The 71,794-nt window shown below is 39.7% G+C and overlaps 4 protein-coding genes and 1 long non-coding RNA gene across 8 annotated transcripts; 3 read left to right on the forward strand and 2 right to left on the reverse strand.

Moving 5' to 3' along the window:
- The first annotated feature begins 2,235 nt into the window (after positions 1-2,235).
- On the forward strand, positions 2,236-5,916 carry gpr78a (G protein-coupled receptor 78a). The gene is made up of 3 exons (XM_058078007.2): positions 2,236-3,045; positions 3,177-3,290; positions 5,229-5,916. Exons 1-3 carry the CDS (start codon positions 2,369-2,371, stop codon positions 5,467-5,469), a joined length of 1,032 nt encoding a protein of 343 aa, XP_057933990.2. The 5' UTR covers positions 2,236-2,368; the 3' UTR covers positions 5,470-5,916.
- A 1,325-nt stretch (positions 5,917-7,241) lies between these two features.
- Positions 7,242-17,792, forward strand: cpz (carboxypeptidase Z). Of its 2 annotated transcripts, none has more exons than XM_058077327.2 (13): positions 7,242-7,874; positions 8,172-8,204; positions 9,363-9,414; positions 9,715-10,037; positions 10,108-10,323; positions 12,032-12,267; positions 14,360-14,521; positions 14,673-14,831; positions 14,920-15,055; positions 16,061-16,200; positions 16,932-17,031; positions 17,118-17,263; positions 17,338-17,792. In XM_058077327.2, exons 1-13 carry the CDS (start codon positions 7,655-7,657, stop codon positions 17,539-17,541), a joined length of 2,127 nt encoding a protein of 708 aa, XP_057933310.2. In that variant the 5' UTR covers positions 7,242-7,654; the 3' UTR covers positions 17,542-17,792. The 2 variants fall into 2 exon arrangements, with proteins under 2 accessions (XP_057933310.2, XP_057933402.2); XM_058077419.2 differs by having other exon boundaries at positions 7,243-7,874; positions 12,032-12,228.
- A 1,173-nt stretch (positions 17,793-18,965) lies between these two features.
- On the forward strand, positions 18,966-32,633 carry LOC131132823 (uncharacterized). Of its 2 annotated transcripts, XR_013628084.1 has the most exons (4): positions 18,966-19,186; positions 21,127-21,201; positions 27,928-28,222; positions 28,666-28,775. It is a non-coding gene; the product is annotated as an uncharacterized LOC131132823 (long non-coding RNA). The 2 variants fall into 2 exon arrangements; XR_013628085.1 differs by lacking the exons at positions 27,928-28,222; positions 28,666-28,775 and adding an exon at positions 32,245-32,633.
- Positions 32,634-63,631: 30,998 nt separating this feature from the next.
- On the reverse strand, positions 63,632-65,364 carry hmx4 (H6 family homeobox 4). 2 transcript variants are annotated; one of them, XM_058078530.2, is made up of 2 exons: positions 64,950-65,364; positions 63,632-64,870 (listed from the first exon to the last, which is right to left on the reverse strand). In XM_058078530.2, exons 1-2 carry the CDS (start codon positions 65,158-65,160, stop codon positions 64,293-64,295), a joined length of 789 nt encoding a protein of 262 aa, XP_057934513.2. In that variant the 5' UTR covers positions 65,161-65,364; the 3' UTR covers positions 63,632-64,292. The 2 variants fall into 2 exon arrangements, with proteins under 2 accessions (XP_057934513.2, XP_057934440.2); XM_058078457.2 differs by having other exon boundaries at positions 63,632-64,873; positions 64,950-65,363.
- Positions 65,365-66,523: 1,159 nt separating this feature from the next.
- Positions 66,524-68,420, reverse strand: hmx1 (H6 family homeobox 1). The gene is made up of 2 exons (XM_058078342.2): positions 67,697-68,420; positions 66,524-67,445 (listed from the first exon to the last, which is right to left on the reverse strand). The coding sequence occupies exons 1-2, from the start codon at positions 67,971-67,973 to the stop codon at positions 66,862-66,864; spliced, it is 861 nt and encodes a 286-aa protein (XP_057934325.2). The 5' UTR covers positions 67,974-68,420; the 3' UTR covers positions 66,524-66,861.
- Positions 68,421-71,794: the final 3,374 nt, after the last annotated feature.

The raw sequence follows: 71,794 nt of genomic DNA on the forward strand, positions 1-71,794 counted from the left end.
TAAATGGAGCCTATGGGGGCCCCAAGGAAAAACAACATCTGGGGAGGTGCTTGTTAAGAGGAGCCTTCGTATACTGTGTGCGTTATGTATCATATCATAAAGGAATAACCGGCTGCATGTGTGCTCACATGCAGTAGCACGCTCCCGTTTGCATGCTGGGAGTGAGGGGTGGTGGGGGGTGGAGGGGGGGTACCATCTTTATGAAAACCTTCCCGTATATGACACTTTATGAAATACGCCAATAGAAAGATGACACACATTAATGTCTGATGTCTGATCAGAATTTCATACAAATCAGCGTGAGAGGAGATCAAGTTCAAAGAGTGATGAGAACACCGGAGATTTTGTGTTGCTATGGCGACAAGCGAGTCCCCCCCCCCTCATGTTTCACCTGCTGTTTACTGAACTCAATCTGTCATTGCGGTCACACTTAAATCGTGGTGTTGTGTTTAGTTGAAAGTACAGGAACTTAGTTACTAATTATCTTTCTTTTCACATATACTCGTTGGCTGTAACACAAGGTACAACAACACTTTCTCATAAGAGTCAATGCAGTTTTGAAGTAGTACATCGGATTTTGGAATAAATTAATTCGTAAAAGTCTGATGAAAATCAGAATGTATGAAAACCGAGGTAGTTTTCTTAAGAAATAATAATAATAATAATAATATATCCAATTGGGTGGCATGGCGGTCTAGTGGTTAGCGCGCAGACCTCACAGCTAGGTTCAATTCCACCCTCGGCCATCTCTGTGTGGAGTTTGCATGTTCTCCCCCGTGTATATGCGTGGGTTTTTTTTTCCGGGTACTCCGGTTTCCTCCCACATTCCAAAAACATGCTAGGTTAATTAGCGACTCCAAATTGTCCATAGGTATGAATGTGAGTGTGAATGGTTGTTTGTCTATATGTGCCCTGTGATTGGCTGGCCAGCAGTCCAGGGTGTACTCCGCCTCTCGCCCAAAGACAGCTGGGATAGGCTCCAGCACCCCCCGTGACCCTTGTGAGGAAAAAGCGGTAGAAAATGAATGAATGAATGAATATCAAAGTGAAAGTTATGATTGAAATGTCCATCCATCCATCCATTTTCTGTACCCCTTATCCTCACGAGGGTCGCGGGCATGCTGGAGCCTGGACTGGTCGAGATTGAAATATATCTTTTCAAATTAAGCTGTTTTTGTCACTTTTTGTAGTCGGGAACTGATATTTTCCTGAAACTCACAGATGTTCAAGTGTTGATTACTAAAGAATGGAAAAAGGTACACACAAACCTTTTTTTCCTGATGAAAGACAGGATTCTACACTTTCCTTTGGTATGTTCCATGTTTTTATAGCCATAAAACATGATATTCTGCGTGCCTTGAAAGATCAGTCAAAATCGTCGAAAATGGCGAAAATGAATGAATGAATGAATAAATCCAATTAATTTGCTTGAGACATCCAACACTATTAAAAAAAATACATTTTATAGAGAATAATTTATGTTTTACATTCATAAAAAAAATGTCAAAAATTGCTCTTGGCACCATGGCGGGTTATTTAATCAACACAGTGTCAGCAATGGCTTTGATTTCATTATGTACAATACGTGCAACTGAGACTGTTCCACCAAGGCAACATTTTGGGGGAAAATGTTTTTATGAAAACAGAATCTGTGGCGTACCGAAACTGAGGTTTGACAGCATTCATGTGTGCAGAGCTATTTCTAATATTTTGCCCCTCTTGTCTAACTAGTAAAGAGACAAAAGATGATGATACAGTTACAATTCAAGCCATATTTAGTACTAGTTAACTTTGGTTAAATGTACTATTTAAATATTAGAAACACCTCTCAGTATGATGCATATGATGTATTTCCAATGAAAAAGATACATTTTCTCATTTGAATATATAGCCGTATCTATGATTATGATGCATTATTCACTTTTTCCTTGCGTTCTTTGTGGCGTTAACTGACTTCTAGCCGGGGAAAACAGACTAAATGAGTGTGCAAACACCCTGACATGCCCATATTAAGTGCTGCTTGCATGAATATTGTTCAAGCGTCACATGAGCCAGCGAGCGGCTGCACGTGCAGGGTGCACGGCATCTCCAGCATGAGAGGAGGCGCTGGCTAGTGCGCATGTTTGGGAGCCTTCAAAGAGAAAAGGGAGTGAGAGAGATGGAGCGAGGGAGCGAGAGAGAGAACAAGTCACCATCCACACACTCCTCATCTGGACTTAGATGCAGGTAGCCCAGAATAGTGAAAAGAAGCTTGTTCCGGTTTGGGCGTTTCAGCACTGGACAGCTCTCATATGCATGTAGATGGGTGGGACCATGTAGGTTTCTTCCAGCATCTCCAGCCACAAGTGTTGCCAAGGTGGAACCTCGAATGATGACCATCCCGGAGTTCCTCCTGGAAGTGTCCATAGTGGTTGTGGGTGTTGTTTCCGTGGTGACCAACTTGTCGGTGCTGCTATGTTTCACCCAGAGCTCCGAGTTGAGGTCCCATGTACCGGGGATCTTCATCCTGAACCTGTCTTTCTCCAACATCCTTCTCGCTTTCATCAACATGCCCGCCACTTTTTTCGGCGTGGCCAAAAGCGCGGAACCCTTCGGGAACTTGTTCTGCCAAATGGTCAGTTTTGCAGAGACGTTCCTCACCACCAACAGCATGCTCAGCATGGCGGCTCTCAGCCTGGACAGATGGATAGCGGTGGTGTTTCCTCTCAGCTACTCCAGCAAGATGCGATACCGGGATGCTTTGCTCATGGTGGTCTACTCCTGGTTGCAGTCGCTCACCTTTGCTCTCACGCAGCTACTGATGGAGTGGGGCGGTTACAGCCACACGTACGCCTCATGCACCGCTCATCTAGCCGATAAGGGAAGGTCTCAGCTGGCCGCTTATGCCACCTTCACCGTGCTGTTCCACTGCAGCACTTTTGCTTTCTGCCTGGCCATACTGTGCTTCTCCTACCTCAAAGTTCTAAGAGTGGCCAAGTCCCACTGCAAGAGGATAGACGTCATCACGGTGCAGACTCTGCTCCTTCTGGTCGACATTCACCCCAGGTACAGATGTGGATTATTGCTTTTTCTGTTGTATTACGTAATGCACATTCTGCTTAAGTCATCACGTCAATCATTAATATTAGTTGTCATATCAGGTGTGAATTCATCTGTGTCTTGCTCTGTCTTATCAGCGTGAAGGAGAGGTGTTTGGCGCAACAGAAGAAGAGGAGGCAGCGCGCCACCAAAAAAATTTGCATCTTCATCGGCTCCTTCATCTTCTGCTTTTCACCTTATGTTATTACAAGGTAACCAGGTGCTTTCATTTTTATACTTTCAGAACTTGATATTACTTTTTTATTTTTTATTTTTTTATGTAGACTTCCATTTGGTTACATTCCTGCGACTTTACGTTGTTATGCAATTAGCTTTTTTGTGTATATTTTTTGGATTAATAGTGAATCTTTCATGCAGAGCCTTAGAACTGGGGCAAATTAACAAGTTTTAAACTTTTTTAAACATGTTTACCAAATGAAAAATAAATAAACAAATCAAGAATAAAGAAAATCAATCAATCTGTAATAAATAAATAAATATAATAATAATAATAAAATGGCAAATAATAAAAACTTAAGAAACCACATATAGTTGGTGGGTAGACAAATTATTTTTTTCAGATTAAAATGAACAAAGCATTATTAGAGCCCTGTAGACATGACAAAACACGACTATAGTCACATTTATACTCTTTTTTTATTTACAACATATTGCGCAACTGCAGGGTCTTGAGACACATGCTAACTAGAGAGCTAGCGACCTAAACAGGTAGCCTTCAAGTTATTTCCTTTAAACTTAAATAGCCAAAAACGTACCACTTCCACACGGATAGCGAGGATAACGAATAACAGTTATTTAACCTTTAACATGAACATTAATCAAACGTAATAATTAGAATGTAGACTTTCATTTGGTTACATTCCTGCGACTTTACGTTGTTATGCAATTAGCTTTTTTGTGTATATTTTTGGATTAATAGTGAATCTTTCATGCAGAGCCTTAGAACTGGGGCAAATTAACAAGTTTTAAACTTTTTTAAAACATGTTTACCAAATGAAGAAATACTTTACAAACTACTGTATTTTATGTATTTATATTTAAATAAGCACACAACAGTTTGCAGCTGCATATATACAATACTAGTATAATGAAGATTATTTTGTTACTTTTCTATGCTGTACTACATGATACTGCATTTGTGTGTTCACACTTGTGTGCACTAGCACCTACTACCCATCTACATTTATGCTCATTTTAAGCCGTTTTAATTGAGTTGTGGACTCCTATAGAGCAGCTACACATAACGACCAGCACAAAAAAAATTCTAGATCTTCCAGAATCCAGGTTTCCCACTTCAACCAGTTACGCCCACTACATATGCTGTGATTGGTCACATTCCCAAACGCTCCCGAGGACTTCCTTATAGCTGCCGAGCTGATTATTTTTTTTATATTGCTGGCCAGGAATCTGCAACTCCAACCACTTCTGTCGGATGCGTGCCTTTTTAGGCAAGTTAGCTTTCCCTCCCACCCGAACAAACACTGGAAAGCTTTACTAGAAGCTATTGCTCCATGCTAACACGGTGAAATTGTGAGGGCATGACCATATAAGGAAATTGTTGCACTGATATTAGAACTCGGTGTAAAACAGAGCGTGCAGAGACGTCCAAAGCTTTCACTTTGTGGTCTGGAAAATACGGTAAATTAATTTGCCCCACGCTGCCCAAGCTCCAACATTACATTGTAGTCGGGAACTGATATTTTCCTGAAACTCACAGATGTTCAAGTGTTGATTACTAAAGAATGGAAAAAGGTACACACAAACCTTTTTTTCCTGATGAAAGACAGGATTCTACACTTTCCTTTGGTATGTTCCATGTTTTTATAGCCACAGAACATGATATTGATGATATATATATGCGTGCCTTGAAAGATCAGTCAAAATCGTCGAAAATGGCGAAAATGAATGAATGAATGAATGAATAAATCCAATTAATTTTAATATGTTTTACATGCATAAAAAAATGACTTCCAAAGCTTTCACTTTGTGGTCTGGAAAATACGGTAAATTAATTTGCCCCACGCTGCCCAAGCTCCAACATTACTTAGAACAATTCTGCTTTACTTTTGTTATTGCTGATATGTATTACTTATCGTTTCTGACATTTAATTTCATGGTTCCTCCTGCAGGTTAGTGGAGTTGCTGCCCTCCGTGCACATCTCACAGTACTGGGGTATCACCACCAAATGTCTGTGCTACGCTAAGGCTTCCAGTGATCCGTTTGTCTACTGTCTTCTGCGGCATCAGTACAGAAAAGTACTGGTTCGTGTCATCAGCCGTTTCATGCGAAAGGATCATTACTTGCTGTCTGCCAGCACTTGGAGCAGCACCTTCGACACCACAGAAGACAACTCTACCCGAGGAACCTGAAGTCAACATGCAGCTATTTGTAATGAGATTGCACCCCATCTGCTCGATGGTCAGATGGAAGAGAATATGTGCCTTGCTCAAGGACACTGACACCGAGGGCTTGGTCACATGATTACGTATGTGGCCAATTTATTTGTAAAAGGACACACAACAATGTTGTGGTGTGTCCCAAATGTCCTTTCGTTAGCTTCTGACTGTTGTTTTCCAGAGGGCTGATCAGTTTGCTTCTGAAGCATCGCCAAGGAGTACTTCACATGAAAAATGTACACCACATATATTTATTTTCATTGTATGTGCTTCTTTCTGTATTGTACATTTCAAGTAACACTGACTTTGTGAAGAACTGTTATTCATGTGCAAAAAAAACGATATTACATCGACTCGTGAGTGACGTGTCATGAGTCTGACATTCTGTGATTGTAACATACATACAATAAAATAAATACTCTTGCTATAAGGACTATAAGCTGGGATTTTTTTGTGTCATTTTGTTCCGTTTCTACTAACAGAACCATTGCTCAAATGATTCAAACACAACCATTTTCCACCAATCAGGTTTGCCTGATGTTGACTTTCAGTATATTTCAGAGTACAGACTGTAAAAGGTAATCACCCCACAACATTTCTGTTTTTTTGTGTTTCAAACAAGAAGTACCAGAAAGTGTTGCCAATTTGGTGCTAAATCTGGCAACATTTCAACCACAGCTGGCAACATATTTTCAACTTTTTCTGATGCCGTTAGAGAGTTTTCTAGTATAACGAAAGCGCGTATTTTTCTGCATTTTGTATTCTCAGTGAGCCATGATGCGGAGCTCTATGCATCAAAAATGCAAAAATAATTATTATGTCATATATTCACCAGAAGAGCGTGATACTGAATCATGTTAACGTGAGCCATAGACTAAACACAGCCCAATCTGTTATTCGCTGTTCAATGCTCCATCCATTCATTTTCTATGCCGCTTATCCTCACTAGGGTCACAGGTATGCTGGAGCCTATCCCAGCTGTCTTTTTCTGCGAGAGGCGGGGTACACCCTGGACTGGTGGCCAGCCAATCACACGGCACATATAGACAAACAACCATTCACACTCACATTCATACCTATGGACAATTTGGAGTCGCTAATTAACCTAGCATGTTTTTGGAATGTGGGAGGAAACCGGAATCTACGCACGCACAGGGAGAACATGCAAACTCCACACAGAGATGCTGTTTATTCGTGCTAATTTTAAAAAGTTTAGCAAAGTAAAGATAAAAATATTACTTGTTATTTTATTTTGATGAAATGTTCAAGTTTAGTTCCAGGATCAAGTTTAGTTTTAGTAATGTGTAACGTAATTTAGTAATTTAGTAACATAATGTGTTTTTACTCACTTTTTTGTCTTTGTTTTTTACTTTGTTTTAGTAATGTGTAACGTAATTTAGTAATTTAGTAACGTAATGTGTTTTTACTCACTTTTTTTGTCTTTGTTTTTTACTTTGTTTTAGCAATGTGTAACGTAATTTAGTAATTTAGCAACGTAATGTGTTTTTACTCACTTTTTTTGTCTTTGTTTTTTACTTTGTTTTAGCAATGTGTAACGTAATTTAGTAATTTAGCAACGTAATGTGTTTTTACTCACTTTTTTTTGTCTCTCCTACAAAGCAATGCTTTTTTTTCCTACAGCATTTACAGCATCATATGCAAATGATATGCAAATTAGAGGATGGCACCATGTAGCAACTTGTAGAACAGCCAATAGCTACTTTTCTTACTGAAGAGTTAGCAAGCGCGGCACCAGAAAAGTTACTGCAGGGCTAAATTGTCTTTTTTCTTCATAGTGACGTTACTTTGTGGTCCTTCGATGTCGGCTCTTCCTACCATTGTGAGACTGGAACGTTAGCTGGGGCGTGAGACAAATTAGAGAGATGATGATAATTTCGCGATAGTAATATTCCAAATCATGGCTAAGCTAGGGCTACTCCCGGCTGACATTGGTTGAGAGGCAAGCAGTGACGTTGAGGTGAGGTTCGTGGTTGGTGTGGCGCTGGTTTTAATTGCACTTATACTTGAGCTACTTTCTCTCCACCCCCCACCACACGCATACACACACACACACACACATAGATCAGTGCAGTGAAATATGATCAGTGCAGCAGTTAAGACACAAGCTTGGAGAGGAACAACTCTTTTCGGTTGAGGGATGCTCTGCACAAACACAAAGGAAGGGGGTTTCCATGCACTGGGTGGTAATTATCATCCCTTTTCGAGAAGACTAAGAAATCTGCCACATCACACACCAGTGTCAAGCAGTCTGCAGCGTAAAAACATGCTTTTTGGACTTTTGGGGCTGTTTCTGGCTTTGACGAAAAGTTGTTTGTGCGCACCGCAACAAACCTGCCATCCTGGAGACGAGTTTTTAGGTGAGTTAATGTTAAATGTTGTGTCTGTAAGATACTTTTATTATTTTTTTTTAATCAAAGGACCATCCCATCATGTAACGCACGGCTTCTGTTATTATTATATACAATAGTTGTCTTTCTACAATGATATGTTACCCAATGGTATTCTGGATGGTGTATTCATATAGCGTTAAAATAGCACTTCTTTAAAAAACACATACACAGTTGAGCAATATCCCTTTGGTTGACAATGGCGTCCTCTAGTGTTTAAATACATAACAGCACACCAATGTGTTTTTTTTTACCCTTTTTACACAGGAAGATGCAGCAACAGTGTGTCTGAAGAAAAACGTAAGTCATTAGGCAATTTACATTGTCATTTATGTATTTATTCAGATTTCAACATGCAAGCATGTGCCTCTCAGGTTCTAAGTGATTAAAATTACATTTTAGGTCAAGACCTGGCCTTCACTGATGGAAGTGTTTAAATCAGGGGTCTCAAACTCAATTTACCTGGGGGCCACTGGAGCTAGGATCTGGGAAAGGCTGGGCCGCATCAGGTTTTTCAAAAAAAAAAAAAAAAAAATTAAAAACAGAAAAATATACAAACTTTTTCAGTGCTTTGGTTCCGATTTTCTACAATAAAAGCTCTGATAAAACATTGCACTGTTCTCAAATATCTTAATTTTTATTTTTCTGCACAAAATAAGATGAAAAATAAATAAACAAATCAAGAATAAAGAAAATCAATCAATCAGTAATAAATAAATATAATAATGATAATAATAAAACGGCAAATAATAAAAACTTAAGAAACCACATATAGTTGGTGGGTAGACAAATAATTTTTTTCAGATTAAAATGAACAAAGCATTATTAGAGCCCTGTAGACATGACAAAACACGACTATAGTCACATTTATACTCTTTTTATTTACAACATATTGCGCAACTGCAGGGTCTTGAGATGCATGCTAACTCGCAAACTAGAGAGCTAGCGACCTAAACGGTAGCCTTCAAGTTATTTCCTTTAAACTTAAATAGCCAAAAACTTACCACTTCCACACGGATAGGGAGGATAACTATTAACAGTTATTTAACCTTTAACATGAACATGAATCAAACGTAAACATTTTGTTCTGGGTACATGATACCATACAGCATCCATATCAAACTTGCGCGGGCCGCACTAACATTAAACTTTTATATCAAGGTGGGGGCCTCAAACTAGTGTCCTGCGCGCCACATTTGGCCCACGGGCCACATGTTTGAGACCCCTGGTTTAAATACTTTGTGTGTTGCTCTGCTGCAAGAGGCAGCAGGCCCTTATAGGCTAGATTTATCACATCCTGCACACCACTTGAAATTTAATAACCTCAGACGTGTGTAATATTAACAGAATTGGGTTGAAATTTTTTGTAAATCCTAGAATTACCCATGTTTTGCCATCATCATCATTGACTCAGCATGGATAAACTTTGCCTAATAACATTTGTTTTTCCCCCCTTAGCTACTTGCACGGACCTGCACCTGAGCTACTGTCATGATGTAGGATACTCTAGGTGGGTTCTAGAGTGTAAGAGAACTGAATCAGTGCCTTCCATTCAATATCAAAGATATTCTTTTAACACGATGGCTCTCAATACACTGTTTAGTTTGACCCCAAAATTAAACCCAGTTGTTTTGGGTTTGTTTGTGTGCCCATTTGTTAGAATAATGTAAGAAAATCAGTCATGACGTTTTTGTGTCACACTGCTAACTGACCAACAAAACAACAAACAAACCCCTTTTATGCTTGGTGGAGATAACAGCTTTCATGAATTATGTCATAACCATTGTTAAAAAATTATTTGCTGCTCCAGAACCATATTCCCCAACATCCTTGGGCACCGGACTCGTTTTGAAGCGGAATCAGGGGCAGAGTACCTTCTCTTGAGTGTCATCCATGGGCTCCTCAATGGAGAGTGTTCCCCTGAAATACGTCTCGTGGGCTGCTCGGTACTTGCATCGCCCTGTAAGGATAACAAGATGATCAAGCCGTGTCGCAGCACATGTGAGGCCCTGAGAAGGGACTGTTCTCACGCCTTGGAGGCCATAGAAATGGCCTGGCCTTACTTCCTGGACTGTGATCGCTTCTTTGCAAGCGACCAAGAGGGCTGCTTTGACCCACTTGTGGCACTGAAAGGTAAAAAGGCCAAACTCTTCTTGGCCCTGTTCTAGAATTCAAAACTTAATCCGTATCCTTCACCTTTCAGCCAGGCAGGAGCTAACGAGGTCCAGCCTTTCACCTGAAGAACCCAGCACCATCATCCAGTTCACATACACGTCCAACACTCAGATGTACAGCTTACTGAAGAGAACGGCGGCCAAGTGCTCTCACATCTCTCATGTTTACAGCATTGGCCGAAGCACTGAGGGACGAGATTTACTGGTGATGGAGTTCACCAACAATCCAGGACAGCATGAACTGTGTAAGTAAAACTACTTACTGGAGCTCAAATAGGGACACAAAATTGTTAATTTACATATTTATTGATAGTGTGACACAAGTTATAGCAGTTCCTCGTTTAAGGTGGGGGTTAGGTTCCAAAAATAGATGAAATCCTCAAAGTAGTCAGCTTTATTTTTTACAATTATTATATACAGTATGTTTTAAGGCTGTAAATCACTCCACCATACACTTTTCTCAGACTGGCAGTTTCGTTTTTTGATATTTCTCAAAGTGGCGCCGTTCCGCTGTAGCGTTTTTGCATCATTGTTAAAACATAGCACTATTTTCCTACAACTTTATGATTAAGAAATCGAAGATGAATTTAGTCCATAATAGCGCTCTACAGCTGTGTAACTTCTACCTTTCTTCAGCATGTCCAGAAGTCGAACTTTTGGTGCGATGGTTAGCATCTTGCTCTACCTTTTGGGTGCAGAATGTTTCCTCGAAATTGTGTTTTTTTTTTTCAGGGAGAAAAACGTACACACTGCTAGCTGTTTGAACACAATAGAAGCTTGATTGACAATGATCTACAGTCCCTTAGCCAATCAGTACATAGAACACAATGTGTGGGTTCCCCCTTAGCCAATCAGGACGCAGAACACAATGAGTTGGTTTTCCCATAGGGAATAACTACTAAATAAAGAAGCGTTTTCAAGAGTCTCTATCAAATATTGTTTAATATTGTGTAGGTTTGTTATTTCATTCAGCTTTTTCCTGGTTACGGAGTCGCCACAACGGATCTTTATGATCTGCATACTAATTTTTGGCTTTATATTCCGGATGCCTTCATAATTCATCAACCTCATTGGTATGAATTGAGAGCATGATTATTGCACAAGTATGCCTTAGATGGGCCACAATAAAAGGCCACTCCAAAATGTGTAGTTTCACTTTCTTGGTCACGTAAGAACTGGGATCTTTTCATTTTAGGTATTGTGTACAGATTCTAGCACAGGGGTGGGCAAACTTTTTGACATTGATATGACAAAATTTACGGGGGGGGGGGCAGACTATATATTTTACACATAACAGCCCACCTGGTATTATTGTATCTGTAAAATTGTCATGCAATCTGCTATTATTATTTATTATTTTATATTTATATTTAAATATTTTAAAAATAATAAAATATTATAATAATTACAATAAAATTAAAATAATTATTATATTATTATTATGTAAAATATGCAAATATAACAATAATATTATATATAATCAATATAATTCGCATTAATATAATAATTATAATAATCATAATAGTTCTAATAATAATAATAATTATTATTATTATTATGTGCTTGTGTCCCTTTTTTCAGGAGCACTTTGTAAACAACAGACCATGTCAAAAAACGAAATTGATAAAACCATCAAAAGGTTGGCTCAGGCCATGATGCCAGGTTGTATGTTGAGTTTAAATGAAATACTTTGGAAAGATTGGGCGGGCCGTATTCAAACACTTGGCGGGCCGGATGTGGCCCCCGGGCCGTAGTTTGCCCACCCCTGTTCTAGCACCATGATGTGTGGTTGTGTTATTACACAACAATGGATATCTGTTGCGAATCCAATGGCTCATGGTTCCACTTTAATGCTATTATTGTTATACTTATATACGTATACTATATATACTATTAAAGATGATGCTTGTAAATTTATTTCAACAGTGTTTTCTTCTTGTTTTTAAACCCAAGTGGAGCCAGAAGTGAAGCTCATAGGCAACATGCACGGCAACGAAGTACTGGGCCGCCAGTTGCTCATCTACCTGGCCCAATACCTGTGTTCAGAGTACAACTTGGGGAACCAGCGAGTTCAAGCCCTCATCAACACCACCCGCATCCACATCCTGGCCTCCATGAACCCAGACGGCTACGAGCTGGCCGCCGCAGAGGTAGAGGATAACAATGACCCGGAGCTCATCAACCAGGAAGTAAATATTGTTAACAGTACAAAACAGACAAACCGCCATTATCCATTGTCAGTCCAATCTGCTGCTTGCGACTTTCTGGCGGGGAGGCGAAGGCATGACGCTCTGATCTGGTGGTTTGAGGAGGGAAGTTGACATGTTGAAATCATGGCAACAGAAATAGACATTAGTGACTCGAGACTTCCACCTCCTGCATGTTTTTCTCTCACCTCTCAAAACCAGGCCAAAATGAGTAAAAACACGAGATTTACCGTAATTTCCGGACTATAGAGCGCACCTGATTATAAGCCTTTTTAGAGGAAAACCGATTTTGTACATACACAAGCCGCACCTGTATATAAGCCGCATGTGCCCACATTAAAACATGTAAACATATTTACAAAGAAAAAATATATTTATAATATAACTTAACAATAATAATAATAATATAACTTTCTTCACAAAACGGTAGCAACATGGTAACAACACGCTAGCAACACAATAGCAACACAGTATAACAGGTCTGGTAAAAGAACATACTGGTAAAAATCACGGTAAGCCGTCTTCATCTTCCTCCTTTGAACTGAAGCCATCAAAGTCATCGTCCTCAGTGTTTAATTTATGCACAAGAGAAGAAGTTGCAGTCTTCCTCGGCGCATATATTCCACCGGTCCTTAATCTTACTTTTCTACTCGAAAGAAAGAAAAATCACATAAATTGGCCGCAAGTTTGGGGAAAAAAGTAGCGCCTTATAGTCCGGAATTTACGGTATTTGAAAGTACATAACTCTGGAATTTGATTTAAGAGCTTGTACACTTGCAGAATATTTATTTTCAATCAAAAGCTGACCCCTCATGTGGAGAGCTCTTTGGCAAGGCCTGGATTTGAACATTGGCAAAGTTGAGAATTGTGGCAGCATAAAACTGGAATTCAGCCTCACCGTGTTCCTGAGAGAGTTTATGTGGCTCTAACCCAGGGGTGGGCAAACTACGGCCCGGGGGCCACATCCGGCCCGCCAAGTGTTTGAATACGGCCCGCCCAATCTTTCCAAAGTATTTCATTTAAACTCAACATACAACCTGGCATCATGGCCTGAGCCAACCTTTTGATGGTTTTATCAATTTCGTTTTTTGACATGGTCTGTTGTTTACAAAGTGCTCCTGAAAAAAGGGACACAAGCACATAATAATAATAATAATAATAATAATAATAATAATAATAATAATAATTATTAGATTATTAGATTATTATAATTCTTATTAGAACTATTATGATTATTATTATATTATATTAATGCTAATTATTATATTAATTATATATAATATTGTTGTTATATTTGCATATTTTACATAATAATAATATAATAATTATTATTGTAATTTTATTGTAATTATTATAATATTTTATTATTTTTTAAATATTTAAATATAAATATAAAATAATAAATAATAATAGCAGATTGCATGACAATTTTACAGATACAATAATACCAGGTGGACTGTTACGTGTAAAATATATAGTCTGCCCCCCCCCGTAAATTTTGTCATATCAATGCGGCCCGCGAGTCAAGGGATGTACTTTGGCACCAGACCATGGACTTGCAGAAGACTTGTACACAAGCAGAACTGTTTTGAAGTCTAGTCGCTGAGCAACAGAGACCTGAGTTTGGGTCGTCTGGCCTGCTGGAGACAAAAGCAAAGGCTCTTTCCACTCCATTTCTTTACTAACCAGAACATTCTAACATCTAATCTAACATGTTGCTCTGTATTATATTTTGCACTCTTGTCAGAAGCCCAAAGGTTCTGAGGGGGTGGCTTTCCTCAAGTCCTCTCCATGTGTTCTGTGTCTCTGCTCTGCATGTTTCTCAATGGACTGATCACATGTGTGCTCAAATGTCCTTAACATTTGACATAGGTTTTCTCTTGTGGGATATATGGTCTTGTCTACATGTTAACAATGGTGTTTAGCAGACATTTTCTCGACTAACTCGTGCTTCCCACGATGCCTGCTCCTCAACCTACATTACCATCATCGCAATCATCATCGCAGATTGATAAACATCAACACCTACCGACAGTGTCTTACTCTCCGAGTTGTTTGAAACGACTGGTTTCAGGGTCACTTACTGAACGGTTGGACAAATGGTCGCACAAACGCCCAGAACATTGACCTGAACCGCAACTTTCCTGACCTCACATCTGTCTTCTACCGGAACCGTCGCAGCAGGCACTACCGCACTGACCACATCCCGATTCCCGATGCCTATTGGTTTGGGAAGGTATGATGAAATTTCATTACGCATATTGATCATTTCAATCAATACGGCAACGTTACTGTTCTATGTGTCCTGTTTGTGTATGTGTGTATATTGGATCTGCTATGCAGAAATCATTCCGGATAGTACAGACAGTACTTGTTTTGCACTGCAGGTGGCACCAGAGACCTTCGCAGTCATGAAGTGGACCAGGTCACTCCCCTTCGTTCAGTCTGCCAGCCTCCATGGAGGTGAACTGGTGGTCTCCTACCCCTTTGACTTCTCCAGACACCTTCACGAGGAGAAGATGTTCTCACCCACGGCAGATGAACGGGTAAGGGATGAATCAAGTGGAAGATGTTGATGTATTTTTACTTGTTCACAAGTCAACTCTTTCAATAATCAATAATAACCATCTTTAGGTGTTTAAGCAGTTGGCTCGCACGTATGCCGATGCCCATGCCACCATGTCAAATAATGACACAGACCGATGTGGAGCCAACTTTTACCGGACTAAGGGCATCATCAATGGGGCACTGTGGTATAGTTTTGCTGGAGGTGAGAAAAAGAAGTCTTTCATTCAGTTTTAACTTTTTCCACCAATGGCTGCATACCAGTGGTTTCAATGGCCCTTCTGTAAATGATATAAAAATGGCATTTTGGTCCGTCAATACGGTGCCTGCCTGCCTGTACAGTCACACTGAGGAAGATTAAAATTGCTTATTAATTTACTTTTTGGACTTCATTATGTCTCCCAAGCGGTGGTGTGCAAACAAAGAAAAGCGCATCACCATGGAAGTGAAAATGAACATATGTGTTTATATTATGCTCCTTAAATAGAAGTGGGACCCACTGGGGGGGGGGGAGTTGTGTTGAACTGTGGGGGGGTAGTATTCAGTATTCAGCAAATGTTTGTAATTTGTCGCAATTTGACTCTTGAATGCGTCGCTGCTCTCCATTTTGTTGCATTTTGTTAATTTGAGTTGAGTCTGTACAATACACAGAAATAAAAATATGTTGTTAGTGGGCATGACAGGAAATAATTGGGAATCCACTGGTTTACACCATAATATGCAGGCTACAGGATCACTGCCGGCACATAAAAGACGGCTGCTGGTTTAAGCGTTAGCCGGCTAAATAGTTAGCACAGAATGGGAAGAAAGACGAAATAAAAAGTCAAGAGATTACCACTTCCACAAGGAGAAGGAGGAGAATTTGCTTTCGCTGTGTGTCAGAAAGGACATAGCTGATTCAGTGTTATGATAATGTCTCATCAGTGTCACTGCTGCCTCGTGACCAGCATGCTATATGACATGTCTTTCCGTGTGAGGGACCGAAGTTGAAATGTAGCGATGTATCGATGTAGCGTGGGCCTGCTTTTGGTGTTTTTATTTTATAATTTTAACTAATAATTTGATAAAAAATTAGCTATCGGCCGCAAACGGCCCCTGCGTCGCACTTTTTACACCCATGCTAAAGCAGCTCACACAATGACATTGCTAAAACAAGTGAGCTAATGGTGACTTTTTCAGTGAATGGGATTTTTTTTTATTTTTATTGTAGGCATGTCAGACTTCAACTACCTGCACACAAATTGTCTGGAGATCACCGTGGAGCTCGGCTGTGACAAATTCCCCTCAGAGGCTGAGCTTTACCCAGAATGGAAGAGGAACAAGGAAGCTTTGCTCAGTTTTATAGAGTCTGTAAGTCAAGTATGGACCCAAGTATTGACAGTAGACTCCCAACCTCTGTACTTCCATGGCAGATCATATTTCACTTTTTGGTATGAAAGTTGGTATGTTATATATTTATTAGGTATTCATGACAAATAATCTTAATAATTGCAACTAATTACATTTTTAGGAGGTTCTAAGTAGAGCTGCAAAATGCAAAAAGAAGAAATGGAACCGTTTCCAGTAAGCAAGATAACCATTAAACTGAAATAGTCAAAGGGTGGCACAGCGGTCGAGTGTTTAGCGCGCAGACCTCACAGCTAGGAGACCAGGGTTCAATTCCACTCGTGCATGGGTGGGTTTTCTACGGGTACTCCCACATTCCAAAAACATGCTAGGTTAATTGACGACTCCAAATTGTCCATAGGTATGAATGTGAGTGTGAATGGTTGTTTGTCTATATGTGCCCTGTGATTGGCTGGCAGGGTGTACCCCGCCTCTTGCCCAAAGACAGCTAGGATAGGCTCCAGCACCCCCTCGTGAGGAAAAGCGGTAGAAAAAGAATGAATGAAATAGTCAAAATAAGGACATTCAATCATGAGGGATGCCATTTGACGCCCCTGCACAATCTGAAGCTCCATTATTCCATTGAAGAATGAGCATCTTTAGTGTAGCTGATTTGATTTTAATTTCCAGTCAGTGTTCTTAAGGTCAGCTAAAATGGAATCCATTGATGGTTTAAGTTTGTGCATCTTGTGCAGGTCCATCGGGGGATTAAAGGAGTTGTAAAAGACGTTGATGGCAATGGGATCCAAGGTGCCACCATTTCTGTCAGGGGGATTCGTAAAGATGTCACCACAGGTAAATATGTCCGGGCTGTTGCTTTGCCCCTCCCTTCACTTGTCTGTAATACTTGTCTCCCTTTTATGTGCTCCATGTCCTCACAGCTGAAAGTGGAGACTACTGGCGGCTGCTGATCCCCGGGACTCACATCCTGACAGCCACAGCTAAAGGTTACTCCAGGGTCAGCAAGCGGGTTTATCTGCCTCACAACCTGAACAAGGCCGGACGTGTCGACTTTGTCTTGAAGAAGGTGTGTCAAGTGTTCAGTCAGATGTTATTGATCATTTATCTCTGTTGTCACTCTATTTTTTGTCCGCTATCCAGGTTCCAGTGGAACCGGATATTGACGACCACTTCTTCCCCACGACGGACACGTGGGATCGATTTGACCCTTACAATCAGTTTGAGCGCTACAGCGAGCCAGATGTAGATGACGGCGGCATCGAGCGGCAGGAAAAACCCTGGTGGTGGAGCTACTTCTCCCAGTCGGGTATCTCACCTCCAAACTGGCTGTTGCGAAATGTCTGAATTCACTTGAGGACAGAACAAATGTCACACTGCAAAGGGGGGCACATTCTATGGATGCATCATTTTTCATATACACGTTACAAATTTTACTGTCTACTAGTTACTGTCTGTTCTATTTTATCCCCAGAGGACAATAAAGTATTTTCTGGAAGTTTTACAATATTGAGCACAACTCCGAAACTCTATTTTGTTACTAATGAAGAAGAACAGATATGCTATGATTGTTTTATATGTCGAATAAAATTGAAATATCTGGCACATGTTATTATAGTTTTTTTGTTTTTTTTTTTAGAATTGACTGCATTCCAGTTGCACAGTTTTATTGAGTTTTAGCTACTGTTTGCAGTATTATGTTAAATGTATTTTACTTTATTGAATCAGAGGAGGCCACACAGTCAGGAGATCAGGGAAGATCTGGGTTCGATTCTCCCCTTCGGCCATCTCTGTGTGGAGTTTGCATGTTCTCCCCGTGCATGTGTGGGTACTCGGGTTTCCTCCCACATTCCAAAAACATGCTAGGTTAATTGTAATAGTAATGGTTTTATTTCATTTGAACATGCATCAGATTACTATAATTGAGTGCATCCCATAATCAGCTCCACATGTACAAAAGGAGTAGGAAGAAGCAAATTCTACCCCTCCATCTGGTACTTTTACAATCAGTAACTGTTACATTTGTTCACTTCCTGCTTTCCATAATACAGTTTAAGGGTTTTTTTTTTTGTTTTTTTTTAAAATGATGCACCTCGTACCGAAGTACAAGGTGATGTCCATAGGTATGAATGTGAGTGTGAATGGTTGTTTGTTTAATTTATTTTGCCTTTTTAATTGACAAATACCTAAAATATAATGGTGGCCATCCAGCCAGTTTGACACTAACCTATCACTCAACAATGAAAATCTGATCAAAATAGTAGTTCTTACTGCTGTATAATGTAGACAAATATAAATTACTGCATGGAGTACATACCGTTACAGTAACTCTAGCCTTTATGAGGCAATGAAGCAGGTGTGCTTCCTGCTACCTGGTGGATGTGATTATGTGCAAAACATGTGAAGCTGAGTCTGTGCTTATTAAAACCAACTAATTATGTTAAAAATACTTTATTGTGTTAACAACGGTAAAAACAAACAAACTGATAAGTTGAACTACAGTGCAGTTGGCCTATTTTAATAGATGATGTTGTGTGCTTTGAACAACAGAGGGCGCCAGATGACCGAAGAGATTGAATACAATGTATGCCAGTTTAAAAACAAAGTCAACAACTACAGTAAAACGTAAAAATAAAAATATAGTTTAAAATAATCTACATTTACAGTGACATGTTCAAAAAGTCACTGAGTTGACATAATGTTTTATCTTTATAGGTTTAATATGTTTTGTGGAAGTCAGTGGACACCAGTACGTAAGCGGAAGTCATACGTCAATTAAAACTTTGACTGACTCACCAGATCTGTTTTGCTACACGGAAACCAAAAACACAATCGTATCAATTTTTAAAAATGTGCCAGCGAAATGTGGTTGGCCGTCATATACCGAGCTAGTCCAAAACAGCCCACCCGGCTAGCTTAAAGTTCTCATGACACCATTTTATTTTGTTTAAAAAAAAAAGCATGAAGTTACGCCTGGCTAACGTAATGGCGGGTGAGTGAGCATTCTCGTTTGACTTTTGAATTATCTTGAGTATTTATTCATTGTATGAAATGTGTACATTATCATTTGGAACTTGTGAGGAGCCATTCTTTGCACTCACCTCTGAGGTGTGTCATTCAATACCAGCCATCCATTTTCTATACCACTTAGCATCAGTAGAGTTGTGGGCATGATGGACAAGATGGCAGGAAGGAGTGTAGCGTGCAGGTTAAGCATCGTAGGAACATTCAGCACGTGTACACACATAGTTCAGTTCCAAATGTGAACATTGTGATAGTTAATTTTGTTATATTTGTAAATCAATAGCTATTATTATGTAAAACAATCCCTTTTTTATGTTGTTTATGTTGATAGTTGGCGGCACGGCGGTCGAGTGGTTAGCGTGCGGCCATCTCTGTGTGGCGTTTGCATGTTCTCCCCGTGCATGCGTGGGTTTTCTCTGGGTACTCCAGTTTCCTCCCAACAAGACATAGGCTTAAGTGCACACAAAATTCTGCCCTAAATTTTCAAAGTTAACTAAAAAAAACATGCTAACCTTGGTTAACATCCGCCCCGGTTAACACGTTTTTTGGTTAACAAACAACACTATTGAGGCTGCACAGCGGATAGTGGAAAGCGGAAACCCGAGTTCAATTCCACCCTCGGCCATCTCTGTGTGGAGTTTGCATGTTCTCCCCATGCATGCGTGGGTTTTCTCCGGGTACTCCGGTTTCCTTCCACATTCCAAAAACATGCTAGGTTAATTGGCGACTCCAAATTGTGCATAGGTATGAATGTGAGTGTGAATGGTTGTTTGTCTATATGTGCCCTGTGATTGGCTGCCCACCAGTCCAGGGTGTACCCCGCCTCTCGCCCAAAGACAGCTGGGATAGGCTCCAGCACCCCCCGTGACCCTCGTGAGGAAAAGCGGTAGAAAATGAATGAATGAATGATTGTTGATAGTTGTTAGTTGTTTACATAAAAAATATTTGTATCAAAGTGAAAGTTATGATTGAAATGTCCATCCATCCATTTTCTGTACCCCTTATCCTCACGAGGGTCGCGGGCATGCTGGAGCCTGGACTGGTTGAGATTGAAATATATCTTTTCAAATTAAGCTGTTTTTGTCACTTTTTGTAGTTGGGAGCTGATATTTTCATGAAACCTACAGATATTCAAGTGTTGATTACTAAAGAATGGAAAAAGGTAGACACAAACCTTGTTTTCCTGATGAAAGACGGGAGTCTAAACTTTCCTTTGGTATGTTCCATGTTTTTATAGCCATTGAACATGATATTCTGTGTGCTTTGAAAGATCGGTCAAAATGGCCGGTATTGGAGGGGATGCCTTTTGAAAAATGGCTGGGGCTGAATGAGTTAGGCACTGAACATTTAAAAAAAAAAACACCAGAACCCTTCAACACATCAACAAACACCCCTCATTTAATACTGTTACAGCCTTTTTGCTAGTACATAAGTTATTTCACAAGTTAGTAGCTTTGAGTTTCCATATCAGAATAATTTCATGAAGATGTAAAACTCTGAACAACAGATGGATGTTGTTTAGCTATTCATTTTGAGAAGGCCGTGGAGTTGGAAAAAAAAAGTTAAGTTTGACTCTATTTTGTTACTTTTTACCTTTCTATTGAAATATGAAAAAAAGTTTTTAAACAAACCAGCCTCTCTAGTGAAAAGCAGGGACAATATAGTCCACTAAAAACTGCAGCTGATGTCATTGTATGCTCGACGCAAGCCTTGAGAAAGTCCCTGCATGAACACATTACAATGAAAGGTAGAATGTGGAACAAATCTTTGCCAACAGCGGGGCTTTGAAAAGTCAATCTGAATATATTCAAAGTGTAAAAGCCTTTGTTGTTTTTTTATGTCACCCTGAAAGAAAGTAGAAACACTGCGTTTTTCTGCCAAGTCTAAAATCGTTTAATCTTTTGTCAGGGGTGTGGAAGTCCTTCTGCAAAACATGCAATTACAGATGGACTTGATGATCAAACACAAGAGCAAAGGTACAAGGTAATTCGAGCACACAACCTGCACGGTATTTAGGGTTAACACTTATTTCCTGTACCCACGAGAGCTACTACACTAGGAACTGTATAATGGGGAACTGTAACTAGACGACAACTGTGCTATTATATATTATATACTATATAATATATGTACTATATATATTATATACTTTTGAAACAAAAGTTGAACTTGACAAACAGTACAGTCGTCTGTTGCAATATTGCGGTTCAATTATCGTTCAATCATCACCATTTCATGGTAGACTACATTATTACTCAAAACATTGAAATACAAGTGATGTGTAGTATTCTGGTCACTAGGTGGCAGTAATGACGCATTACCTTCCATCTTAACACTGCATGAAATTGTGAAGTCAGACATGGCATGTCCTACATGATAGAGTGATAAAAGTTTTACTCCCATTCCATGTGGAAGTGGTCACTTTTTTGGCTTCTTCAGTAGAAGAAATAAATTTGGTCCTAATTGGTTAGCTCGCTAGCTGGTTAGCTAGTGTTTGTCTCGAGCCCCCCCCAAAATAAGAGTTGCAATATGGTGCAAACAATGAATAATAGGAGTGTAAAGGTGACTACTCGCTAGCTGGTTAGCTAGTAGCTGTCTCGAGTCCCCCCCCCAACATAAGAGTTGCAATATGGTGCAAACAATGAATAATATGAGTGTAAAGGTGACTATAGGTGTGTTATGTGAGGTCTACAGGGCTCTAATAATGTTGAAACCCGTATTTAGAAAGTCAGAAACAGGTTTTTAAAGCGCTAAAACATCTAATCCTATATCACTGAAATTCATTTATCACAGTCTGGTCAGGTCAACTAGTGAAGTACTCGCTAGTGTCTTTCCCTTTACGAGCCATTGCTAGCAAAGTAAACACAGAAGCAGAGCTTGGTGCAGGGCAGTGAGCTTATCTGGCTTACATTCACGGCCATATAAGGAAATCTGCCTGTCTGTGACATCACAAAGGGGTTGTTTTACCACACCTTCTGAAACCGAGCGTTTTGAGTCATCCCAAACTTTTTTCAGAGCTCACTTCCAAATGCAGAAACCTCATTATCTGAAACTTTAGCATGGTTTAACACGAGAATACAACATTCTATCGACATTTATAGGTCAGAAAAGTAGAAAAAGCATAATAGATCCCGTTTAAGACAATTGATAATTAAGACTGTAAATTTAGAACTTTGTTTGTATTAAGTAAAAGTGTAAAAATACGGACAGTTGACCATTGTTTGCTTGTAATAATGTGACCGTTGCTCCAAGCAGATGTTCAGTGAGGTTTTCACAATGGGTTCTACCAGAATGGGTTTGGATAGTACTTCTACTTCTCGCCGTGGTCATGAAGATGTACTGTAGATTTGCTGTAATAGATTTACTGTCTGCCTCTGCATTTGTGGCTGACCTTAATGATGGGTCATACGTGAATAAATCTTATTCATCTTTTCTCCTAAGAAAGCAATCCGTTCTTCCCTCCTGCCTCCAGTATTAGAGTGAGAACATGAATTGATGCTGCTGTGTTTTCTTTTTGAAACGGCCACTTTTGAATCATGCTATAATTATCTTCTTTCCAAAGCAGCGTGTTCCCAGATGTCTCCTCCTTATGCTCCTGGAGTGAGTTTCCATCTGGCAGACTCCTACTAACGTTTTCTCTCTCTTTCTTTAGCCTCCCCAATGCACCATGTAGTCACTTTCAATATGACTGCATCACTTTCTGTAACTTAACACTTTTTAACACTCAGCATATATAATGCAAATGCCAAACCACTTTGCTCTGAACGCCGTCCATCGCTCTCTTTTCCTCTCCCCTGCTCTCTGTCTTTCATTCCTGTAGCTATCTAGCTGTTATGCCCCAGGAGTAGAGGCCTGCTCAATGTGGCAGAGATGATTTGTTTGCTTTGCAATTATTTTCCGTCAGTGGAGACAAATGGATTCATACTGCATAGAAAAACCCACACAGACGGGGCTGGAGCAGTGAATGCAGTGGAACAGACTAATGTGCACTGCCAACAGATAAAGACAAAGATGAGGAACATAGTGCAACTGGGGTGAGGAATGGATAGCTTTGAAAACTGGACACACAAAAAAATGAGGACCGTATTCAAACACGTGGGACCTAAACAATCCATAAAAGCGCATCTGTGCATCGGATAAACATTAATGACAAAATATTCATTTTTGTTTGAATTCGGGGTCTGCATCCTACGAGGCCAGTAGCCTATCCAGTCTACCAAGGCCAGACCTTTGGAGGCTCCTGCTCCAGCCGCAAATCAGACGGTCTTCCCCACACTTCCTGGTTGTGTCACATGATCTCATGTTTACCCTGACGTCCCGACAGAATATCTGCCTTAAATCGCGACAGTAAAGTAACAAAATTCATTTATTTTCTACCGCTTATCCTTATGACGGTCGTGGGGGTGCTGGAGCCTATCCCAGCTGTCTTCGGGCGAGAGAGGGGGTACACCCCGGACTGGTCGCCAGCCAATCACAGGACACATATAGACAAACAACCATTCACACTCACATTCATACCTATGGACAATTTGGAGTCGGCAATTAACCTAGCATGTTTTTGGAATGTGGGAGGAAACCGGAGTACCCGGAGAAAACCCACGCATGCACGGGGAGAACATGCAAACTCCACACAGAGATGGCCGAGTGTGGAACAAAATGATTCGTTTTTAAAATTTGGTTTTACAGGAGAGAGAAGAAATGAGTAGAGCTACAATGACGCTTTTAACAAATAGCTAGTTCCGTACCCATCTTGAACCATTAAACCACCATTAAACTTGGATTATAGTATGGTCCCAGTCCCAGGTTATAAAATACTGCAATTGGACATGAGAACTACAGCGTATCATGGTTGAGCAACCTCTTTGTATACACTGCTCAAAAAATGAAAGGGAACACTCAATTATTCAAACTGTCCACTTAGGAAGCAACACAGATTGATAATCAATTTCACATGCTGTTGAGCAAATGGAATATACAAGAGCTGGTGTGTTTTTCTACTTTCATTTTAAGTGTGACTAAAAAATCCAGACATCCCTGCGTTAATTAATTTGATTTCCATTGATCATTTTTGTGTGAGTTCATTGTCAGCATATTCAACTATGTAAAGGCTTACCTATTTTCATAAGAATATTTCATTAATTCACATCTAGGATGTGTTATTTTAGTGTTCCTTTTATTTTGAGCAGTATATTTGTTGTGTTGTGACAGTCTTGGGATTTAGTTTTTGCAAGTTCTATAAGACATTAATGGTAATGGTAATGGTTTTATTTCATTTGAACATGCATCAGATTACAATTGAATGCATCCCATAATCAGTTCCCAGTTCCACATGTCCAAAAAGGAGTAGGAAGAAGCAAAGCTTATTAAATCCTACCCCTCCATCTGGTACTTTTACAGTCAGTAACTGTTACATTTGTTCACTTCCTGCTTTCCATAATGCAGTTTAAGATTTTTTTTTTTTTGTTTTGTTTTTTTTTAATAATGCACCTCGTACCGAAGTACGAGATGATATGACCATCCAATGACATAATGGGTACCATAGTAAGTGTCAATATAGTGATATATATAGCACATCATGACTGGTTCAAGACTCTTCATCCTTGTATTTAGCAAACATCATGCTTGTATTGTTTCTTGAATTGGCTCATCGTTGTGCATTGTTTGAGGTCCTTACTCAATCCATTGCATAGTTTGATTCCACATACTGAAATGCTATGGCTAGCATAACGTAGTCCTAGCATATAAGTGTTTCAAATGTAGTTCTTCCCTGAGATCATATTTCTCTTCTCTTGTAGAGAAGTATTGGATGACATTTTTAGGTATTTGGTTACTTTTAGCCTTATGCATTATTTTAGCTGTTTGAAAATTAACTATATCAGCAAGTTGAAGTATTTGTGATTTTAGAAATAAGGAGTTAGTATGTTCTCTGTAAGATAAGATGTGTCAAGCCACATGTTTATTGCATGATTATTGCACTTGTTTATTGCATGGTTATTGCACAGTTTATTGCACAGCATTTTTGGAGCAGTTTATGTTATGGAGTCTGCAATACACGTGTCAAACTCAACGCCTGCGGGCCCATCGCTTCATTTTATGAGGTCCATGGAAGTGTTTATTATTAAGTGGATTATTAAGTGGATCCAATGTAACTGGTGAAACTTAGAGGATCGTTTTGGCTCAAGATCTGTAGTAACCTTAAGTTTCTGCCGCAATACACATCTACGACAGTCGCAGAGGGATCCACATGAATTCACAAGAAGTTCTTTCACAACAAAAGCACAGTAAATGCACAAAACACATACACAAATGAAAAAAACAAACTTGTTTATGAGAGCACATAACTCAGCAGAGGGAGCGAGCTGCGTGTCAAAAATAGACATTTTTATGGCCGTCTCAATTATGCGTGTTCTTCCACCATTCGTGGGTGGTCTCGGAATGTACGTCTTGAGTGGAGATCGAGTATATATTTAAAATGATAAGTTATTGAAAATGCAAGTTTTACCACAGTACTACTGTTTCAGTCATTAATAATAATAATAATAAGTTATACATAGTGATATCACCATATTTCTCTTCTTACATCGAGATCAAATTTTGGGGCTAAATCACCTATCTCTAGGTTTTACCTGATTGTGTCCAAACTTGAACTATCTGCATTGAACTTACAGTCCGTCCACACTAAATGAGATTAACCTTTTCCTCTAAGCTTGCGTCTCCTTTTTGTCTTGCCTTCTGTCTCCCCTTTTTTCCTCTTTCATGACCGTGTTTCCCCTTTCCAGTGTCTCTGTTGACTATTCCTTGTCCCGTTCTCCCCTCCTCCTCCGCCGTGTCACCCTTCCTTCCCTCCTTTTATACGAAGGGCAGGTTCAGGGGTCACCAATTACTGGGAAGAGGGCTGAGAAAGTTGTATGGGCTCTGCCCTCCGGGCTGCCATGTTGCATTACCGTCATGTGGATTTCAGGTACGCAGCAGTCGCTAGCTGCCGGCACAGCAGCCCTAACCTCAGCCCCAGTACCAGGCTACAGAGACAAGGTTTAAACTCGTCATGCCTCAGTGGCTGGCTGGCTCCATGTCAACCTACCTCTCTTGCTGACCTATTGGGCAGAACTAATATGTAAGTCTAGACTTCTTGGGAACCCAGCTACTAGGACATACACTTCATGTGTGCAGTACCTATGAATATGGTCATGGTTTTATTTCATTTGAACATGCATCAGATTACAATTGAGTGCATCCCATAATCAGTTCACAGTTCCACATGTCCAAAAGGAGTAGGAAGAAGCAAAGCTTATTAAATCCTACCCCTCCATCTGGTACTTTTACAATCAGTAACTGTTATATTTGTTCACTTCCTGCTTTCCATAATACAGTTTAAGTTTTTTTTTTTTTAATAATGCACCTTGTATCAAAGTACGAGGTGATATGACTATACAATGACATAATGGGTACCATAGGAAGTGTCAATATAGTGATATATATAGCACAGGGGTCTCAAACTCAATTTACCTGGGGGCCACCGGAGCTAGGTTCTGGGTGAAGCCAGGCCGTATCAGGTTTTCAAAAAAAACCCAAAACGCATTTATTAAAAACTGGAAAAAAATCAATCTTCAATGCTTTTGCTTCTGCTATACCCTACACTTTTTCAGTACTTTGGTTCCGGTTTTCCACACCAAAATATCTGATAAAACATTCCATTGTTCTCAAATATCTTAATTTAAATTTTCTATACACAAAATAAGATAAAAAAATAAATAAACAAATTAAGAATAAAGACAATAAATCAATCAATCAGTAATAAATAAGTAAAATAATAATAAAACAGCAAATAAGAAAAACGTAAGAAACCACATACAGTTGGTAGAGAAATAATTTTTTTCATATTCAAATGTACAGTATTAACAGTTATTTAACCTTTAACATGAACATTAATGAAACTTAATAATTGTACCCAATTAGCAAGTTAGCGTCGTACTCAGTTCCATCTGGGACCAGCGTCGTAACTTTAACAACATGTTTGATGAGATGCTTTATCTTGACGTGTATTTTCCCTTTTATTCCAAATCATTTCCTGCATTTATTTGTACCCAGCGTCATAAGCCTTTAGCTTCATTGCTAATCCAAAGCAAAACAGGGCAGGGTAACAGTATGGGCGGGGACAAAATCATGTTAATTGTGTCCGGTGTGCACAGAGCTTTAAGCTGTCATTTCAACATTAAACTTTGGTATCAAGGCGGGGGCCTCAAACTAGCGTCTCGCGGGATGCATTTGGCCCGCTGGCTGCGAGTTTGAGACCCCTGATATAGCACATCATGACTGGTTCAAGACTCTTCATCCTTGTATTTAGCAAACATCAACTGCTTGTATTGTTTCTTGAATTGGCTCATCGTTGTGCATTGTTTGAGGTCCTTACTCAATCCATTCCATAGTTTGATTCCACATACTGAAAAGCTACAGCTTTTTAACGTAGTCCTAGCATATAAGTGTTTCAATATTGCTCAAGTACGAGCTGTAGTTTGTTTGAGGTAATACTATGTAAAAGCACCAATAAGTCATGTTTGTTGTTATGTAGCAAAATATCCTGATATCCAATGCTGTTGGTTTAGTTTTAATTTCCAAACAAAACATCGCATTTTCTATAGTACAGAAGTAAAGGCCCTCACTTACCCTAACACCTAACACCATCAGAGCCGACCTTTTTTTTTTTTTTAGGCTCCAGGCACAGCCCAGCACTGTTCAAGCCGGGGCCAACAGAAGCTGTGCAGCCAGATGGAGTTGAAACGGCTCCTGAATAGAGAATCTCAGAATCTGATTCATTGTGCTCAGCCAAACCCACGGTAATTACAAAAACAGCGCTTGGTTCACTAATAATGGGTGCGTGTCATCTCCAATCCCCAGACCGCCTGTCTGTCCACGCCACAGAGGCAGCAATTACAGGCTTGGACCTTCCACTGGACATGTTCACAGTAAAGTGTGCAGGGGGAACAGTGGACTGTGTGTGGGGGCGGTAAGTTAAGGAGTGAACAAGTAACTGAAAGAGATGTGTGTGAGAGCGCTGGGAAAGGGAAAGCCGGACCTGCGGCTTACACCCTTTTTCGTCTTAGTTAGCAGCGTAACCTCAACCGAACAGTTTGAATTTAGATAGCAGGAAAGCGCTCAGGTCAGAACAGCTAGTTTGACATTCATTCATTGAATGCACGTCCATACTTTCCTGTGGCCGAAAAGTACACAACTACATTATCTTACAAATATTCATGTATTAGTTTAACCTCCTCTGGTGTGTTTATGTGGTGGTGTGAGCCGCACTCACACGCTGTGAGTCACTTCCTTTACTAAACACTCATGGTTACCCATCCATGATCCTAACAATGACCATCACAAGGATTTACTAAAGCATTGACTGATCTTTCCTGTTATGCTGCTATTGTTTTTATTTGATTTTCTCTAGAGAGGCATGACGGACCGGTGTCATGGCAGACAATAGAAGTTAATCGTGGTGTGACCCCACAACTAATTTGGGAGCTTAAGTTCTTTTAAGAAGTGTCAGTCTCACCAGTATGGTGAGTTTGTTTGCCCCTCGTTCTGCTAGGGTTTCCTTCGTTTGTTGTGACGTTAAAACTGCTGGATGAATTTTTTCTTTACATTTTGGAAGTTTTTGTTTAAACATTAAATATTTAAGTCAATTTCAATGGGAGTGTCTTTTTAACAGTCACTTCTGTAATTTATTCTAGTGAATATCATATAAGGCAGGGAGTCCAAGCTCCTTATGCACGGATGCAAAGGCCGCTTTGATATACTCTAAACCAACACATGTAGATATGATAATAAGTATTTCGAGGCAAAAATGCATTTCGGCTTTGTGATATAAGTGAAAAAGTGTATGGCACTTTTTTTGCTTTGCTTTTTTAAATGTAATATTTCAAAATTCTTCTTTGTGAAATTTCTTTCCGCAATATTCTGACTTTATTCCCATAATATTTAGACTTTATTACCACATTATTATAACTTTCGCCCAAGTAAATTTTCCACATATTGTTTTGTTTTGTTTCTCATAATATTATTACATTACATTGTGTACTGTGTTGCTGTTTTGTAAATGGTCGCTAAGTTACATATGAAAAATTAACGTAGTTGTTTTTGTTGTTCTCCACTAGTGGTGGTGTCTGCTGCCTCTTAGTGTGATGGTTTTAGCTTCCTTCTTTCATGGCACCGTGAGTCAGACTGTGGAGCGGTGACCTCTCGTGATTTCCGATGGGTGGACGAGCTCATTGTGAGTTCCCTTGTAGTTGACTTGACTATTTCCGGCCAAATAAAGAGCCACCTCTCCCTCACAGACTCTTGAGCGCTATGGTATTTGACTTTTGACCTATTTTGAGTTCATTCTGGTAAAAATTTTTTTCAATTTCTGCTGTTGTTTTTTTTTTTTCGTCTTTTTTGTCTTTTTGCTTTCTTTTTGTAAATTTTCTTCTCAGAATTATGACTTTATTCCCATGTTTTGACTTTATTCTCATAACATTAGAATTTTTTCCCGCAACCTGTTTTTCTTTAAACTAAAACTTTATTTGGGTTTTTTTTAAACCGTATTATTAATAGTATTGCTATATTATTTAATTATTATTGCAACTATATGAGTCTATTATTGCAATTATATGCAACATTATGCTTATAAAATTATGACTTTTTTCCCACATTCATAGTTTGACTTTATTCTTGGAAAATTATTGCTGATTTTTCCATTTTTGCTGTTGTGTGCTTATTTTGTTTGTTTATTTTTATAATGTGCTGTGGGACAATTAAAAAACGGCCACAAATTGCCCCCCAGGCCGCGCTTTGGGCACCCCTGATATAAAGGGTCATTAACATGAATTTCAGTGCTAAAGATTTCTTAAGACGGTACCTGCTTTTGATTTAGTTTGAGTTTTGCTGCCATTGAAATGTACCACAACATGGAGTGTCTGGTTGCTGAAAGGTCAGAGGTTAGGGCAGTGTAGCCGTAAGCAGGAAAAATATGTGTGAAATTGGACACACCTTGCACCATTTGCGTGTGATTAAGCTGATTTCCGAGGGCAAACTCTGTCTACACCTTTCACAGAAAAAGAGTGAAATTTAAAAATCTAATAGGAGGACGTCTGACTAGTTTAAAATGTCTTACATGCGTGTTTTTCTCCGCTCACCAGATATTGCAATTAAGTTAGAGACAGAGCCTGCATGCAGTACTTTTCACCAAGGAAGTATTGCTATCGTACATAAACAAGTCATGATAGACTAGTTTATTGAACGCGGTATAAACAATAAGCAGCACTTTTCTGAAAGTGTACGTTTGAATATAATCACCTGGGTTGTCTGGTCGACTATGTCCATATGCATAAATTTTGGCTTTTCTTCCACATGCAAAGGTGAGTTTTTGTCCTGAAAGGCAAACTGCACTTTCAAATAAAAAAATTCTGAGCATTGTAAAGATATAAAAACAGATAAAAAGAGACAGAGACTGTAAGAATGCACGTAATGGGATGCATCTACTCCGTTTCCAAAATCTTGTGGAAAAAACTTCAAAACCTGCAAAAAATGCTCAATTTACATAATGTGACCTGCATATTAACCAAGCTACAGCAACATTGCTATTATTATTATTGTTATTAACATTGTTACAGCATACACTGTTGCATACAGTGGTGTGAAAAAGTGTTTCCCCCCTTGTTGAGTTCTTATATTTTGTTTTTTTTTAATAGTTTGTCACACTTAAATGTTTTGAATCTAAATATAAACATTATTTAATGACATCAGAATTGAACACAAAATGCTGTTTTTAAATGAAACTTAAGGGAGAAAAAAAAATCCAAACCTACGTACATGGCTCTGTGTGAAAAAGTGACTGCCCCCTAATCCTGAGATTAATTAAGGAACTATCAGTCTGGAAAAGGCTGTACAGTCATTTCTAAAGCTTTGGGACTCCAGTGAACCAGAGTGAGAGCCATTATTCACAAATGGCAAAAGGATGGAACAATGGAGTGGAACCGTACTAGGAGTGGCCGGCTAACCAAAATCACCCCAAGAACGTATAGCAACGACTCATCCAAGAGGTCACAAAAGACCCCACAACAACATCCAAAGAACTACAGGCGTCACTCACCTTAGTTAAGGTCAGCTTTCATGACTCGACCATAAGAACGACACTGGGCAAAAACAGCCTGGATGGCAGAGTTCCGAGATGAAAACCACTGCTGAACAAAACAGGCTCAACTCAATTTTGCCAGAAAACACCTTGATGATCCTCAAGACCTTTGGGAAACTACTCTGTGGTCTGATGAGACAAAAAGTTGAACTTTTTGGAAGGTGTGTCCCATTACATCTGGAGTAAAAGTAATGCTGCATTTCAGAAAAAGAACATCATACCAACAGTAAAATATAGTGGTGGTAGTGTGACAAGTCGGGGGCTATTTTGCTGCTTCATGACTTGGAGGAGCATGAATTCTGTTGTCTACCTCAAGCTGAAACCAACTTGGGTTCTGCAGAAGGACAGTGATCCAAAACACACCAGCAAGTCCACTGAAGAAAAACAAAATGAAGACTTAAGAGTGGCCCGGTCAAAGTCCTGACCTGAATCCTATTGAGAAGCTTGGCATGACCTTAAAAAGGTGGTTCAAGACCCAACAATGGGGCTGAATTACAACAATTCTGCAAAGATGAGAGGGCCAAAATCGCAGTCACTTTTTCATACCACTGTAGATTTATTTTTATTTTAACCTCTATATTTTCCTCTCGTATTTTATTCTTGCAAGGCCATACGTGATAAAGTTTTGGCCTGATGATGTTGAGTGTAGCAGACCTTATAGTATTGACAGTCATATTTATCCACCATGCTACAATAGATGTTTTTATTGTCTATGAAATTTGCAATTCATCCATAATCAGAACTACAGTGACACGGTAGCGGATATGTAACATAGTGGAAGACTCACAATACAGACAGTGAGCGATCAGTGGCCTTGTTCTCTCTAAAGTCATGCTTTGTTTGTCATATTTCCACAGGGGGAGGAAAACAGAAAAACATTTTAAAAGTCAGCAAGGAAGAGAAAGCACGAGGAAAAAGCCCTGAAGGCAAATGGCAGGCAACATCAGTGCCGTTAGACGGAGCCACTTAAGCTGTCATGCAAGAGTACGTGAACGCACCAGTGAACGCACACAGTCAGCATCACTGAACACATTATACAGAGACAGTCATGAAAGTGATGGTATCACCCAAACCCAAAGCCTTTTGGTAAAATAGTCAAATGACTAAATATTTCCAACAGTAGAATATAATATTGCATCCGTTTTTATTCATCTTCTATCTATCTGTATCTATATTATTTATCAGTAGTTGCTGCTTTGTTAGTTTTTCATTGTAATACAACCTATTAGTCCTCATAATAGATATCTAGCTAGTATTTTACTGGAATTATATTTCTTTACTGTCTGAGAAATTCACTCAGATTCCAAATCAGCTGACCTCAAAGACAAATCAGACCAAGTGGTGTAAAGTCTCCAGAGATATTTGGTTTGTCAGAGTTGATCAGATCCACAGAGACATAAGCAGACACTCAGGAATAATGCGTGGTGGCATTGAGCTTAGCTTACTAGCTGATATGTTCAGACTGGGAGAATGAAGCGGAGAGCCTGTATGGATGGAGATGATGATGGTTGATTTCTCTCACACAAGTCTGTCTCTTTATCCCCCTCCCTCTTTGTACCTAATGACAATTTCTATTTGATTTCTCGGCCAAAATGTATGATCTGGTAATTGTGTTTGGTTATGCAGGCATGCATGAAACTCGCTATTTGAAAAGAGCGTGCAAAATAGCACGTTGATTTTTATCAGTTGTACATATTTCTGTGGAGGACAGCCGTGAATGGCAGTGATGTGTGGTGAGGTTCATGGATAGTGAGGCACGGACTCCTTTGAAGTTTTGTATGTTAATACAGGCGGCTCATTAAGAGGATAACCAAAAAAGACGGTACTATTCACTTTAGTGGTATCATAAAAAAAATGTTTTCGAATAGACTGTAAATATCCACAAAGTAGGATTTACAATTTACAGTAGGATACAATTTTTACAATCATTAGAGCCCTGTAGTTACCTTAACACTCTTATTATTCTTTGTTTACAACACTTTGCTAGTTTGAAATGTGCAGGCTACGCGACTAAAGGAACATTGCATTCTACCGATTGAACTAGTTAGCCTCCAATTTACTCATTCCAAACCTAAAAAAGGGTTTCAAATGGAGTGGAGAAGAATGTAAGAAGCCAAAAAATGACCACTTCCTCACGAAATGGGAGTACACCATTTTTTTCACTTTATTTATCATGTTGGCGATTATATGGCTGACTCCATGTAGTGTGACGGTAAATTGATTTAATGTAATGTCTCATCAATGTATCAATGAGTTATTAATAGTTTTTATTAATTATTAATAGTTTCGAAAAACTGCCATAGAGTGAGGGAGTGATGTTCGAACTGCAATGTTGCAAGGGTCGACTGTACTTCTTAGTCCCATTTATTTATATTTTTATTAACTGTACATGCTCCCTCCTTCCCCAGGAAAAGTTCTGATACTTTGTTATAAAGTTTATTCAGCAGAGCCTAAAAATATCATACATATGACCTGTTAAATGTTAAACTGTTTCTGCAACATCGGCGACATAGCTCAAGTTTGATATTCTGCCTGCATCATCACACACTCAACTAACACATCACAACATCATATGTGGAAATGTTTTTAAATGAGATTTTTGTGAAAGTGTACTTAAATAGAGTGTGACAAATTTATAGTAAAGTTGATATAGAGTGAGTTCATGATGAGATCATTTCATATTCATGGGGACGTTCACACATTTCATCCAAAAAGTACTTTACTGTACTGCTAACTTTTATGACCTTGCCTCTTAAAAGCATCACAATCGAGCATTTGAAACAATGAATCGGAACCGGATTGTTCAAATTCAAAGGATTCCCAATCCGACAGGGCTCGCTTACCCTCCAAACCCCGCTGCTAGCCTGACGTTGATGTTCTTGTTCAATTTCGGATCAATATTTACAATAAAAGTGAGTGCTAGATTAGATTCAATGGTTGAATCAAATTGATTATATTCAATGATTCGATGAAGTGGCTGATTTATGTGGGCAGATTTCTTATAAAGCTGTGTGTGTGTGTGTGTGTGTGTGTGTGTGTGTGTGCTCACAAAGATTGACGTCACAGGATTCCATTATTACGTTGACGTGTCAAGTCTTGCAGAATCATAAGGTTATGTTTGCATTTTTATTTGGGATTCCGACTATTGTTTATGTGCCGAGAAACTGCATTAATGTCATTCTGCAATTTGAGCATTTATGCCCAAGGCAAGCAGCAACACCTTTCAGTCTTGTTTCCTTCATCCTCCAAACTAGTTAAAACTAAATCCTATGCGTATGACCCTCCTAATCTAGTGTTCGAAGTGAAATGTTAGTTGAATGCATTGAATTCCATTTATTGAATCGATAAAGTGACTTAAGCCATTTAGACAGGAAACACAGAGGGGCGCTTGGAAAATTGAGCATAGCTGTAGTTTTTACTACCAGAAAAATGCAACTACGGCCTGACAACAAAGCTAATATTAGCTTAGCATTAGCAAACAGGGGGCTTAATCGGGCTGCTGGGCTGTCAGAACATATAACCACATGCTTCCAAGGGTTCTTTTGGAGTTATAATCCAGGGTCTCGGCAGGCGATGACCTCATGGACTGGACTGGTGCCTGTGGGGGGATTGGGCAAACTGTGTGAGTCTAGCAGGCCACTCACTGAGATTGGTGTGTGTGATTGTTTCTATTGAATGAATAACACTGCGAGGCCGCTGACTGACGAGTTGAACTTTTCAAGCGTACTCTGTCATACAAGTCCAGCTGTTTTGTTTGATCCATTTTGAGCCATATATCATGTATATAAACTGCATGCAGGCGCTAGTATATGAGAGTAATGATATTTCCATTGTATTCATGCCACATCTAATTAATAGTATGCATCATTTTCCCTTGAGGGCACGGGATAATTGAAAAGGTTAACCCGTCACTTTTCTCTTGAGTTAGACATTAGTGACTGGCAATATGGCACAATCTATTGCATCACTGGCCAAAAGGCCAGCATGTATGAAGGAATTTATATGACATCGGGTAGACCCCCCCCCGCTGGCTATTTTAAGAGGCTTTCAGGAGCATGATCATTTATTTACACCAATGAAAAAATATTATACAGTATACACCGATTCTCTTAGAAATATTTGTGTATGCGGTCAGGATTTGTCTTGACTCATCAGTATTTTGACAGTGTAGACCACCCCCCCTCATTGGAGCCAAAAGTGACGAGGGGGTTTTAAGGTTAAAATAACGACACATCTTCACACACACACACACACCACTTTGGAAATTGTCAGTTGACCGAGTCAAATGAAGTGCACACACTAATGGGAGTCTGTCAGTGCAGGGGACTGTCAAAAGCTCAAGGCAGCCAGAGTATCATTAACTACTGTAGATCGGGGATGTCATACTTGTTTCTATCATAGGCTGCATGCAGTTTGTCGTAACAAGCAAATTACTGCCAAAAAGTATTTTTTTTTTATAGCTGTCATTCAATTCAAAAAACCCGCTCTTAGAGCTGATTTGTTCACAACTGACACGTCACTACCGACAACGTAATGTTGTTGACCGTCCATCCATCCCTCCATCCCATCTCCTTCCACTTATCTATTTCAGTTTCAGTGTCAGTTTGTAGCCACAGTTATGCGGCACGGCGGTCAAGTGGTTAGCGCGCAGACCTCACAGCTAGGAGACTAGAGTTCAATTCCACCCTCGGCCATCTCTGTGTGGAGTTTGCATGTTCTCCCCGTGCATGCGTGGGTTTTCTCCGGGTACTCCGGTTTCCTCCCACATTCCAAAAACATGCTAGGTTAATTGGCGACTCCAAATTGTCCATAGGTATGAATGTGAGTGTGAATGCTTGTTTGTCTATATGTGCCCTGTGATTGGCTGGTAACCAGTCCAGGGTGTACCCCGCCTCTCGCCCGAAGACAGCTGGGATAGGCTCCAGCACCCTCCGCGACCCTCGTGAGGAAAAAGCGGTAGAAAATGAATGAATGAATGAGTTACTTTGTGCAATTTCAGGTGCCGAAAAATTTGAAGTTCTCTGTCTTTCTTTTGTACTGCGGGTTTTGCGCACAATTTGTTTTTTGTTTATGACCTTATAATCCGCAAATGCATGTGAAATTATCTTCGGTAGCATCTATCTGCCGCTGACAAACATAATCCATGCACGCCCTCGTTATTTGTTCTTAAACTTGACTGGATTTTGCTCTAGATGCGATGCATTCAATGGAGCAGATTCTGTGGGAAAATGTGTTGTCTTGCCGGAAATGACATAATAACGGTCATAATAATGGATTTTACTCAACGCACTCACTGAAACTCTCAAGTATTTTCAAGCCAACAGACTAAAATCAGAGTCAGGTCCTGAGTCAGTGATGTCTGAGTCCAAGTTGAGTACAATTTGAAGTCATTGAAAATGGGACTTGAGTCCTAGTGACATGACTCGAGTCCACATCTGTGGAGTTTGGTCTTAGAGTAGTGCTTGGAGGTCCGCGGTGAACGTTCAGCGAGGAGGTGGCCGGGAATACGTACTTTCAATGTTACTGCAATATTGTTGTGTATGGTGATTAATCATGATTAATTAATTCGAAACTGTGATTAATCAGATCACATTTTTTTAATGATTTGACACATACTTCCTGTTAGGTATTACCCACACTACAGTTCTACAAACTTACGTTCATGATTCTGTCCCACCACCAGTGATATCACACTGATATCAAAGGGTTACTTGGACATAAGATGTCTTGCAGAGGTCAACGGCACAATTGTCAGAGCGAACGCTCCAGTTGAACTAGCTTGAGGGAGTTGGGGTCAGTTTTCTGATCTAACATAGAATATCCTTCTAACTTGCGAACATACCCCGTGGATGTGTGTGTGTGTGTGTGTGTGTGTGTGTGTGTGTGTGTGTGTGCTTGTGTGTCCATCCTCTCCATGAGAACCGACCCTCTGGCCTTCCAGCTGAGTTCACAGATCCAAAGTCGAGTTAATCTGCTTTTACCTTTAGCCCCAAAAACAACAGAGAATTAATCCAGAAACAACTGAAATCAACCATGAAACCACACTCGAGGTCAAGGAGAACAATAGTGAGAGACCACGAGAGAGAACGGGGACATTGAACTAATTGTCAAAAGTTGTGCGACTTTTTTTTAAAAGTTAGATCGTTCTTGTATTGTCACACTTTTATTGTCACGATAGAACATTTAATCATTAATATATATTCGACAGATACTGCATAAATGTGATTTATTTAACATCAACATGGGCTGTCCATCAACAAATAATGACACTATTGTAAATTGAGGAACAACAGTGATATTTCAAACCAAATGGTGTCACTTTATCGTTCCGTCCGCAGTCCGGGCATTATATAAGGATTCTCAGGACACTCAGAGACAGGAGGGAGGTAGACCACGGTACAAACGGATAAATAAATGAGTTAAGTGGAGAGGAGGGAATTTGTGCTGTCATCCCCCCTCCCTTTGGACAGACGAGTGTATGCAATAAGTGCTCTCTCTCCCCTTTCACCTTTCGCTTCAGTGCTTCTCCGCTCATCTCCCAATAGAAATTGCTCCATGGCATTAAATATGTAAAATTAGCATTTTATGTAGAACACATTTCTGTGTCGTGCGCCGCTTCAGCCTCCCCCTCTTGCTTGCCGCCCAGCCCTGAGCGCAAAAGCCACACAAACTCATGCATGCATATGATATGCATTTGGTCATCTCCATGGTAACATTAGTGGGCCAGGGAAGAGGGCTCAAAGATAGAAAGATGAAAAGGTATAGTCAATGAAAGAGACCTGAGGTCCAGGACTTACTCATTCTCTTTCTTTCTTACACTCACCCACACTCGGTCCACGGACTCGCTACTGACACTCATAGAAGTGAATTCCTACAGATGGGAGGTTTTCAAACATCCAGTTCAGTTTTGGTCAATACCCATGCTGATGCATTGGAGTCCCAGAGCGGTAATATATATATACACATACAGAACAATCCATTAACTTTTGCCTTCACAATTCAGAGTCAAAAGGGCTATAAAGGGAAATGGTAAGTGGCGTCCATGGAGACAACTGGCCTTTGGAAGCCTGACACTCACCACCTCAAAAAAACCGCAACACCTTTTCCACCATTGACTTTCTACTGATTACATGGGAATGATGGTGCCTGCGGGTCACACAGAATGAACCGATTTTTTCATTCACAATTTTTTTAGAATCAGTCAATCATTTGCTAATTTCTTTTTCTATATGAAATATAACAATTCTGTGTAGTATACAAGGTTTACCCGGAACAAGTTTTACGCATAGACTTGGACGTGCAGTACAAATTTAGAAGAGGACAGAGGAGAATCAGGAGAAGTCAGAATAACTACAATGGCAAGTTTGAAGGTTTTTGCTAGTATAATAACACATTGTTTTGGGAGCTGCAAAATACCTGTCCAATTTCATAACAAAATTACTCATTAACGTCCTGGCTCCTTCTCCTGTAAACCCTTTCCAGGTAGACTCAGTGTCTGAAACAAAACCACAAAAATGACGTTTGTATGCTTATATCCATCTTGATCACATTGTTATCTACTCTAATCTAGGGACACTATAAGGTCATGACATTCCGACTGGAAAACGGGTACAGTGATGTGAAATAGTGTTTGCCCCCCTCCTGATTTATTATTTTTTTGCATCTCAATTTTTTCAGTTCATCAAACTAATTTAAATATTAGTCAGTGACAACACAACTGAACACAAAATGCAGTTTTTAAATGGAGCTTTTTCATATTAAGGGACAAAAAAAAAATCCAAACCTGACTGCCCCCCTAATCCAACGAACTGGTTCCGCCACCATTTGCAATGATGTGCACTGAATCACTGAATTTTGGCCCACCCATCTTTGCAGAATTGTTGTAATTCAGCCACATTGCAGGGTTTTCCATCATGAAGCTCCTTTTTTAAGATCATGCCACAGCATCTCAGTAGGATTCAGGTCAGGACTTTGACTAGGCCACTCCAAAGTCTTCATTTTGTTTGTCTTCAGCCATCACCAGGTCAACTTGCTGGTGTGTTTTGGATCATTGTCCTGCTACAGAACCCAAATTGGTTTCAGGTCGAGGTCACAAACAGATTTTTTGGTAGACAGTAGAATTCATGGTTACACAGGAAGTCTTCCAGGTCCTAAAGCAGCCACAGACCATCACACTACCGCCACCATATTTTACTGTTGGTATGATGTTGTTTTTCTGAAATGTGGCGTTACTTTAAAGTCACATTTAATGGGATAAAGACCTTCCAAAAAGTTCAAGTTCCGGTTTTGTCTCGTGTTTGGTCCAATGTCTTTCTTATGGTGGAGTCACGAACACTGACTAAGCCATAATACTTTAACTAAGGCAAGTGAGCCTGCGGTTATGTGGATGTTGTTGTGGGGTCTTTTGTGACCTCTTGGATGAGTCGTCGCTGTGTTCTTTGGGTATTTTGGTTGGCCAGCCACTCCTGGGAAGGTTCACCACTGTACCATGTTTTTGCTATTTGTGGATAATTGCTCTCACTACGGTTTGCTGGAGTCCCAAAGCTTTAAAAATGGCGTCAAAATCTTTTCCAAACTGGTAGAACTCAATTAGTCTCAGTTATGTTTTGAGGGGAGGGGGGTAAAAATTGCCTTTTGTGTGGTTCAGTTGAGTTATCATTGGCTAATATTTACATGTGTTTGGGGCAAAGACTTTTTTACACCACTGCATTACAATATATTCAGGTGTCATGTTTTCATTCTAACAGACATTATAAACAAACCAGAGTAGACATGTGGTAAGTCCTAAGAGTAAAGTAGTGGGTGTGAAGTCATTTTGTGTGCATACTCTTTTGTGTGTTGCACCATGCACACACTTACCATATGTTTCTGTTTTATACTGCTGGAGTGTGTGTGATGGCCTCCAGCTCGCCTCTCCTGTCCTGGCCTGTATGGGAACCAGCCACAGAGGACACGATTATCACAGGCCTAATTCATTAGATGTCTGTCTTGCTGACTTTGGTTCGTCAGTCAGGAACAACACGAACGAACAGTACATACTGTATAGAAAATATTCAGTATAGCAGTCCTTTCTGGTTAATTTTGTTATTGTTTCATTTAGTTTTTTTCTTTACTGTTGCTCCCTTTAAAAATCATGCAGTATTTGAAAAAGTCCAACTTTCAGCCTAGCGGCAAACAATCCTCAGCTTTTGGCAGCCCTTTCCGTCCTCAGCACCCATATAATCAATCATAACCAGGGCATACAAATTCATCAGCCTGGATCCATTTTGCCGTAGTTAGAGATCAAAAGGTTGTGAGTTGACTATAGGAAGTCCAGGTACTAACCCGGCCTAATTTATCTAACATGGGAGAGATTTAGCCCCCTAAGGAGATGGGGACATGGTTTTTCTCCATCAGGTCGAATATCCTCGATGGGCCTTGAGGGCTTTTAGTATTGCCGCAGCATATCCTGTACACCATTTAACATTCCATTGATCAGATTAATTGCACTTGTGTGTGTCCTGTTTGAGGAAGCCTGCGAAAGTACATGCTTGAATTAAGTAATGTTTAAAATACAGTACATTAAGTAGTAAGTATGTATTGTTAGCTCCACTAAGGTCTCATCCATTTATTTGTTAGTGTATTAGCAGTGGGTAGCTTCTTTTCAGTTTTAAATTGACTTGCACAATAGGTACGTGAGAAACCATATTAATAACATATAATATAATAGATCAATGGTTTATGTCAATTTGTTCCAAAAAGTCAGACAGAAAATTTAATTTTATAAAGAATAATGTAGTATTAAAGGGGACATTTTTCAGGCTATAGAGCACAGAAAGCTTTCTAGATCTTCCAGAATCTGCACCTATTTCTTTGGATTTTCCAAAATAGTCTATTTTCCACCCACGGCCCGCCTTCGGGCACGCCCGCTCTACTGTGATTTAGCCCACTAAACTTGCGCAGCTAAGAGCTTCCACCCGGGCACGCCCATATAAGGAAGTCCTGCTCACTGTGACATCACAGTGATAAACTTTCTTTAACCAAGAATTCAGAGCCATCTAAAAACTTTTCTCAGGGCTTACTTTCAAACGCGTAAACATCATTATGTGAAACTTTGGCCTTGTGGGCCCATGGCAGGTTATTTTGCAGGTTAGCAGCTTCTTGGAAAATGACAGTGAGACAGTAACATAGGTGTTTTTGTACAATAATGTACAAAAATCAGGACATATTGGAATTGTATGTTTCCACAATGTGAATGTATTATTTTTATGTTTATACAAAATCACTAAGAATTGATGATATGTTTCTCTTTTTGAAATGTAATGCCATAGTTTGTGCTTACATAAGGGATCCAGATTTCAACATTTGTATAATATATACAAAATATTAAGACATCTTTATATTTCAGGGTGGCTCTGTCAGTGCTTGTCTTCCTTTGGGACTATTGGTTATAATTTTTAGCCCATTGAAGCCAATGATGTCCATGTTTATATCAGCTGAATTAAAGCCTCATTTAATATTCTGTCAGACTGATAAATGGTGCGTATACTTTTTTCCTGAGAAAAGTGGGTTATTTTGTAAGCGTTCCAGTGGGAACTGGAATCCGTGTCTATACTGTATTTGTGCCAAACCTCATGGTGTCACCGTTTTGCTTTCAGGATTTTCCCCCGCAATTTTGTCCAGTTTTTAAAACGTTTTATTGAATTTGTCAGTTTGTGGGTCTCTGAACTTTCTCTTCTTGCACGCACGTACGCCCGTTCACATACACATACTCAGTTCCTCTGTAATTATGAATAATTGTGACCATTGAATTGTGTGTGTGTGTGTGTGAATTCCCCTGTTTCTCCTCAATGCTTGAGGGGGAAGTCACCTTTCTGCACTGGTTTCAACCGTGTTCAAGTTCTCACACACTCACTCTTCACGCTACATGTTTAATGAAAGGGCACCGTTCAGGAAGTGGCGCTGCTTTGAAGACAGCAATTCATGTTTCCAAGTGTGCAGCACTTATTGGAGGTCAGACTCGGGGTCTATTAGTCTTTGCGTATTCATTACGAAGGGCAAGAGGCAAAAAAAAAAAAAATCCCGGGAACAGCAATCCCTGCTTCGTTACGGTGACCTCTGGACTCAGGATGTTTTTCTATTGGTTTTTGGTGGTTAACTTTTCAGGTCTTGAAAGACAGCTCAATCGTTTAGATACAGGTTTTTTTGGCTTCACAGCGAGGGCAAATCAGGATCGGGAAGAGTAATTACTGAAAATATCCATTCTTGTATGAAAGCAATAGAAAAAGCCTTTTCTTACAAAAAACAAAAAACATTTTCTTCACTACTGCAAAAAACAAGCACATTAAAAATAAATGTTAAATATGAACTACTACCTAATTACCACGTGAATTTTTGATACATTCTTTAGATGGTACATCTGGTACATACGTTGATTGTCAATAATTCAGTCGCAATAAAGTCCTATTTCTTAAGAAAAATTAACATAATAATGAATTTTCTCTGAAAACACACAGCATAAATATGATTTTCCTTCTTGTTTACCGCAGTTGTATCGGTTTTTACTCATACATTGCTGTTATTGGGTCTTTTCAGACCCAATTCATGTTTCCAAGTGTGCAGCACTTATTGGAGGTCAGACTTGGGGTCTATTAGTCTTTGCGTATTCATTACGAAGGGCAAGAGGCAAAAAACAAAATCCCAGGAACAGCAATCCTTGCTTTGTTACGGTGACCTCTGGACTCGGGATGTTTTTCTATTGGTTTTTGGTGGTTAACTTTTTTAGGTCTTGAAAGACAGCTCAATCGTTTAGATACAGGTTTTCGGCTTCACAACGAGGGCAAATCAGGATCGGGAAGAGTAATTACTGAAATATCCATTCTTGTATGAAAGCAATAGAAAGAGCCTTTTCTTACAAAAAACAACGAAGAGCAAGAGGCCAAAAAAAAAAAATCCCGGGAACAGCAATCCCTGCTTCGTTACGGTGACCTCTGGACTCAGGATGTTTTTCTATTGGTTTTTGGTGGTTAACTTTTCAGGTCTTGAAAGACAGCTCAATCGTTTAGATACAGGTTTTTTTGGCTTCACAGCGAGGGCAAATCAGGATCGGGAAGAGTAATTACTGAAAATATCCATTCTTGTATGAAAGCAATAGAAAGAGCCCGGGGCAACAGCCAAGAACATTTGAGAGACGGTGGTAAAAAATGATGTTGATGAAGATCCAGAGCATTTTAATTCATTGCCTCGAGATTTAATGCCAGCATTTGTTTCCCTTACTGTACTTTTTGTGATTGGTAAGCATCTTTTAGCCTGCTTAAAAGTAAACCGGCGCTTGTTACAGCTATAATATGCTGGGAACACGCCAAAACACATAATAGTCAATTTGACAAAGTCATACAAAGTAGTGAGACTCTACATAGAGCAGATCAAACAAACACATTTTGAGCCCCCTCAGGGATGATATTCTACACCACAGGCCGAAGCGCATATCTTCACTGATGTTGTATTCCTCCAAATCTATGTGCTGCACGCTACCTGGAGTGTGTGTGTACGTGTGTGTGCGTGTGTGTGTTAAGCAGACATGTCAGATTAGACTAAGGTGATTGGTCCACTCAGACCTCAGTCTGTGGCCCCGTGGGGGTATCCCAGTGTCCTGCTATCCCGGTGTGGGAAAGTAGAGTGTTGGATGGGGTATCCCATAGCGCCTGCCTGGCTCCTGGGCAGCAGACAGCTAAATCAGTCACAGATTGGATTATGAACGCGGAGTAATGTATACATCTTTCTTCGATTGCACACACACAACCAGGCGTGAACGTGTCAGGGTTATTTATATGATTGAATATGACTCCTATTACATGCAGACAAAATACACATACTGTAGCCGCATAATTTTTCCTTTTATTGTTTTTCTTTGCACTATTGTTTTTCTCCTTTCTCTGGTATTTATGCCGTTTGTCTCTCTATCCATTTTTCTTTTTTTTATTGCCACATAATATCAAAGTGTCAATCTTCATCTGAAATCTATTGCAATAAGCAAACAGTGGATAAGAAATATAAGCATATTATTGTAGATTTACTCCAAAATTATCGATGTGAAACATGCTACATCAACAATTGCTGATTTTTGATACCTTCTTAATATATTTATAAATTTTCATGTAGGCTAACTCCTGTTAGAAGTTACTTTTAAACCTTTTTCTAACATTATTAATGTTGTAGATAATAGATAAAACTGAAGGTTAGAATCTTACTCTTTAGCACAATAACTTTTAGGTACATAAAAAAAAAAAAGTCTTCACTCAACTAGAGACATTTCTAAAATTACCCGATTCATCATGCGGTCAATTATCTCCTCTGAGGATTATTTGGTCTGTCATCAGCATCTCTGAGTAGTTGTTAGCTCATGATTTTAGAGTAATTAATATGTGTGCGTATGTGCGTTTCAGCGTGCTTCATGGCATAGGCATGGCTTTATAATGTCCCGTCTGATCCTCTATGCGGGTTTTGAACTTGCGTCCAAGTCACCCAGAGCTGATAAGATGAGTGTAGTTGAAGTCTCTCATCACCCCGGATGAAACATTCCTTCCTAATAGTTTGGATCAACCTCACAGGCTTCTCAAAAGACCCAATAACAGCAATGTATGAGTAAAAGCCGATACGACTGCGGTAAACAAGAAGGAAAATCGTATTTATGCTGTGTGTTTTCAGAGAAAATTCATTATTATGTTAATCTTTCTTAAGAAATAGGACTTTATTGCAACTGAGTTATTGACAATCAACGTATGTACCAGATGTACCATCTAAAGAATGTATCAAAAATTCACGTGGTAATTAGGTAGTAGTTCATATTTAACATTTATTTTTAATGTGTTTGTTTTTTGCAGTAGTGAAGAAAATATTTTTTGTTTTTTTTCTAAGAAAAAACAAAATATAGACATAATTTGTGTGGATCTGCATGAAGGATTTTTAAAAATTTTCTCTGTAAATAATTTACAGTGGCAAAATTTCATAGCCATAAATCATTTATTTGAGTATTAATCCTTTACTGAGGTATGCACTTTGCTGTTATATTTAATATTCATATTTATTTTTCACTTATTATGTTAGTAAAAGAAGCATTTTTGGTACAACCCTTGTGGTGGACAGACATACCGAAGTAAGTCTTGAACCAGTCATGATGTGCTATATATAATCACTATATTGGCAGTTACTATGGTACCCATTATGGCATTGGATGCTCATATGACCGCGTACTTCGGTACAGGTGCATTATTAAAAAAAAAAAAAAAAACTCACAAAAAAAACCTTAAACTGTATTATGGAAAGCAGGAAGTGAACAAATGTAACAGTTACTGATTGTAAAAGTACCAGATGGAGGGGTAGGATTTAATAAGCTTTGCTTCTTCCTACTCCTTTTGGACATGTGGAACTGGGAACTGATTATGGGATGCATTCAATTGTAATCTGATGCATGTTCAAATGAAATAAAACCATTACCATTTTTTTGGTAACATTTACCAAAAAAAATGGTAATGTAATGGTTTTATTTGGTAAATGTTACCCGTATAAGTTGACCTCATTCAGTGAGACAGTTTTATGTTTCTCAAATCACAAGGTGGTATTTCGTTGTAATAGAACTACAGCAATTAATCAATGATTAATCGATTATCTAATTCATTGACAGCTTTTTCAGCCTCCCAAATGTTAATATTTTTTACATTTCCCTAGTCATTGTAAAACGACAAGCTTCAGATGAATCAAAGAAAATAATTGCTAGTTAATCTGGTTACTTTGTAGTTTGTGTCCACGGCTTCTTGACCCACGGCAACCGCCAATTTAGGAGCAGGCCAAACCTGTTCTCTGCGTCATTAACAGGATTTAATCAAAGCTCAATCAAAAAAAAAAAAAAGCTACCTTTCTACCGGGGTCTAGCCGGAGAAAAAAAAATGTGTCCAATAGAAGGATTCTTGTCTCTGTCTGCTGACAGACAAGCAGAGAGACGGCTTTCTTATCTTCATCTGTCCTGCTGTCCAATGAACCTGCACTTGATGGAGAGACAAGAAACATCTCCTTTACTATCTAAAACTAACTTTTATAGTCCTAACAACCAAGTAGGAAGCATTGTCTTGTGGACTCCTTATTTTCCTTTTTCGTGTTCTTTTAATTTCTAGCTAATTTGCTTGAGCACGAAACGATAAATGAATCGGCTGGGCTGCAGCTAGTGTTACCCATATGGGAATGGTCAGACCTGCAGCTCGAGTTCCAGGCCCATATGCTGACCACTTGAAGTATCCACCACTGCATCCAATGACTAAAAAAGAACCATATTGATTACCAATACAGCGTCATAAATCAAGGCCAAGTCACTGTTAACCTCTCATACGTGCTGCTTTAAACACGCTCATCGTGGGAAAACGTTACAGTAAATCTGGTTGATTTATGTGAAGACACTTATCTATCTTTAGGGGATGTTGATTAGGAAATTAATCAAAACAAGAGGAATTAAAGTCTGGCTGATTTTATTGATTTTTCTACCAAAATAAATGTCTTTCACAAGCTCACTAACTTCTGGCGTAGTAGTAAACAGTAGCGATGGATGGATTGATTGATTGATTGTCATTGCACAATAACACAGCAGTGAAATTGCCAAAGAAATGTCGTTGCCTGGCTCCCTAATAATAATAATAAATAATAATGTGGAGAATAAATAGATGACATCAAATATGAACAATATACAGCATAAACCAGGGGTCTCAAACTCAATTTACCTGGAGGCCACTGGAGCTAGGGTCTGGGCAAGGCTGGGCCGCATCAGGTTTTCCCCCCCAAAAAAACACATTTATTAAAAACAGAAAAATATACAAACTTTTTCAGTGCTTTGGTTCCGATTTTCTACAATAAAAGCTCTGATAAAACATTCCACTGTTCTCAAATATCTTAAATTTTTATTTTTCTAGCAAAAAATAAGATGAAAAATAAATAAACAAATCAAGAATAAAGAAAATCAATCAGTAATACATAAATATAATAATAATAATAATAATAAAATGGCAAATAATAAAAACTTAAGAAACCACATATACTAGTTGGCAAATTATTTTTTTCAGATTAAAATGAACAAAGCATTATTAGAGCCCTGTAGACATGACAAAACACGACTATAGTCACATTTATACTCTTTTTATTTACAACATATTGCGCAACTGCAGGGTCTTGAGACACATGCTAACTCGCAAACTAGAGAGCTAGCGACCTAAACAGTAGCCTTCAAGTTATTTCCTTTAAACTTAAACAGCCAAAAACTTACCACTTCCACACGGATAGGGAGGATAACTATTAACAGTTATTTAACCTTTAACATGAACATTAATCAAACGTAATATTTTTTTCTGGGTACATGATACCATACAGCATCCATATCAAACTTGCGCGGGCCGCACTAACATTAAACTTTCATATCAAGGCGGGGGCCTCAAACTAGTGTCCTGCGGGCCACATTTGGCCCGCGGGCCGCGTGTTTGAGACCCCTGGCGTAATTTGTAGAAATAATTTAAATTGGTACCGATGTTGGCGCCGGAACTATAGGGAAGAGCCAGCTAGCTTAGCTTTGCACCCGCCATAATGGTGCAGCGGAATTCAGGCTTACGAGGGCCTCACACACACCGTTTGCTAGTCTGTGTAGGATAATCAGGTCAACTACCTGCACCTGTGATTGCTAACGATGCACGGCTGTGTAAGCGCTTTAATAGGTCTGACTGGTTACTCAGACCTGATCGAGAGTTGTGACAGACCCGAGCTATCACTGCTGCATTGTTTCATATTCCCTGTGGTCGCGTAGCACAATGTTGTGATGACTTACTAGCAACCACAAACATGCCTGCACGATTGAGCTCATATCATGTCATTAAATTATTATTATTATTCGCTGTCGTTTAGCAAGCAGAGAATATTACATTACATTGTACTTCATTTATCCCATAATGGTGAAATTATACTATTACAGCAGAAGGATACAAAAAGCACCAAATACATATACAGAAAACATATACTGTGAAAAATCTACGATGAACATATGTATTAGAAATATATAATAAACCTGTAGCATAAAACCTAGCCAAGTGAGTAAATAATGAAAATACCAAGTACCCAAGAAAATACAACAAATGTACACACTGAAGGTATTCATCAGTAAAGTTTTACATGTAGAAAATACTTCAAAATACATGTATATCCATATAATATATACTTTTACATTGATTGAAGACGTGGCGTGATTATTGTTAAAGACCGCAACTGCAGTAAAATTTTGACTTTATCTCATAATTATGACTTTTTAATCTCATAATTGTGATTTTTGATCTCATAATTTCTATTTATCTCATAATTATGATTTTTTTAATCTCATAATTAAGAATTTTTATATCAATTATTACTTTCCATCTCATAATTTTTACTTTTTATCTCATAATTTTGACTTTCTTATCTCATAATTTTGACACTCTTATCTCATAATTAACAACAATGTTAATTAATTTCAACTTATCTCTTAATTATGACTATTTCTCCCTTATATCTCATAACTATGAGTTTTTTTATCTCATAATTATGACTTTCTAATCTCAATTTTGACTTTTCATCTCATGATTAACAACAATGTTAATAAATTTGGACTTATCACATAATTATGACTTTTTAGCTCCTAAATTTGAATTTTTATCTCATAAATTATGATTTTTATCTCATAATTTTGACTTTTTTATCTCATAATTTCACCTTTTCATCTCACGATTAACAACAATGTTAATAAATTTTGACTTATCACATAATTATGACTTTTTAGCTCATGAATTTGAATTTTTATCTCATAAATTATGATTTTTATCTCATAATTTGGACTTTTGATCTTGTAATTTTGACTTTTTAATCTCATAATTAACAACAATGTTAATTAAACTGCTTCCATAAGCTTCAGTGCTTCAATATGTTGAAAGGCAGCACTGCTAAAGGTATCATGGGGTGTCTGCAGTATCACGAGTATCTCCTGCCATTTTTCTATTTTTTATTGCCTAAAAGATGGATTTGCCTCCACCGCGCATCGCCACTCTGTAATGTAATGGGACACATGTTCCTCAGCTACCTGGCCAGAGGGCATACATGGGAACTCTACAGCAATAAGAGCATTTCAGACTTAAAATGTGTTTTATTGACTTATTTATTTATCTCCACAACACCATTGAAATATTGATTGGAGCAGGGGATTCCACGGCATAGGCTATTTTGTAGCTACAAAATGGAAAACACCCCTACGGTTGCTTCAGGTGAAATCCATAAAGCATTTTGTTTTCTTTTCCTCTGCCTTGTTGCGGTGTGTTGCTGTGTCTGTTTATCCAGTTGTGTGTTTTGTAGCGCCACTTATTTCTTTCCTCTCCTTCCCTCCACCCCGTGGTTTGCCGTGTGCTGTGTAAGCAACATCAAACACGACAAGCTCCTTGAAATAAAAGTGTCCCATCTAATATTTATCAGCCAAACTCTACCTAGAATCAGAAATGAATGGCATTTCGATTTAGTGGGAGACATGAGAGGATGGAGAGGATTTTGCGTCGGTCATATTTTTAGTTTGGAGGCTTCTACAGATATTACAACTTTGTTTTTAGACAAGAGATACTTGAGTGTAGGGTAAAAAAAAAATCTAAACCTGGCGGATCCACTAAAAGTGTTTGCTGTTCCTCAGTGACGGACACAGATTGTCATCCATTTCATATGACTTACTGCGACAATTATGGAAAAAGTCTGAATTTGTGCTTGTACATTATACTGAATGGCTGGTTTTGGTCACCTTGCATCACCTTGATGCTGTTACTTTAACTCATTGTAACCCCTTTTGAAGTATTCCACCCGACTCTACTTGAAAATACTAAAAAATACTTTGTCATTTTACCATTTGCTGCTTCTAACTCTCTCAAAATAAACTTAAATTTGTCTTTTTTCAACTCTAAATCTGACCATTCACATACTGAACTACTAAAAATGTGTGGGAGGCTGACGATTTAAAAAAAATAAAAATAAATTTACTGTGGGTAATCATGTCAAAAATGGGTTGTGTCATCGTCTTGAAATTTATGTACTTGAAAAATAAATAAACAAATCAAGAATAAAGAAAATCAATCAATCAGTAATAAATAAATATAATAATATTAATAATAAAACGCAGAATAAAAACTTGAGAAACCACATATAGTTGGTGGGTAGACATTATTTTTTTCAGATTAAAATGAACAAAGCATTATTAGAGCCCTGTAGACATGACAAAACACGACTATAGTCACATTTATACTCTTTTTATTTACAACATATTGCGCAACTGCAGGGTCTTGTGACACATGCTAACTCGCAAACTAGAGAGCTAGCGACCTAAACGGTAGCCTTCAAGTTATTTCCTTTAAACTTAAATTGACAAAAACTTACCACTTCCACACGGATAGGGAGTCAAATCAAACGTAATAATTTTTTCTGGGTACATGATACCATACAGCATCCATATCAAACTTGCGCGGGGCCGCACTAACATTAAACTTTCATATCAAGGCGGGGGCCTCAAACTAGTGTCCTGCGGGCCACATTTGGCCAGCGGGCCGCGTGTTTGAGACCCCTGCTCTAAAGCATACATTTGCCACTCTTCGTCCATCCATCTAAATCAATGTCAATAAAGATAATTACACATAATTCCTAAATAGTTGTCTGCATTAACTGATTAATCGCAATAATAATAATAATAATAATGTGTGGCTGCCGACATCTGTTCTCCACTCTATTTCTCGCCACTGACGCAAAAGAGCGAATCAGGAGGGGTTTTAATGTGAGCTGGCTGATGCCATATGACATCTACAAAGTGATGGTTATAATGTGTGTGACATGTGACCCACAGTACCTTCCCCTGATATGTCTATTTATGTAATGTATATATTTTTTTTGTAAAAAAAAAATATATATATAATTTTTTTTACAAAAAGATATGTCTATTTATATAATGTATATATTTTTGTAAAAGAAAAAATAAAATAAAATTAAAAATATATATATATATAATTTCTAAGGTGTGGCAGCTTTTATTTGACCATGGCGTTGTGCCACGGTAAAACAACACTGTAACGGAAACCTTGTAATATCCCACTGGGAAATATGAAGCAACCATTTATTTACAGCAAAATCTGGATCATCTTGGTAACCACAACGGTTCTCCCATTTTCCACATAAAAGTAATATTGTCCCATTTTCATTCTCGCTTTTAGCCACATATTATTATTTTCACATTTCTTGGCCGCGGTGTTAAACTGGGCAGCTTTTTTGGCAGACGATGCCACCCTTTTTAAATACATGCCAGGTCAGCAGTACTGCTAACACCATGGTACGCCATGGTACATGATACTCGGCTATATCTGACATTGTTGACAAATAAGTGTATCATCATACACTATATAATACATCATTGAGGCCACACAGATTGCAGAGCAAGATAGTATGAAGACTTGTAGTCCATTCCGTGTTCCCATTTTTAGCGTCTGATCTGAGCAAAGCAGACAGGCGGAGAGTAGCTTGCCCTAAAGTCATGTAAAATGCAAAGGAATATTCTACTCTATTAAAACCTCCTGATGGCAAGCGAGAGAGGGAAAGGGAGCGGGCGGGGACTACACATCCGTGGGCTCAAACACATACACGTACAAACACACATTCATGTTCAGACACAAATAAGGGGAATGCACATTGTTCAGTCTGCTACATTGTCACAACCAGACACTCACTCTCTCCTCAGTGAGTCTGTAACCTTCTGAATGTAACCCATTCACATGAAATGCCTCTAGGTTTTGTTTTTTTTTTTACGTTGTAGTACAGGAACCGTGTTCTGAATTATTTAGCCCTTTAATTGTGTCTGGAGAATGGTTAAGTTTGCTTAATTTCCACTACCGCTAAGAGTCAATCCGTCCCTTTGACCGAGAGACGAACCAGATGCGGAGGTTTGTTAACCATCATCTCCTCATTCTAGCTTGTCATCTGTTATCTCTTCCGCAACACTTCTGAGTGCACTCCTAAGTGTACTTAACTCTGGCAAGTCCACATGTTCTCTTTTCATTATTAAACCCTCCCAACAGACTGTCAACTTTTTATTCCGCTTGCCGCCAGAAGTTGGCACTTTGGAATATTCTCCAGCACTCATATAAAGGCCCTTAACCCCAAACCGCACTTTAAAACACTTATGTTTGAAACTGGCCCCCAATTGCAGGACAAAATATTTACTTGTGTGTGTGTGTGTGTGTGTGACAACAAGCTGGCTTTATGCTTCTTAAGTAGCGAAAGTGCCGGGAGTTGTACAGCTCTGAAAACCAGAGATCTCATACGATGTCTTCTTTTGTCGTCGCCAGAACAGCCAGGAGACGCTTTTATGAGTGATGCGCATTATTATTATTGATACACATTCCCAGCGCTTCAGGGTAAAAAGCAGTTAACGTCAACTTGCATCTCATGTTCACAACTCTTATTCTGTTCGCCTAATAGGCGTTCTACATCGTGATGAACGTTGCACTTCAGTTGGCTTTGGAAGGCACTCTTTAGCTAGGTTCAGTGCTTTTCTGTGCTCTTCCTGTTTTGAGATTCATTCATTCATTCATTTTCTACCGCTTTTTCCTCACAAGGGTCGCGGGGGGTGCTGGAGCCTATCCCAGCTGTCTTCAAACGAGAGACGGGGTACACCCTGGACTGGTCGCCAGCCAATCACAGGGCACATATATAGACAAACAACCATTCACACTCACATTCATACCTATGGACAATTTGGAGTCGCTAATTAACCTAGCATGTTTTTGGAATGTGGGAGGAAACCGGAGTACCCGGAGAAAACCCACGCGTGCACGGGGAGAACATGCAAACTCCACACAGAGATGGCCGAGGGTGGAATTGAACCCTGGTCTCCTAGCTGTGAGGTCTGCGCGCTAACCACTCGACCGCCGTGCCGCCGATTCAGCATTCATTTTCCGATTTTTGGTCAAAAACTTCAACCCGTTTATTTTTTTTCACTTATCTGGGTTCGTGCGAGGTCCCAGTATGGAAGTCCAAACATCCTGGTCCCCGGCCACCTTTTCCAGTTCCACTAGGAGGACACTGACGCATGTTCCAAATAAAGAAGAAAAATAAATACTTTGGAAAGAACGGTCGGGCCGTAGTCAAACACTTGGCGGGCCGGATGTGGCCCCCGGGCCCACCCCTGCTGTAGATATTGTCCTTCCTAGACAATTCAGTATTTTTTGTTTTTGTCTCTAATGTCAGATTTATTTTCGTTGCCAATTGTAAGAAAGAGAATAAGAAGATGTAGCAGGAGGGAATACTGTTGGCAATTTAGCGAGTATTCAGACCCGTTTTAGTTCTGTTTTTCATGTTTGTTTCAATGTTTGTCGCGAGCGACACATCTTGCAACCTTTTTTTTAGGCTTTTCTTGCTTGTCGCCTTAAAAATACACACACACACAAAAAGAAGCAAAAGAAGAAAGTTCATTCCATATAATAAATTCATTCAAAAATCATTACATAAAATTCCATAAATTATTCCATTAACAAATACATAAAAAATGTATTGAAATTTAAGGGTGTAGATAAAATACATTGGGATTCGAACATTGCCAAAGTTGATGATTGTTGCACATCTTCTGGAAGACGGTTCCAGATTTTGGCTGCATGAAACTGAAATGCAGCCTTACAGTGTTTAGTCCTGAATCTGGACTAAGAGCTGGACCTGAGCTTCTCAAAGCTGGTCTAGATGTACTACTGGTGGTAGGGGCCAAGCAGGGGGGGCTTTGGTTGGTGGAGTAGGTTGACGGGATTCTTCATCTTGCCATGTCTGGAGTAAGGATCCTTGATTTCACAGAGCTTCCATGGTCGTCAGGAAATCTCAGGGGTGATGTTGGAGACAGGAACAGCCATGAAGGATCTCTAGAGTGTAGAGTAGATGCAGCAGGTGGGTCCCAGGACTGTGGTCAGAGCTGCTGCATCTGGAACCTCAGGTCTGGATTGTGGAGGTGCGGTTGTGGTGGTTGTGGCTGAATCCTTTGCTGGCTCCTTGGGTGGCGAGGCGGGTGTTCTTCTCTGGCTTTTCTTCTCGTCTCTCGGTGGTAGCACAGCATCTAGTCCAGGACGATCAGTCGTCAGTCGTCTCACTCCAGAGATTGCTAATAATTATTGAATAATAATTTGTATAAAAATCATTCATGTCAGAGAAAGAATACAGAACTGAACACGTCCCAGTCGTCGCATCAAAGATGCACGTGGGCCTGGAAGCTTCCGGGGGAAAACGGATTTTCCTTATTCATTCCTGTCCACTTTGGATGTCAGTTCACACCCCACTACCACACACACACACACACACACACACACCACAGTACCCCTGATCTATAAATATTTCAACCTCTCAATCTATATTCATTATAAAACACATGCCCAATGCAATATGCGGTTGTGAGGACACAAGGCTTTTATTTATTCATCTAACTTATTTATATTTCTTTCCTGAGGGCCAGACGTTGGTTTCTATCCATCTGCGCTGATTGCTGGCTATTACAGAGCACTTAGAGCCTCTCCAGAACTGGCCAGAGGGGAGCACAATCCTCCAGAGATTGACTCACTTCAGGGCTAAGAGGTGTGTTTGTTGACTATGAGGAAGTGTGTGAAGTCAGAAACACACACACACACACACACACACCTTACAGAATGATGGAACAAACTATAACATAAGTAGAAATTCTGTAGTTTTTGAACCCATCTCAGGACAGGGTCTGCCGGTGCTTTGTGGCTTATCATTCTCACTCGTGTAAGTGGTATTGGTTTAAGAAATGTCATAGGAAAAACTCGGTAACTAAACAAAAATTAAAAAGTATCAATAGTTGAGTTGAATAGTTGAATAGTAGCAAAGACTTGAAGACGTGAAGAACAGATAGAAGCAGGGCAGCCATTTTTTGACTGAGCAGGTATTCAACATAATATCTCACCTGGCAGAGGTTGGAGAAAGTTAGTGTTTTGTTTTGTCTGAAGTCTCTAATCCCAAGTCCCGAGTCAGGTCTCAAGTAAAGACGTCCAAATCAGAGTCAAGACAAGACAGATCTAGTCAAGTCCAAAGTCATTGGTTCGGAATTTCCGTGTCCTTACAAGTCCTAAGCACTGTTTAGTTATTACCAAATAAAATGCCATTTTAACAATGGCAAATCTATGAAATTTGACAAATGCATTTTGAATTTTGTTTTTTAAAGGGGACCTTTTCTGACCAATAAATGTAGTTAGAATCTTGTATTCTGTTAAATGATGCCAAAGTTTCAGATAATGAGGTTTCCGTACTTGGAAGTGAGCCTTGAAAGAAGTTTAGGATGGCTCAAAACGCTGCGTTTCAAAAGGCGTGGTAAAACTGCGCCTTTGTGATGTCACAGAGGGGTGGACTTCCTTATATGGTTCATAGTGAGGCAACACTTTTGGCGTGTGACCAATCACAGCGAGGAGGCGAGTCGTGGGTGGAATAAATTAAAACAGACCGTTTTGTCAGGAAGCACAAATCCAACGAATAGGTGCAGGTTCTAGAAAATCTAAAAAGTTTTCTGCGCGGGTTATTGTGTGTAGCTGCTCTATAGGAGACCACAACTCAATACAAAGGGTTGAAAAATTAAAATCCACTTTATGGACCTTAATCACAGAAAGAGTGCTGACACAGCATTCAGTATTTAGTCAGTATTCAGTATTCTATTCAGTTGAGGTGGCTCGGGCATCTAGTCCGGATGCCTCCCGGACGCCTCCCTGGTGAGGTGTTCCGGGCATGCCCAGCCGGGAAAAGGCCCCGGGGCAGACCAAGGACACGCTGGAGGGACTATGTCTCACAGCTGGCCTGGGAACGCCTTGGTGTCCTCCCGGTGGAGCTGGAGGAGGTGGCCGGGGATCGGGAAGTCTGGGCTTCCCTACTAAGACTGCTGCCCCCGCGACCCGGACCCGGATAAGCGGAGGAAAAGGGATGGATGGACGTATCAGGAACTCCAACCACTTGTTCCCGATGGTGGCGTCTTTAGGAATTATAAACAAATGTGTCTTTCCCTTACACTCAAAGAAACACTTTTTACGAGCTATTGTTAGCCATAAAGAAGCCCGTCTGTGACATCACAAAAGGAACAGTTTTGCAACGCCCTCTGAAACCGAGCATTTTGAGCCATCCCAAATTTCTTTCAACGCTCACTTCCAAAATGCGCAATCTGAAACTTTGGCATGGTTTAACACCAAAATACAACATTGTAACTACATTTATTGGTAAGAAAGGTGGGGGGAAAAAAATAACATCATACAGAGCATCACACTTGCAAATCAATAAATTAGTTACTGTAATCATTGAATATCTAGTAGTCGGCCGACCAACAGAACTACTCGCCGTAACGTCAGTCAGTGATCTCCTGGGCTTCACAAGCTCTCTGCCAAAATGCTTCTGCCTTGATTTTTCTGCTGTCCGTCTAATTGAGAGCCCTGTGGAGCTCATCAGAAGCAATTAGAGGCTCATTTTCTTGCTCAAGAACACTTCAGCACTCCCTGGGGGAGTTATTATTGTTACTGTGATACTCACTTGGTTAAGGTTAGCGACCAATTGTAATCATTGTTCAGAATTTTTTTTTTTTTTTTTTTTTTTTTGATGGGTCACTTGTGACACAAGAAGGGAAATTAGTGCACACTGTTTTTGGGCACAAGGTTTCACTATGGCTTGTTTTCCAACAACATCCGATTCCAAGAGGTTGTTGTGGTTTGTCAAGTCACACTACAAAGGCATGCAGGTCATCTGAGCTACATGCACATTACATGCGGTGCCCTGCTTAGTTCTGGATGACCAAATCCTGTGATACATCAAGGCGTGTTTGCTAAGTAGAGTGTTATGTATTAACTTGTATGTTGACATCTTTGTATGTGTGTTTGTGTTCACATGCGTGTGATGGCTGAGATGATTTATTTAGTATCACTAGCGAAAGAAGTAGACCCTGTTGATTTCGGTATCCTTTTTTCTTGGATATATTTCTGCACGTCTCTTGAACAGCCACTTGAGAGCATTTTGTCTTTTTGAGAAACATTTTTGCAGTGTATAAAATACATTGTAATAGTACTGTATCAAAATTCATAGTACTATTATTATTATTATATAATGCACGGTGTCTTCTTTTCAAATGTTTTATGTACTGTTTTGAAAGAACAGGCGACGATTCAACGAATGTGATTTGACTATCAATCTTGCCATCAAATCATATGTGATTAGATTGTACCATTCTGACTACATGGGGGTAACCACAGCTGGGGCATAGGATGTATTTGTTGTTAAAAAATAATGATTTTGATCACATTTTTGATACAAATTCAGTCTAATTTGTGTTTTTACATTTTCATTTCATTTTCTACCGCTTATCCTCACGAGGGTCGCGGGTGGTGCTGGAGCCTATCCCAGCTGTCTTGGGGCGAGAAGCGGGGTACACCCTGGACTGGTGGCCAGCCAATCACAGGGCACATATAGACAAACAACCATTCACACTCACATTCATACCTATGGACAATTTGGAGTCGCTAATTAACCTAGCATGTTTTTGGAATGTGGGAGGAAACCGGAAAACAAAACAAAAACAAAACCAAACTACACACAGAGATGCCAGAGGGTGGAATCGAACTCGGGTCTCCTAGCTGTGTGGCCTGCGCGCTAACTACTGTGTAGCCCCGCATCAGACTATGAAACTATGAAAATCGTTAATCGAATACGTCCCTAATAAATTCACCCTTGATTAATAAGTTTTCTGTTTTATTTTGAAATATATGTTATGTTGTCTCTCGTGTTTTTTTAAGGTGCTTTCATAATTGTATTTGCATCATACTGTAGTGTGAAAAAAACAGAAAAACCCCTATGATGTTGTGGTGTCGAATTTTGGCCTTTGGTATTTTCTCGACTAATATTAGTATGCATTGTCATGCATTGTTATATTACATATTTTTTGTATATTATTGAGGGTTTGTGTAATTGTGACATAATAGCGGCGGTATTAAGAGGTGAATTGGGTCGTTAAAGTCCCCACTGAAGCCCCAGGTATAAAGTGCACTGCCCGCCACTGACATCAGATAGATACATTTTTGTTTTTTACCTTATTTTATGCTGAGCCATCTGTATCTCTTCGGAGATACTTGGTATAATTTCACATCTACGTATGGTTGCCTCCCCGTCTGAATTGAATATTTTTTCCGATTCTAGCTAGTAAGTAGTTAGATATTAGAAACACATTTGACTTTCTGTTGGTTTTAATGCTCTTTGCTCCACCTGTCTCCACTCGTTGTAACAGTTAGGGCACTTTGACAACTCTATCTGTTGTTAATGGACCTCTATTGACATTCAGTATAAAACCACTGAGTATTCCATGTCCGCATATAGTGGAGCTAGTACGCCTCCCTCCCCTGCCTCCTGTCCATCTCCTTCCTTCTCCTCTTTCCTCTGTTCCCTTATTGCCCCCATCTCACCTATTGATTGGCCAATAATGTGTTTTCAGGGGTAGATTAATGGCACATTATCCTGACAAGGGTGTCTGAAGGGACAGGACATGAGGGAGGGCGTTGGACACGGTGCTCTTTAATTGATACACAGTTTTGGTGTGTGTGTGTGTATGTGTGTGTGTGTGTGTGTGTGTTTCATTTCATAGATAGAAATCTGAATGTAGAAACTGAATGGTAAAAAATATTTTTGCGTGTTAATGTTATATACTAGCTTTTTACCAAACATGTTATCCAGCCTACTAAATAAAATATTAACAAAGTAATCCCTTGTTTATTGCTGTTCATTGGTTCGGAGTGTGATAAGCGAATTTCGGCAAAGCAGGATTCCTTATTTATAAATAGAATATTTTTGAAGTTAGTGCACAAAAAACTGTTTACGACCTTATAAACAAATAAATTGTTATATTATTCGAGACCTCTAGAGACCTCTAACAGTCATTTAAGACATAAATAAGACTTTGCTTGTGTGTTGCTGTAAATAAGTTTCAGTGCAAGGTGTGCTTAGTGGGGAGCAGACAGGAAGTGATGTCAGGGATGTCTATTTTGAGGTTGGTGTGAGTTATGGTTGCAACGGTAGCTCGTATTAGGGATTATTTTGTTTACTGTGGGATGATTCAAACCTGCAATAAAAGTCTGTTGTTCCGGAGATTAAGTCATTGAATATTACAATAACATGTGTGTGTCAGTATGCGTCTTCTGAGTGCCTTAATTTTCTACTTGAAAATGCTCAACTTGGGCAAAAAACATACATAAAATGTGTTTAAATATGCATTTTTATTTAATATCGAGGACGTATTTAGACATTTTTTTAACCCCAAATCCTGGCGTTTTTGTTTTTTCGGGTTTTTTTCTGCATGAGGCAAAAAAGGTGACGCAACTGGAGCCTAAAATAAGTCACTATTCAAGCGTTTTTAAGCCATAAAATCAGACACACGCTGGCAGAAGGGTATTTGATAAGACCTCTGCATCTTGGATCTTTTGCATGTATTTACACACAACAGCAAGGAGGACGAGGAACAGCATGGAGGAGTGTAGCGTGCAGAAGGTTTTGTCGGCATTGTCGGGAATCTTTAACATGTGCATCCAAACCAGTGCCCACACAAAGTTTAGTTCCAAAAGGGAAAACTGTGATCAGTTCATATTTGTTATATTTGCAGATACATTATTTTGATGTAAAACAACCCTTTTTTGTATTATTTATGTTGTGGTATAATTGTTGGGATATTTTGAGCAAAACATTTGCGTGAACGTGAACGTTATGTTTGAAGTTTATCTTTTCACAAAAGCGTTTTTTTTCTACCTTTTTGTTGGGAACCGATATTTTCCTGAAACTCACGAAAAAGGCAGAAACTAACTTTTTTTTGTGATAAAAGAGTCTAATTTTTCTTTTGGTAGGTTCCATGTTTACAGTATATAGAGCAAAATTCTGTGTGCCTTGTAAAATTGTCTGAAATTTTCTGAAATGAAAAATATTAATAATAAACCACAAAACAAAATGTTTTATTTATTGATATATTTTGAGGGATTAATGTATCTGTCTTAAAATATGAGTTTAATATAAAAAAATGAGTCATGTAGTTGCCGCGGTTCATAGTCTTCTTGCTCATCCCTGAACTCTATTTGCCTCTGTATCACTTTGCTTTTATCCAAATTCATTCCCTCTGCTATCTTTCAATTTCCTCAAGCAAATTGCACTACGGAGAAGGGGGCTTGGGGGGGGGGGGGTCTAAATCATCAGCTCAATAGGCCATCAAACAGTCTTTAAGTGTGACACATACACAAGAGCTCCTGTGTCGGGTTTCCGCTCCTAACTAATAGCCTTGTTGTTTACTTTACAATGTGCTGTGTCATGTAGTTTTGTTCTCGGGTTGCTCTCTGGCGTACTGGGACACGATGAGGATCTAAGTAGTGACGGAAGGAGCACACCCGCCAAATGTACATTTGCATATTTGTTTTAGTTTGCAGGAAAAGCAACAAACTATAAATAGCGGAAAGCCCAGTACTGTATCTTTTAATAAACTGAAAATATCCTTATACTTGCCAGTTGATACATGATGGTATTTTTACTGAAAATGTTGCTTCTCTGGTCGTATAAACTTTAGCGGTCCAACTGCTGTCATGCAGGACTTCGTCATATTGATGAAAGACTTGAGCAAGTCATTCATCAACATCCATCCATTTTCTACCACTGATACTGTTTAGGGTCGAGGAGAGTCAAATTCTGGGATTTATGTAGAAGATGGACAACCAGCCACATTTTTATTTGAGTATTGAGTGAGTATTACCCACGTTGATTGCACCAACGTCAGGCAAGTCATTCTCAACCATGGGTCTCCAACAGGTAGCTCGGCAGCTGATTTTGAGTAGTTCACCAAACGCTTTGTATTTTTCTACTACAGTAACTGTTCCATTCAAACATGATGCTTCTATTTAATGATACCACAATAAAACAGCACACTGTTTGAGTGGATATCTGCTTTGTAAATAAAGTGCAATTAAAATGTTGCCGTTGATTTAAATAGCAAATAGCTCACCTTTACTGTTTGTCAAAGGAGCTTTAATAGTGAAGAAAGTTGGACGCCTTTGTACGACAAAGAAATGCATACTAAAATACAAGATGCAGAAGAACAGAACGTTTTTTTCTTGATGTTTTAATACAAATTGTGTTTTGAGAATGCCAACATTTTACTTCAAATTCTGATTATTTGGTCTGAATTAAGCTTTGAAAATAAATGTTACAAAAATGATCGCTCTTGGCCAAATTATATGATTGAAATTGAAAATTCCTGTGGGTCAACCAGGGTCCGAGTTCCCACGTTACGCCAAAAAACAGTGTTTTCAGTTGGCCATGTTTGCGAAGTAGGTTCCTGCATGGCGTTTATGTTATTACGGCTCAACAAATGTAGCATATTTTTCACACAACACACGCTTTCATTCTTGGATACTCATTGCTGGTGAGAATATGTTGTCTCTCAGACGCATGTTCACGGACAGTCTCCCCATTCATCTTAGGTGACGACCTTTGTCAGATGACTAGAAGAGGTCAGCAGAGGTTAAAGAAACGGGCGAGCTGAGAAAGCCCCCCCCCCCCCCCCTCGACTAGTCATGCAGAAAGAAACTGCCAGAGACTTTTACACAGACATAATGCGCACACACAATCGGTCACTTCTGGATACGCTCTCCAACCATTAGGAACAGCACTTCCTTGCCTCTGAGAAGCCAGACCCGGGCCTTACAGAGGCGCGGACCCGTGCAGAAACCCAAACGTGATCGTACTATTTCCAATACAAACACACACTCATCAAATGGTTCTGAGTGAGCTCCCCCTTTTTTTACTCTTTCACTTCTAACTGCATATAAACGAGGATCTCTGACATGAGGTTGGAGGCAAGCAGAGAGGGAAATCAGCACATGAAGCGTTACGTTGTTTTGTCATTGAAGTCCATGTCAAGTCCTTTTAGTTTATTTATGTTGTACAATGTAGAAATGTTCTCCCATAAATGTATTTTTTTCCTGTTATAACTCTAATCTTAAAGTCACTCGTGAGCAAAATAGGCGACAACAGACCACCTTTTTTTCCACTTAATACACACCATACACACACTTGCATGTTATTATTATTTTTGCTTTTGTGATTATAACAGTAGCATTACCATCCCATCAAATTTGTCTTGATATTGTCCGTACATGTGTGGCGAGTTCTATTTTTTGTCATATTTTGTTCTTCCAAATGCGGTCGATACAGTGCGCCGATGATGAAATCACTGCTGCTGAATGTTAAAATGCAATATAATGTTCCTTACTGCTGCTTAGAGCTACACAGATTCATATTTTAGAGTACAGATTGAGATTTTTTTCAATTTAGATGAAATGAAAGCACGTTATTGATTAGTTTAGGGGTTTGTGGTGAAGTGACTTTGTTTTAAATGCATTTAAATCAAATGGCAAGCCATCATTTGAACTGGAATGGTCATTTTTTTGTCTACAATATGTTAGTACCACCTCTTTTAAAAAAAATAACAAAAAAAAAGCAGGTCTTTGTATAGTATCGAATGACTTCAGATCAGTCTGAGCTTATCATTTATATTATGCTTAGTTTGTGGCTATATGTCTGTTTAGATTACCTGGATGATTGGATGTAGTAAAACAACAGCAGGACCGTGTACTTTTAAACCAGCTGGCCACAAATTACAGTATTATTTTCCCCAGGAGATTTTATTTTGTCTATAGAAATGTTCATTTAAAATTCCCTATACTGTTTATCAACTATTCTGCTTATAGAAAAAAAAAAAACAATTCATTGTGAACTGAAATGCACCTCCAATACTGTAGTATTTATACTGATTTTTTAAAAAAGAAGATACATTGAATACAATACTTTCCAATGTGGCAAACACTCACATCACAGTTTGATAATAAGAAAGTTGACTAATTTGTGAATTGTAATAACTTTGGTGCTGTTACTTTTTTAAAAAAAATAAAATGTTATTTAATTTGATGCATGCATGCCAGGCCAATATTGATTAATTCCCAACGTTTCTTTCCCCTGTGTGTGCCAACCAGTTATTTACTGCTATATTAATAGTGTCATGTATCTATTTATACAAATGACATCAACATTTTGCCACTTTTCTAGACCAATCTGAATGCCCAACTTGCCAAAGCAGAGTCACTACAGGAGTCTGACTTCACGTCAAATCCATAATATTAAAAATACAAGTAATAAAAATACATACTTTTGATAAAAACAATAATAAAAAGTGATAAATACAGATGTGCAAATATAGTGACGAGTAAAACTTTGAGCTAAAGAAAACACTTTTCTTGTTTTAATTAACAGTTGCAGTAAATGCTGTAATGTGGAATAACGTAAGCGTAGGATTACTTATAGAAAAAAAATAGACATGCGTGAATAAAATGTTAATGGCATTCATTAAAATACGTTTCTGTAATTAAAAATTCGTTATGGAAACGCATGCAAAGTATATTAATGTCTTTGGTGGCATGGCTGCTGAAAACGCTGTTGATGTTAACAACCATAACGGGCTATCATGTAAACAATAATATGTTAATAAAGTAGGCCACGGCTGGGCTTTTATCTTCTGCTTAGGCCCGTTATTGTCTCTATACAGGTGGAAGTGTTAGGCCTACACAGAAAGCAGGCTAATAAATAAATAACACCAAGAACAGGTCATTTATATGCGATGAGTTCCTAATTTCCCACTTAAATTGAAACATTGAAGGACTCATATCCGGCTCCTTGAAATACAGTATGGGCTTAATTAATAAATGCTCCAAAATTGTCACTAAAAAGTGTCTGTTTTGCACATGCGGACTTGCTGGAAGCATCATACGTCCCCGTCATAGAGGCTGAAGTACTTGCTGGTGTTTGAGAAGCAGAGGTAAGGCGTGTTTGAGCCCGGGTACACGACGGGCAACGGCATCGGCAGCAGGCACCTCCCCAGCAGGCTGCTCTCCTTGTACAAGGCCGGGAGCTGACCCACCATTACCGGCTTCACCGTGTCAGGGAAGTCGCTAACCGGTCCGTCGATTTCACTCGAGATTTGCCGTTTCAACTTATTCCTGCGGTTCTGGAACCATATTTTCACCTGGGTTTCCGTGAGCTGCAGGGAGCTGGCCAGACAGGCGCGCTCGGCGCTGCTCAGGTAGCGCTTCATGTCGAAGGTAGTCTCCAACTGGAAGATCTGTCTTTTGGAAAAAATGGTGCGCGTCTTCTTTTTCGTGATCATTTTGCTCTTCTTTGCGGGGCTGTCACCTTTAAGCGGCTCTGCGATGATGGTAGTAGTGGAGCTGCAGTCGTCGCAGCTGCTGTCCCCGCTCTCGAAACGCGCATCCACCGCCCTCGTCTGGTCTCCTCGGCCGCTGACAGCCGACTCGGTGGCCGCGTTGTTCTCTGGCATAAAGTCTGCTGTAAAACAGTCGGTTCATTCTTCTGTACGTGTTCGCGAACCAAGCGTTATTTACATTAAAGAACCCTTTCTTACCATCCTTAACCATGGATTCGGGTCCTAGCCTCTGCTGGGCTCCGGGTCCATGCAGTTTGCGGCCTGTACTCGCCTCCGTGACCGAGTCATGGTGCTCTCCGTGGGGGTGACAGCTCTCAGTGGCGCGCCCGCTTGTTTTAAGGTTGAGGATGTTATCAATGGTGAACTTGAGAGAGGCGCTGGAACGACATGGCGCGTCCACTTTACTCATATTCTCTAAAAACGCGTAAACACCCTTTCGTTGACTTGTCCTCTTCCTTAAAAAACCGAAACCAGGACCTGGATGTCACCGCTAAGGTGTCGCTGGTGTACGCACCATAGCAGCATCCGCTGTGGAGACACTGCTGGGCTGGCGAGGCTGTGTGGAACCTTAGTGCGCGCAGCACGGTCGGATGGGGCGCGCTGGGTCCTTCCTGATTGGTCCATTCAACGAGCTGTGTGAACCAACCACAGCTTGGGGATGAAGTGCTGGAGAGTACTACGTCATAGCTCCCTCTCGGTACTCGGTATTCATCTAAACATTCAGCTTTTTCCATGCATCCGGTCTTCTTCCTACGTTATCTCACATCACATCACATCGGCCATCTTTTCTCTTGACATAACATAAGCCGTTTTAAACGTCACATTCTAAAAAAAAAATTCATTTTTAAAGAATAAACAACAAAAAAAATTGCAAGGTGTCCAAACTTTGTCCACAGAAACTGATATTTTTATTTGGTTAAAGCTAACAAATGCTAACACCCACCAAATATGCTAAAAAGTTACATAACTACGGAAAAAAACTTTGTATTATTAGCAGCAACTTTCTTTACCTACTTTACACATTTCTTGCTACTTTTATTTTAATTGTTTTTTTTTTTTTTTAGAATATGCAGTGGGCCTTCAAAAAATTAATTGCAGGCTGCAGGTGGCCCTCGTGCAGCACTTTGCTTGCTAACCATACAAGGTAAACAAAACTATTAGAAATACTTCTCAGTTCTGTTAATGTACACACTTCTCTGCTATACTGAAGGTTACTTTTTTGTGGTAAAGATATACAATTTATTTAGTAACATTTTGAACCGGAACTCTTTTGTTTGTGTACCTAATGTTGTGGCTGATGTGTTTGGGTCACACTAGTAAGAATGATGCGTTAAGGTCAACGGAAAGCAAAGCAAAACATAAGAAATACATACATATTACATAGAAGTATTTATATATAATTGTTGTTAATTCAGGTTCACATAACACAGCGTAGCACATTCGATTTTTATTGGGTGATTATTTATATCAGCAGCATAACGCCATTTTAAAACTCTTGCTCTCTTGTGTTAGTATTCTCGGTTAACGAACTTCCGTTTTTTCTTCAATTTATAGTTACATTTAACGAACAGACGCTTCATATTCATATTGTCATAAACTCCACGAAGCACGAATTTGTTGTTCTGATTTATTTATGTGACTGTTCTCACAGTTTGCACAATATTAATGTAACTCTCGGTCAAAAATGAAACAAAAACTATTGTCCTTTTGACAGCGAATATGCACAGCAATGAATGAAACTCAGTATTTTTTCTTTATTATTTATTCTGTGAACAAATTATAATATTGAAAACGTACGTGTTTTTTTTATATAAAAGTTTGGAGACAAAAATAGATGTGTTCAAATAGTACACAGAGTGTGTACTAATAAAACTATATGTGCTGACAATAGCAAACACTCGTTGCTGTAAGTATATATACACTGTAAGTATAATACTGTAAGTATATATACACTGTAAGTATAATACTGTAAGTATATATACACTGTAAGTATAATACTGTAAGTATATATACAAACACTGCAAAAAAAACGACTCGTTACTTTGCATTATTTCTTTGGATGCCATCCACACTTGTCTGTACATAAACCAGATTGAAACTAGTTGTGTGTTTACACCAGGCCGCTCATCTGCGATCTCAGTATGCTCATGGAGTGCGCCAAGGAGGACAGAGGGTACGAGATGGAGTTGGAGAACATCTCATGTCCGTTCAAGTTAAAAGCCAATGCAGTACTGGTTCCGGTTCCGTCATGATACAGAACCGGGACCCTGACAACTCGCTGGTTTGGAATATGCACAGCCTCAAGGTCCGCCGCCAGCTGTCGTTTCCATTTGTTCCTGCGGTTCTGGAACCAGATCTTGACCTGGGTCTCTGTCAGGTGAAGGGACGCGGCCAGCCCCGCCCTCTCCGAGCTGCTCAGGTAGCGTTTCACGTCGAAGGTGGACTCCAATTGAAACACCTGACTGCGGCTGAACACAGTCCGAGTCTTCTTCTTCCGTGTCGGGTTCGGCTCCGAGGATGCGTCAGAGCGCGCGTCGAAGCCACTCGGAGCCTCGTCCGTGTCGTCTAAGTGGATCATTTTCCTTTCGGTTTCGTCACTGTCGTCTGTTATGGGCTCTGATACAGCAGGGGAACTTCTATCGCTGCTGGATCCGGAGCAGCAGTTGTCCTCAGATCTTGTGTTATCATTTGGACCTGACAGGAGACCAACATGCGCAATTTGAACAATAAATCAAGACAACAAATGCACATTTTATTACTTTTTAGGCTGCACCTTTGGAAATATCCATATAAACACCAAAGAACCACGCATGCGTTAGTTTAGAAACACATTTAGAAAACTTTCAATAGGCCATATTAAATCATGTAAACTGCGTGTGGATTCGGAGTCAAAGCCGGTGCAACACCGCTTTCACTTTAAAATCCATAATAATGCGCATACTCACTGCCTGGTGCAGCCAAAGCTCCGGGAGTCGCAGCAGTGTTGCGGGTGTACCAGTCCCCCAGCGGCTCTCTACGTGGGGACGAAGCTGAGCCGGAGCTACCGGGCTGTGTTTCCGAGACCAGGCTGGTGGAGTCTGCGCGCACCGCCGCAACCCCTCGACTGTTTTCGGACATAAAATCCCGGCCATATGGCCCCGATGCGAGTAGATTCTCTATGAAAAAAGACGACGCCCTCGACGATGTTGGGAGAGTCCTGTTATCCGTCAGCTTTTTCTGCATATTTTTGGGGGATTTCTTGTCAAAATCACGCGTTAAAGCTTGCAAAAATCCAAGCGTGGAGCATCTCTGCTTTGCTCTGTGCTGCCTGGGAAAAAAAAACCGAGTCACTGGGGTGCAGGCAGAGACGACAGCAGTAGTACAGTGAACGTCCAGTCACGCTTAACGAGCACTGGAGGCCATCCAGTGATTGGACGAGCACAATAGCAAATGGGATTTTCCAAGGAAAAGCAAATTGCCGTCTCACTGCGCCTGTGACTTGCTACTGTACAGGCCCGTCCCTTCCAGGCCCGCAGGCTCTGTTAGCGCTCTTTATTTGGGTCAATTAGAGTGCGGATCAAAATGAAGATCCACCAGGGTAGCAGCTATCCCCTGCAGGTCGAGAACCCCCTGTCATCCAGTCGTGGTCTCAGTAGGAGGCAACCGACCACAGTGATGTATTAGCAGGCAGAGCATTTCGGCATGGAGTCTGCCAGTAATGTGTGCCACATCAGCCCAGGTGGTCCAGTTTATCATTTCACAGGTTTATTGGACCATGTAAAATGACATTCACTTTGGAGATGCCGTCACATGCTATTGCTATCATGCAAAATGATTCAACGACAGAGACAAAAAGTCTGTGTACTGTATACTGTAAGTGAACCTGCTGCCTGATATGAGAAATAACGTACCTTAAAAAGATTTAATACACAACATTCATTCATTTTCTACCGCCTTCCCTCACAAGGGTCGCTGGAGCCTATCCCAGCTGTCTTTGAGGCGGGGTACACCTTGGACTGGTGGCCAGCCAATCACAAGGCACATATAGACAAACAACCATTCACACTCACATTCATACCTATGGACAATTTGGAGTCGCCAATTAACCTAGCATGTTTTTTGGAATGTGGGAGGAAACCGGAGTACCCGGAGAAAACCCACACATGCACGGGGAGAACATGCAAACTCCACACAGAGATGGCCGAGGGTGGAATTGAACCCTGGTCTCCTTGCTGTGAGGTCTGCGCGCTAACCACACGCCCGCCGTGCCGCCCGAATACACTATGCAAAAGTATGGCAGCATTACAGAAAGTGAGTGCATTGTTACAAATGGGCCAAATGTGGCCCGCAGGACACTAGTTTGAGGCCCCCGCCTTGATATGAAAGTTTAATGTTAGTGCGGCCCGCGCAAGTTTGATATGGATGCTGTATGGTATCATGTACCCAGAAAAAATTATTACGTTTGATTCATGTTCATGTTAAAGGTTAAATAACTGTTAATAGTTATCCTCCCTATCCGTGTGGAAGTGGTAAGTTTTTGGCTATTTAAGTTTAAAGGAAATAACTTGAAGGCTACCGTTTAGGTCGCTAGATCTCTAGTTTGCGAGTTAGCATGTGTCTCAAGACCCTGCAGTTGCGCAATATGTTGTAAATAAAAAGAGTATAAATGTGACTATAGTCGTGTTTTGTCATGTCTACAGGGCTCTAATAATGCTTTGTTCATTTTAATCTGAAAAAAATAATTTGTCTACCCACCAACTATATGTGGTTTCTTAAGTTTTTATTATTTGCCATTTTATTATTATTATTATATTTATTTATTACTGATTGATTAATTTTCTTGATTCTTGATTTGTTTATTTATTTTTCATCTTATTTTGTGCAGAAAAATAAAAATTAAGATATTTGAGAACAGTGGAATGTTTTATCAGAGCTTTTATTGTAGAAAATCGGAACCAAAGCACTGAAAAAGTTTGTATATTTTAATAAATACGTTTTTTTTTTTTTTTGAAAACCTGATGCGGTCCAGCCTTGCCCAGACCAAGGCTCCAGTGGCCCCCAGGTAAATTGAGTTTGAGACCCCTGGCTTATATATCCTTAAGTATAATTATCAGTGTGTTTCGGAGTACTTTTTTTTTTAAGTGCACGTTCATAAATGTCTTAATGTACAAGCACTTTGTAATTGTATGAAAGGAAGCTAATGTCTAGACGTGGAACCACTGGATACGAACGCTTACACATACTGAGTAGACCGCATCAGATACTGTAAACGTATTACGCTATTTGATCATCGGTAAGAGTGAAATTAGTGCTGACGGGCGTCTTTACCCTTTTGGTGCAAATGGCAAGACATTTGAGCTTTTTATTTCCCTCAATGGAGTCAGCGGCTGTGACCTTTAACTTCAGACTCTTTCTCTTTTCCCTCTCCGTCCCTCAGGTTAGACTTGCCCTTTGACAGAGGATCAGCGGTAATGTTGCTCTTCAAACTAACACTCTGTGCAGACATCGGTAATGTGAGCCCTGCACTGAAACAACAGTTATACACCTGTCTCATGTACTGTATATTACTAGGACACGATATCTTGTGTGAAACTCTACTCCCGAGATGCAGTATGGGGAAGATATTATAAGAAAATGTTTCATATATTCTATTAAGATTCTTCTACAGTTGTAGGGTTTGTGTTTTTCTGTTCTGTGCATGTGTTAAAAGCCCACATTAGATCAGTCTTCTCTGTGTACATTGGGCCGTCTGAGTGATGTTGCTCCCTGGTCAGCGCCGCCCCGCAAGGGGGGCCCCCACAGACCCAGAGGGGCCCCTCTCACATTGCTCCATCCCTCCTCTCTTTCTCTCTCTCTCTCTTTCTCACTCGCTCTTCCTTGTCTGATCCTCATCCAGAGTGGCGTGCCCTTTGCTTTTCATGGCCCGCCGGCCCGCTCCCTAGCCACGACCCCTCCATGCTGGCTGCAGCTCGCGACATCAGCTCACAACTGCTCTCCATGTTTCATCACACCAAATCATATCAACAGCATGTGCTCCGGGAGACGACTGTATCAAATTGAGCGTGTTTTGTCTTGTTGCCGTGGCCAGTCTTTTCCAGCTCCTGGTGCTGCCAGGCCAGTAAACAGTGTAGCGCTATCATCACCGAGCACTTTATGAGATTTATGTTGACATAAAAACGCCTGAAACGTATGTATTTGATGGAGATCATATACTGGAGCAGACTAAAACATTTACCATGAGGTCCAGTCGGCGAGAAATTTGCCTGTAAAAATATCATATATCCAAAAGTCACCAAAATTCACTTTTTTTTTTTTACTATAGTGACTCCACCCATCACATTTAATTCATTTATTCATTCATTTTCTACCGCTTTTTCCTCACGAGGGTCGCGGGGGGTGCTGGAGCCTATCCCAGCTGTCTTCGGGCGAGAGGCGGGGTACACCCTGAACTGGTCGCCAGCCAATCCTTATGTGAGACATGAACTCCTTTCTGTGCGTTTTAAAGATATCAAAACAGGTAAAAGTAGACCGCCAAAACAGACCACCAAAAGTGGCAACAATTCATACCTATGGACAATTTGGAGTCGCCAATTAACCTAGCATGTTTTTGGAATGTGGGAGGAAACCGGAGTACCCGGAGAAAACCCACGCATGCACGGGGATATCACATTTCATATTTATTTATATTTAACAGTTTATCCTCTCCAAGGAACAATACTATTAAAATGAAACTGGCTATCCAAGATGTACATTTTCTATATCTAAGTTTAATTTCGCTGTATGTCACTGTATTTTAATCATACATTATGGTTATGATTATGATATGAATGCAGTAAATTACAGCATTTGGTTATTTCCGTTTTGTCCGCTTCTGGGATGCAGATCTCCTTTACTCGCAGGTCTAATTACTCTTTTATACCAGCCATTAGTCGATCAAGTGTGATTGTAATGGCTCTCTGCTCTGCTGCTCTTTGACTCATACAGTCAATGAAAGTGGAGACAGTTTGACCCACTTAATTCCACTGGAGGCAGTGAGACAGGCCAGCCAGCGCACAAATAAGGCG

The sequence above is a fragment of the Doryrhamphus excisus genome, linkage group LG9, assembly GCF_037039965.1.
Source record: "Doryrhamphus excisus strain RoL-2023G ecotype Guam linkage group LG9, RoL_Dexc_Guam_v1.1, whole genome shotgun sequence".
NCBI lineage: Eukaryota > Metazoa > Chordata > Actinopteri > Syngnathiformes > Syngnathidae > Doryrhamphus > Doryrhamphus excisus.

What these genes read in the sequence shown, in the direction of transcription:
- gpr78a (XM_058078007.2), top strand. Translation starts at nt 2,369, where the DNA reads ATGATGACCATCCCGGAGTTCCTCCTGGAAGTGTCCATAGTGGTTGTG. An exon ending in CTGGTCGACATTCACCCCAG is followed by an intron (nt 3,046 to 3,176) that starts GTACAGATGTGG and finishes CTGTCTTATCAG; the next exon opens with CGTGAAGGAGAGGTGTTTGG. An exon ending in TCACCTTATGTTATTACAAG is followed by an intron (nt 3,291 to 5,228) that starts GTAACCAGGTGC and finishes TTCCTCCTGCAG; the next exon opens with GTTAGTGGAGTTGCTGCCCT.
- cpz (XM_058077327.2), top strand. Translation starts at nt 7,655, where the DNA reads ATGCTCTGCACAAACACAAAGGAAGGGGGTTTCCATGCACTGGGTGGT. An exon ending in CGGAGCTCATCAACCAGGAA is followed by an intron (nt 12,268 to 14,359) that starts GTAAATATTGTT and finishes GACTGGTTTCAG; the next exon opens with GGTCACTTACTGAACGGTTG. An exon ending in CACCCACGGCAGATGAACGG is followed by an intron (nt 14,832 to 14,919) that starts GTAAGGGATGAA and finishes AACCATCTTTAG; the next exon opens with GTGTTTAAGCAGTTGGCTCG.
- hmx4 (XM_058078457.2), bottom strand. Translation starts at nt 65,160, where the DNA reads ATGAGTAAAGTGGACGCGCCATGTCGTTCCAGCGCCTCTCTCAAGTTC. An exon ending in CGAATCCATGGTTAAGGATG is followed by an intron (nt 64,874 to 64,949) that starts GTAAGAAAGGGT and finishes ACTGTTTTACAG; the next exon opens with CAGACTTTATGCCAGAGAAC.
- hmx1 (XM_058078342.2), bottom strand. Translation starts at nt 67,973, where the DNA reads ATGCAGAAAAAGCTGACGGATAACAGGACTCTCCCAACATCGTCGAGG. An exon ending in AGCTTTGGCTGCACCAGGCA is followed by an intron (nt 67,446 to 67,696) that starts GTGAGTATGCGC and finishes GTCTCCTGTCAG; the next exon opens with GTCCAAATGATAACACAAGA.